Source organism: Cibotium barometz, chromosome 9, assembly GCF_041138505.1.
Source record: "Cibotium barometz isolate CiBa-2024 chromosome 9, ASM4113850v1, whole genome shotgun sequence".
In the NCBI taxonomy this organism is placed as follows: domain Eukaryota; kingdom Viridiplantae; phylum Streptophyta; class Polypodiopsida; order Cyatheales; family Cibotiaceae; genus Cibotium; species Cibotium barometz.
In genome coordinates, this window is record NC_141054.1 from 31,435,932 (window position 1) to 31,502,387 (window position 66,456).

Sequence of the window (66,456 nt, forward strand, 5' to 3'; positions counted from 1 at the left end):
AGGCAAGGATAGACTTAGCCTCGACATAAACTCTTCCATGCCTCTGGAGTGGCTAGGCTCAATACTGGAACCTCATCCCCCACAGTGGCTGGGAGTGTTCACCAGGCGTGATATACCCCTGGCAATTCATGGCATGGACGAGAGTTCTGCCTTGCTCACCTTCTTTATTGGACCTCATGGGACAGACTGGAGAGAGTAGAGACGCCCTTGGAGAATTTCAGATGCACGTTGCAGAGGGTGAGGGTGATTGGTTTCCATGCACATGAGTGGCACATCGACCCTCCACGGGCAAAGGTGTCCAAAGAGAGACTGGTGTTTGTGGATTTGGGAGGAACAACCTCACGTGTCTAGTGGGACTCGAGAGAGTGGACATAGCATGATCCATAGGACAGTGAAGAGACGCTTGGCACCCCCTTTTTTGCATACACTACATGGTTGGGATTTAGGATTCAGATGCGAGAGGTTGAGGGCACTCTGGCAATAACATCAGCAAAACATTGGCCGTCCGAGGGCCTCTCACCGCATTTTCTCCCAAATTTCTAGAAGAGGCTATAGGATAGGTTTTGGCTACGGAAGATCACTCTATTCATGTGGCAACTGGCACATAGGAGCTTGGCAGTTGGCACTTGGTTGGCAATTGGGGGTAGGCTAGCATTATGTCCAAGGTGTGGCCATCCTCAGGAGTCCCAGCGTCATTGTCTTTGGGATTGCTTGAAGGCTCAACAAGTTTGGCAGTGGATCCTATTCATTTTCACTATGGACTAGGCACCCTCTCGCATTGTTACGTGAGGCACAATTGCTTAGGCCACTAAGGCTGTAGTCATCATGTCATAGGAGGAGGAGGGTGTGGGACTAGCACTTCAGGTCTCTCACCTTTGTATTTCTGCAGTGCTAATTCTAGATGCACCTATAGGTCACTGGAGTTGAGGTTCTAACCATAGATAGGAGATTTGTAGCAATATTACTACATGGCACATCTGGAGAGCTCAATGCTGTGAAGCCATTAAAGGCACCCTCACCTAGCTAGCAGTGGAGTCCATCCAGAGAATCTAGATCGATATCATTCATACCCTCTGTGGTTAGTGGGGGAAGCTGTAGGGTGGCTCAGACCGCATGCGGAAGTGCCGGAGGCCTTCTTGAGGATTTGGCATCATGATTCTTTTCTTATAGACAGTGAGATGGCAAGCCCACTTGGCACTATATACCACATGAGTGGTTGTTTCTCCCTCCCCCCATTGTATGTAACAGATCTAAAAGAACAACTATTGAATATAGATGAAATAGTTGATAATAGAAAATTGGTCCCACCGTTCTTAACTCCTTACCTGCGTCATATCAGAGTATTCATTCTTCTCTAAATCTTTCTATGAGAGGAGGAGGCAACCCTGTATCCTTTAAAGAGCTTCTCCATGAGGAGCAGACAAGGAAGAACAGATCCAAGGGTGATGCAAGCAGAGAAGACCAAGCTTACTTCTCCAAGGACAAAGGCAAAGTGAACTCATCACATGATGACACCAAGAAGAAGAAAGGAAAGCGTCATTATTGCCACAAGCCTTGCCACTACATTAGAGAGTGTCGGAAGAGACTTTCTAACCACATTATCATTATGGGCGGAATGTTAAATATTAATAGTGATTATGTGGAAATAATTCAAGTGCTAAGTGGTGGTGTAAACTAGCACTTTATATTTTGTGTAAAATAGGCATTAAATAAAGAATTTCTAGTGTGTGCAAACAACCGCTCTAGTGTAGGTTCTTTTTTGTGTGGGAACACCCTCTTAAAAGGTCTTTTGTAAGTAGTGATGTATAGCAAAGTGACACCTATAAGGGACACTTGGCATCATGATTTGACATGTGGCATATAGGTCTCGAGCTCCTCGCTTCAACAGTTGCCTCTTTGGAGGTCTCCACCTTGGTATGCAAGACGGTGGGTAGCTGCCCGGCACACGGACAATTCAGGGATCTGTTACAAGCTAGCTTTCTCGACATGCCTGGAAAGATCACAAACATTCATCCTCTTTGGCGTGGCTACTACCAGGTTGAGTTCAATTCGCTTGTTGCTTTGGACAAAGTCATGCAGCTGAGCCCCGTCGCACTGCGTACGGCCTAGGCCTTTTTTGCGAGGTGGTAGCACAGCTTCGACCCAGCATCTGATCCTCTGGCTAGCGTCTCAAGCTTTCCTGTGACAGTCTGACTTCCAGGCCTCAGGAAGGAATACCTTCCTCTCCTCCCGGTGACACGTGGTGCTATCGGGAGGGTGAAGGAATCCCCCCCCCAACCCTTCGCTTCAGTTCTTGCACAGACGGCTGGGATTCCATCCCTTCGTATCTCCATCGCCTCCCCAGACTCAGTGCCTCACATCATTTCGCTCCCTAGTCTAGGGGGGGAACCCGATTCTACAAAGAGTGGACTAGGCCAACGTTTCATCTGTCGCTAGATGGGTCACCTTGCTAGAGTCAACCCTCGCCGGCAGTCCAGGATGCCCCCCCCCCCCCCCCCTTGGCCGCAATTCAGACCCTCCACAGGGGGATGGGCGGGACTCAGATCCCCATGTACCAGAGCACTAGGCCCTAGCTGTAACGCGCGGAAGCTCTGGGTAGTCTTCTTTCAGCCCTAAACACTCTTGGAAACCTTCTGATGCAAAAACGCACCATCTGATGCAAAAACGCAGGTAGAGAGAGAGTAGAGAGAGAGAGTGAGAAGTGCTGGAAATTCAGTATATACTATGGTACAAAAAGGTACATATCTTGCAGCCCTTGGCTGCCTTCATAAAAGGTGGTAAACCCTAAAATCTGTCCCCTATGGGACCTCTAAGGATCCAAACCCCTAGTGGGATTGAATGAATAAAACAAAGAGCAAGTGTGCCTTTATATAGGCCTTGGAGCATGTGGGAAACTGGCCGACTGCTGGTCGGCCAGTTACTAATTCATAAAATCTTATTCAATGCAGCCGACTGGGTCTCTTGGATGCGCCTGCTGCCAGCACCCTCTGTCCTGTAGCCGACAGCCCTTTGGTCATGCTGATGTCAGCCTCCATGCAGCCGACAGCCTTTTGATCCATGCTTTGCTCCAAGTCCTGCTCCATGTCCATCTTCTACTGGTTCATGGTCTTTATCTGCTTGCCCCTTCTGGATTTAGTCTTGAGAAGGTCCATGGCATTGCTGATGCACATGACATCCCCCTCTGCTAAACTTCATGACGGGAATCCAACCTGCTCTTGGATGACTGTCATCATCCCAATCCTGTTCCGAAGTCCCTCTGTCATCATCCATCCCTGGTAAACTTTTTCTCTAAAAATCCGATCTGTTCTCCAAACCACTCTGTCTCTGATGAAGATCTATGCATCTGGTCTTCCTCTAGTCCACAATCCATTCCTGCCCTGACTCTGAACACCGTCTTGGTCTTCATTCCTGGAACTGAGTCTGGCACTCTCACATCACCCTTGGAGGATCAACCTCCCTTGGGACCGTTCCCTTAGAACCTATCTGGCTCACGAAACTGCCATCCCCGTCTGGCACTGTGGAACACCACCAACAAACCTCCTGGGAGTTCTTCCCGATCTGTGTTCCCGCCTTGGGCTTCGAATCCATGTACTTTCCTGTACCTTGGACCTGTACACCATCATCTGGGACTGAATCAGTGTTTAGCTTGGCTGAGCCTGATGCTCTGATACCAATGTAACGCGCGGAAGCTCCGGGTAGTCTTCTTCCAGCCCTAAACACTCTTGGAAACCTTCTGATGCAAAAACGCACCATCTGATGCAAAAACGCAGGTAGAGAGAGAGTAGAGAGAGAGAGTGAGAAGTGCTGGAAATTCAGTATATACTATGGTACAAAAAGGTACATATCTTGCAGCCCTTGGCTGCCTTCATAAAAAGGTGGTAAACCCTAAAATCTGTCCCCTATGGGACCTCTAAGGATCCAAACCCCTAGTGGGATTGAATGAATAAAACAAAGAGCAAGTGTGCCTTTATATAGGCCTTGGAGCATGTGGAAAACTGGCCGACTGCTGGTCGGCCAGTTACTAATTCATAAAATCTTATTCAATGCAGCCGACTGGGTCTCTTGGATGCGCCTGCTGCCAGCACCCTCTGTCCTGCAGCCGACAGCCCTTTGGTCATGCTGATGTCAGCCTCCATGCAGCCGAAAGCCTTTTGATCCATGCTTTGCTCCAAGTCCTGCTCCATGTCCATCTTCTACTGGTTCATGGTCTTTATCTGCTTGCCCCTTCTGGATTTAGTCTTGAGAAGGTCCATGGCATTGCTGATGCACATGACACTGGCTGAGGCCGGCGCAGGAGAGTGGCACACCACTGGCCTGAGGCAAGACTGCCAGCCGACGTCGAGCCAAGTGGCATAGGCAGGCGCGCCAAGCTGGCAGGATCTAAGAGGATATGGTTTTGTCAAAAACCCGTTTTGAGCATTTATCTCAGTAACCCCTTGAAGGTGATGGCCCCCCTGGAGGAACCTGCTCCCGCCTCCCCCCGCCCTTCTGGAGACCATTACATTGTTGGGAGCCCCCTCTAGGTTTCCAGCCAATGGAGATTGCTGACCCTTCAACACCTGCAGCGGGCCCGCCTCGCAGAACCCCCCCCCCCCCCACTTCCTCCCGCTCCCTTGCATTCTGCCTTGACTCTCCCCCCTCTTGGCTTCCACCCCCAACTTCCTCCCGCTCACTCTCGGCACCCTTCGGCTGCGCCAGATACGCAGCGGTGACAGCCGGCCAGCTCCGTCCGCCAGTTGATTCATCATTTCTCGGAGCCAGTAGAGATGACCATTGCGACCTGGGCTCTCCCTCCAGAGTTGCCAGACGCCCCCCCCAAGGTGTTGGGACAACCAGTCAACTATAGTTTTTTCCAGTGCCTCCCAATTGATGGAGCTAGCATGTTTGAGGAGACAATGGCTCTCCCATCCGCATTTGTGTCGTGTTATACCACTCCAGGGCGTCCACCCCAGAGAGTGGAGCGATGATCTTCTCCTTTCCCCCCTGAGTGCAGCACAGGGGACGGACTATAGCACGAAGTCAGTATCCTTGGCTATACAAGGGCAGGCCATTGAGCTTTCACATCATATGCATGACCTGCGCATCACAAATGTGCTTACCCACCTCTAGCCTTTGGCTCAGATGGAGTTGGGCCGCTCCGGCCTCAGGGATCAAACATGGGAGATGGTGTCCTCTGGCCTGGAGGTGCTCCTTTTTGTTTTCCTACATGTTTCTGTGGTCCCCCATCCTACAGATACCTGCACTGTGACAGCTGGAGTCCGGAGTATGCAAACTCACAGTGGGTACACATGGAGGCCAGGGTACATGCCCATCTGGTGGGGCTTTGCCCCAGGACTGACAGTGATTACTCGCCATCAAAACCCACGCGCAAGACTCTTTGAGTGGAGGGCAGTTAAAATGATTCCACTTCTCACCACTCTTAGCTATGTGGATTGTCTCATGGAACATCCCGGGGTTTGGGGGCCCACAGTGCTTCCAAAGGCGTGGTGTCCTCAGAGAGAAGCTCCGTAGAGCAACAGCTGGTGGACCCATTGACATTCTCTTCTTACAGCAGCACCATCTTTCAGAGGGACGGACCCACCGCTGCAGGAAGATCTTACAAGGCAGGAGTCACACCTTCTAGTCCCACTCTTTTGGCCCCTCTAGGACACAGGGTGGAGTATGCATTTCCGTCAATGAGCAGCTTTTACCGGTAGTGGTAGACTCAAGCACCATAATCACTGGACAGGCTCAGTGGACTACCATCAGGATAGGGGAGGACTGTGTTGGCTTCCTGAATGTCTATGCGCTGAGCACTGTAGCCGGCAGAGTCACCTTTTGGAGTACAGTCCGTCAGTCCCTGCCGTAGGCAGATTTCTGGTGTATGGGCGGGGACTTTAACATGTTGGAGTCGACCGATAATAGTAGACTCAGAGGTGGCATGGCCACTATATCAGGTGCAGAGTACTCGGCATGGGAGGAGTTGATCTCTCAGGGGCCAGGACCCTTGGCATCTTCCAGAGTTCGGATGTAGTCCTGGGAGTATGTGTTTCTCCAAATCTGACAAGAGGAACACCGACTCTAACCTATCCAAACTCCATCGGTTCTATGTTGACGAGTGGGCTTGTGGGCGTGGCGGCATGATTGGTATTTTGGCTAGCACTACTTTTTCCGACCACACTTCGGTTATTCTCCCCCGAGATGACCCCTAGAGGCAGGACAGACAGATGACTACCTAGATTCTAGATAGCCTCATTCAGGACCCACAGATCTGCAGCAAGATAAGAGGGGGTTTCGCAGAGGCTGGATTTTCACTCATGAGCAACTGCAAGAGCCCTGGATGCAGGCCTTGGCGAGATTAGCAGTCTTTTATAGGAGGCAGCGTAGAGTAGATTGGTTGGCTTCCGAAAGCAAGAGAGGAGTATTCACAAGGGTCTTGCCTCTCTACAACGGCTTCAAGAGAGTGCATCAAATAGCCGCTCCTCAATGGATCTGAGCTCCGTACGGGCAGCATCCGTGCAGGTTGCAAGGCCCAGATGGATCCATTGTTACAACCCCCCCGCATGTGAGAGCCATCGCCACAAATTTCTTCAGCACTCGTCTCACTGGCACCCCCATTTCCGCACAAGTGATGGATGCACGTGAGCGCGGTGGTCCCTCACTCTCTTAGGACTTTCCTCCTGACCCCCTTCACAGTTGAGGAGTTGGCAAAGGCTATGACAGCACTACCGAGGGGCAGATGCCTGGGAGAGGACGGGCTTCCAGCCTCTTTTATTTCTGCGACATTGGATCTCATGGAAGGTGGCATCAGGGCTGCCTTTAATGAGATAATGTTACAAGATCCATGCCAACGAGGCTGTCGGAGGGTTTGATTCACTTGATTCCCAAGGAGGGTGGTGATAGATTGGAGATCCGGCAATGAAGACCCATCAGGGTGCCTACAGAATTCTAGCCAAGGCCATTAGCCGGATATTGCAGCCCTTTCTCCCGACTTGATTCATGGTACACAAACAAGTTTCGTTCAAGATCGGAATATTCTGGACAACATCTTCACCTTCTAGGAGGTGACCGCATTGGCTAGGATGTGGCAGCAGGATCTGATTGTGTTCCTCCTCGATTTTGAGAAAGCCTATGATAGAATAGAGGGCTTTCTCAAGGAGACGATGTGCAAGATGGGTTTCCTAGAGGAGTGGGTCCGAGGTGTATCGGAACTTTAGCTGATGCATCAGTTACAGCCATACCTGAGTCTTTCTTTTCCTCCTCCTCCACCCGCTTCCTGCACTCATTAATGTAGGGCTTCTCATAGCCAAGTGCTTATTCAAGGTGCTAGAGGTGACAGATTTCCGCTTTCACACTCAATCCGGCAAGGGTGCAACTTATCTTTTCTTGTTCGTAGCTGAGGCCATGAGCAACTTTCTTTCCGCCCAAGAGACCGGACTATAGGGATTGGGGCTCCCCGTCCGAGTGCAAAAGGAGCTTCTTGACTCCGAGTTCACCGATGACACAACAGCATACCTATCGAGGGCCGAGGGGAAACTCAAAGATTCGCCGAGGCAAGGTTTTTTGTTGTGCATCCAGAGCACATATCAACTGGCACAAGTTGTGTGGATTTTGGGTTGGCTCATCACCTGCCTTGACTTGGCGTCCAATTGAGGCTTTTCAGTGGGTCCTGAGGGGAACCCCAGTTTGTTATCTAGGATGCCAGGTTGGCATTGACGTCTTCCCTGAGCAACAGCTCACCCCACTTCTTCTGAGCATTCGAAGCTGTTATATTGGAGTTTGGCTAGGCTTTCCCTAGCTGGCCGGGTAGTGGTTTCGAACCTGGTTCTTCTTGCCACCATGTGGTACATCACCTCCTGATGGTCTTTCTCCCGAGCATGTATTGGCCAGGTTCAGCGTTTGATCCGGAACTTTCTATGGGCTGGCAATGATGAGAGACCGACCAAGGCGAATGTTCATTCAACTGCGACACAGACGGGGCCTGGGCATCATTGACCCCTCCATTCAGAGCCGTGCCCTGTTGGGCAAGTTGATTGTTTGTGGTCTTCTTCCGGGCGGTGAGCCTTGGAAGGACTTCCTCCTGGCTAGGATCTCCGCCTGCACTCCGACCCTGGGAGGCCCTTGGCCTCAAAGCACGAGATGGATCTTCACAGAGATGTGGGCACGTGGCTTTAGCCCAGCTTTTGAGGACAGATTTGTAGCCAGTCTCTTGAGTGCTTGGGATCATCTCAGGCCGGCCCTACAGTCAACTCCAGTAGCCTCCGAGGAGTGGCTCTGACAGCCTCTGATTTGGAATCCTTTGGTCCGTCTATCTAGTGGTCACATGCTCGGGGCTCGCCCACACATATCTTGGGGAGCCTTGAGGATGGGCCCTGCTAGGTCACTTGGAGATTGGCTTGCATTCAAACAACTACCTTCTTGGGATCTGACGCAAAGACCGACTTAGCCTCGACATCAACTCTTCCATCCCTCCAGAGTGGGCTAGCCTCGATACCAGATCCTTCTCCTCCGTAGTGGCTGGGAGTGTTCACTAGGCACAGTATACCCTTGGCAATTCATGGCGCAAAAGAGTACTCTGCTCTACTCACCTTCTCTTTTGGGCTTCATGGTAGACTCGAGAGATCAGAGACCCCCTTAGAGGACCTCAAGGGATGCGCCTTGCACAAGGTGAGGGTGATTGGTTTTCACGCACACGAGTGGCACATCGACCATCCACCAACCAAGGTGGCCAGAGAAAGACTATGGCGGTCACGAGTCTCCAGTGGGACTCAAGAGAGTGGACATGGCAGGATCCAAAGTACAAAGAGGAGTTGCTTGGTACCCCTTCTTTGCTTACACTGCATGGCTAGGCCGCGGGATTCAAATGTCAAAGGTGGAGGGCACTCCAATAGCAACAGCACATTGGCAGTCCCAGGGCCTCCCGTCCCATTTTCTCGTAGATTTCTGGAAGCAGCTGTAGGACAGCTTTCAGCCATGGAAGATCACTCTTTTCATGTGGCTGCTAGCACGTAGGAGCTTAGCAGTTGGCACTTGGTTGGCCATTGGGGGTAGACCAGCATTATGTCAGAGGTGTGGCCATCCCCAGGAGTCTCAACGTCACTGTCTTTGTTGGGATTGCCCAAAGGCCCAGCAGCTTTGCAGAGGATCCTACGCATTTTCACTATGGATCGGGCTCCCACCCGCATTGTTATGTGGGGCATTGTTGCTTGGGCCACTGAGGCCACGATCATCATGCCGTATGAGGAGGAAGGTGGGGGGGTAGCCCTTCAAGTCTCTCATCTTGGTATTTCCATTGTGCCAGTTCCAGCTCCACCGTCTGGAAGCTCCACTGTCTGGTAGTTGGACCCTAGGTTCTTGCCAAAGATGGGAGATTTGTAGTAGTATAGCCGCGTGGCATATATGGAGAGCTCAATGCAGCGAAGCCATCGAAGGCACCTGCACCCTGCCACCGGAGTCTATCTGGAGCATCTCGCTCGATATCATTCATACCCTCCGTGGTCAGTGTGGGGGCAGCTTTAGGGCAGCTCGGACCGCATGAGGAAGTGTCTTCCTCGCGATCTGGAGATACGGTCCTTTTCTTACAGATAGTGGTGGCGAGCCCACTTGGCATTACAGACCACCTGTGTGGTTATCTCCCCCCCCCCCCCCCCCCCCCCCAATACACATTGTATGAGATAGCCTTCTCCTCCTAGAGCAGCCAGCCACACAGGAGAAGTGCATCCTCCCCTTTGTTCATCTTGATTGGTGTTTCCCCTTTGGATATGGATTTGTACTTAGCCATTTTGGTTGTTCTCTTGGTAACTAAGAGATGGATCTTTTTCCCGGGAAAAAAAAGTAACAAGAAGCATGACGCTTTTCCCTCTACTTTTTTCTTATGGATATGGAGTTCTTTGCAAAACTCCCACACATCCAACCACACCGACCTTCTCCCCGGTTATTCCCCGCTTTCCATCCAAGCGTCCCACCCATACCACCCAGACCTTGGAAAGCAAAAGAACAATGCGAAAACTGCCCCTTTCGGCTTTCTCTAAGCCTAATCCAAGTAGGTCCAGCTCTGATACCAATGTAAAGCCCCCATGCTAGTAGACCCTGCAATTAAAATTAACAAATAGAAAAAAAACACACAAAGACTCGAGCACATACCACCAGAACATACCCATCAGATGTACGCACGGAGTAGTCTCAAGGCCTTGAGTCGAGGTCTGAGGAGCTCTCTCTCAAATTGACTCATAAATTAGGCCTCATATAAACTAGGAGCCAAATATAGCACATGTCTCATAATAGCTACTTACCCCCACTTAAGATGCCTTGCCATAGGCTATGGTTAACCTAACCTGAAGGTCTTAACCCTGGTTAGCCTTGGGGCGTAACACCCCCCCCCTCCCCCCCCAAACCACCCACTTGTATGAGGTAGTTCTCTCCAAGAGCGGCCAGCCATGGAAGGGACTAACCTCCCAAGTGTTTTCCCTCTTTTAGAGGCTTTGAGCATGTACTTCAGCTGTTGGCTGGTTTTTCATATAACTAATAGAAGTTTTTCTTGGAAAAAAAAAACATGTTAGCATGCACGTAGACTCAACCTTGTGTCTCAACACCCCATCACCTTACCATGAAATACCACATTTAGGACAGATGCCCACTGCCCTAGCCTTACAAGTAGTTACTCAAAACCCACTCACCCACCCGCATACACATAAGAATTACATGTTGAGATTTAAAGTGAACCATCTTCAACCTTTGCCACCGTATGATTTCTATCCCTGCATTCAACCTTTGTTTAAAAATTTCGCCTGTATCTCAAGATAAGCCTTCATTGAAGAGCCAATCAGAAAATGACCTGTCAGATTATGTCAACAAGTGCCAACATTGAACTGGTCTCTACATACAAAATCATCCAGCAACACAACCTGGGCATTACCTAATGTCTACTGCAAAGTGGGGCTTTCCAAGCTACTAAAATCTAATACAAACGGGAGATTTTTGTACCTAATCTAGGTTAATAGCAGCAGTATCAAGGTCCACACAGTATTGCGGAAGCCCGACCACTTCATCGCCTGCAAGATAATGTGCCGGGATCTGGTGAGAAAACCTTCTGAGCTCGGCTTTAGGTATATACCGGAAACTCCCAGTCCCCTTCCTGCAAAAAATTGACCTATATCCTGTTACTCTAAAGAGGGGGGCAACTTGTACCCCGAGCTCCTCGCTGTAATGTGAAATCACCTCTACTGGCTCACAATCACATGTAGCGCCCTTCCGAGGTTTCCACATCTTATACAATGCCCATACATCACCTTTTCGCGGATAGATCTGTAATACGCTTGGTGGCTGTCCAGTTTCATAAGGCATCAAGTGAGAAAAGATGTTGACTGTCTCTCGGCTCTCTTCTTTGCCAAGTCTGTACTCACCACATGTGTAGGCAAAGCCCGCCTTGACCCACGCCCGCACATCCTTTGAGACTGACTTGGCAGGGTATAGCCAGTTCATGCGCACATGGAATGGATGCACAGAGACCACTTCCGCAATGTGGGCATAGAAACGGGGCATCCCATCATCATCATCGTAGATCGCCCAGATTTGACCAGGTGCAAAGCTTTCTTCTTGCCTCTCTTTGTCAAAGTTATACACATCACTATCCGGCACTTGACAATCCACACTGTCTTGGTCTTCTTCCCCGATTTCTGAGCCCCCAGCCATGCAGTTTTCAGAAGCTGCAGCATGATCATGCACAGTGGTGGCAGCTAGCGTGAAAGTCACAGCCAGCTTCAGCTGAATGACCTTGCCAGCACTAGCACCTGAATATCTGCCCACTTCCGTCTCCTTGTCTTGTGCAGCATTTGCTTCATCTCGTTTGATCTCCACAACTTGGAACTTGTCCTTATTGAATTCTTTAAATATATGAAGCTTCAGCTTTTCAAAGAGTTGATTCTTCATGCCCTCGGTTGTGTCCATGCCAACCTCAACATCATCATACTGGTGGTGGCTGCAATTGCCATTGTCATTTTTAACCCCAGCATCACACATGTAGCCATTTTCTTTCACACCATAACTCATGAAATAATCGTCACCCTCTGGGACAGGAAACTCACTGCTGTGCTCGGAGTCAGGCTCAGGTTCTAAATGTGCAGCAGCATTCCTTTTACTCTGTTTTGACCTTCCTATGGATGTTTCTGGTGCAGACCTTTTCTGCTTTGTTGCTCGGGTTTTAGTGGACTTCAGCCTGCTGTTCCTCTTCCTTTTCTTTCCCCGGTCCTCCAATGATGAAGACAAATCATACCCAACAGAGGCCTTGTTTTCCTTCTTGGTTTGCAACTCATCAAAATCTCTCAGTTTCTCCTCCTCTTCCTCATCAGCCTCATCATGTAAACCTCTCTTTGTTTCCTTTGGCTGCGTTGTTGATGTGCCGTCAGCCTTGTCATTCGCTGGCTGCTTTCCACCATGAGTTGACGTGCTGGGGGCAGCTTTTTTCTCATCGCAGTGCTGCTTTTTAACATCAACGCTCTCATCCTGACATCTGCTTTGGGAAGGTTCTTCATTGTGGGGGATCTTCACAGCTATAAAAGGCCGCAAGCAGTGCAGGCACTGAACATACTGGTGCTCTAGACTCTTGGCATGCTCAGACAGGGTCTTGCACTCTGGGCAGATGGTCCAGAAGGAAGTGGCCCTTGAGGGAGGCTGACTGATACCATCTTTGGCAAAGGGCTTGGCTGAATCCTTCTCTCTTTCAAAGATTTCCCAGGCATCTTTAACAAATTTAAAAGCAGATGCTGCACCAGCATACTTGTTTTTGTCCGGATGCAGCAGCAGCAGCAGCTTCCTGTATTGTTTCCGGACGGTCTCTTCATCCGCACATCGATCCACTTGCAGAATTTGGTGCCAATTGGCTGCAGGGTGACCAGTCACCTCATGGGCACTGCTATGAACATCCACTACTGCCAGCAATTGGGGTAAACCACCCAAATCTGGGAAAAGACGCTGTGCTTTGAGGATGAATTTCTTTGCCCCGAGATAGTCTCCTGATACTATCTTGCTTTCGGCTACCTGCTGCGCTTTTATGGCATCTTCTTTGTTGCAGTCCATGATGAGAATGTCAAGAAAACCCTTTAAGGGGACAGCACATCATATGAACATATATCAGCTGAGCTTTACCTTGTTTTGTTTTGTTCATATGCTCCTCTCTTCTATAATGCCTTTTTGCCTGTAATTTGAAGGAAAGAAAAGGATAAATTAGTTAAGTAAAACCTTGCTGCAGTAGAAATCAATCATAGACTATACATAATTTTAATAAATTGCATGATCACAAAATATAAATAATTTTGATGTATTGCATGGTCATACTTCTCTTGAGACACACACTCATACATTCTGAAAGATTAAAACATTTTTTTTCTTGAGAGCGTAAATTCATGCGCAAGATGAAAAAAAAAAAAAAAGAGAGTTTAAAAATGTACTATGATTTATATATTCTGCACAGTTAGAGCATAAAAAGATTTTTAATAGAAAGAGTGGAAATTTTATGAATTGCATGGTCAGCAATGAGTAAGATAGTACATTAATTTCGCATAATCACCACACACACACACACACACACACACACACACTTTATAATTTAAAAAAAAAATCACCACACACACACACGCCCTGGGCATGCAAATGTACTAATGCTAGCACAACTTGCATGATTAAAACAGAAAATGGAAGAAAATCAGTGTGTGTTTTTACATGCAAAAAACCCAATTTCTCCCAGGATTAAGAATGGTTAACGCAAGCTTAAAAAGCAAAAAATCAACTGGTACATCTGAAACAAACCCAAAAGCAGGAGGAGGGGGTGGGGGGAATTTTTCCAATAAAAAACTACTGCTTTCTGCTATGCAATCTAGGTTACCTGCTCCCCTAAGCTCTTTTTGCTTTTTGCTTTTTGCTCTCATTAGAACCTAAGATTGTCAAATGTGTGACCAAAGTGGCACGTTGCGCTCATGCGTAATCAACCTCCCATGAGCTATCATTTAAATGCGTATTAATATAAAAAAATACTCCTTTAAATCTACTAAATACATACTCTTTTAAGTAGGCCTGGTATGGAATTTTATTTTTAAAAAATTGGGTCGTAGGGCTCTTAACACGAGTTTAGTACCTTCATAGGACATAAAAATGTCATTTTTTAAAAGGGTAACTAGGGGTCAGAAGTAGTGAACAACCATTTGGGGGTTAACTTCCCATGGCTAAGGAAGTATGAAAAAGGTCAAGGTAGCAAAATTTTAAGCCATTTTATATACAAATGGGTATGATTGTAGACCTTTTATCCTTAGAATTATACGTCTTGTAAGAAAATTAAAAATATATTGTGGCACATGTTAATTTCTTATGACTCATTACTAGTGTACATATCATTTTACATCACACATTTTTATCAAGATCAAATCACACTTCTTTATCATTTCAAGCTCGGCTTTTAGCCTAACAAGTGGATTTCCTTGCTTATTGACCAAGTTATGCAACCATTTACTTTTTTAGAATACGATCAAGGAAGGCCAACTAGCCATGCAAGGGTATGTGGATTGCCTAAGAGAAGCATTCTCATTCATTTAAAGATTGTATTCAACCATAATTCCTGAGTATATTCGGGAATTTGGGAGTCTTTTTGGGTCTTTTAGGTCTAGAGAGAGGAATGATCTCACTAATAGTAACTTGGCAACTTTATTTGTTTAGTCTCTTGTCTTATAAGAAATGAACTACGGGAAGTTAGATAGCTAAATCTGTTTCTCTTATTAGTGGCGAAGCAAGATATGATGTTTGGAAACTTCTCATTTAAAAATGTATTTAAAGTTAAAAAATTTCAAAAGTCTAGAGATTTATTGATGTTTAGGGTAGGGGTATCCAATGAAGTCTTCCCAGTGGTGGCCAGTGCTAAGAGAGGTTAATTAAAGTGCATGAAGGACTTAGAGAAGGTGGCTGAGATGTAGGCTCTACTTCCTGTAGAAGCATGTTTAGTAGAGAGTCATAGGGTAGTTGTGTAATAAAAAATGTTGATTGTAAATTGGGCTTTACGTACCCACCGTACCCAGCTTCCTCAAAGGGTAGTTGTGTTATCAACAATTTTGATTGTACATTGGGCTTTACTTACCCAACTTTCTCGAAGGGGTAGTTGTGTTGTCTCAGCAATGTTGATTGTACATTGGGCCTTACATACCAGCTTCCTCGAAGGGTAGTTGTGTTATCACCAATGTTGATTGTGCTTTGGGCTTTACTTACCCAACTTCCTCAAAGGATGATTTTTTATTATATGTGTAAATGCTACATAAAACATGCATTATTACATGTGTGCAGCTTATGTAAAACACCCTAAGCTTTTAATTTTATGGTTCTTCTCAACATGAATATGAGCATTGACTCCCAACTAGCAAGTCTAGCCAAACCTTGATTTGCAGGGTTGCCAAAAGAGAAATTATATGGGTTACAACTTTTATGGTCTGATTCCACAATTTCAGTGCCATGGGTTTTGGTGGAATTATTCTTAGTAGTCACACAAGGATGACATCTCTATACTTGTATCATTGGCATGGTTGGTGAGATTATCGTTAATATACTGCCAATGGTTTACAGGCTGTGCTTCAGTTTACTAGAGTTATGATAGTTATAGCGCCAGCTCCTGTAGTTGGGTTCACACTATAGACCTTGTATGTTTTAGTAGTAGAGGAATTCCCCTTATAATATGTACTTTCACATGGTTTGCAAGTTGTACTTTGGTTTACTAAAGTTATGGCATAGTTATAGCGCCATCTCTTATAGTCAGTTTTAGAATATAAAGCTTGTATGTTTTAGTAGTAGTATACTTTCCCTTATAATGTTTACTCTTATCTTTATGTACTTTCCCTTATAATATGTACTCTTATCTTTATGTTATGGTTGCAAAGAAGTGAAGAAGATAGCAAAATTCAACTCAGTATTCGAGTGGACCTTGTATGTTTTTGTAGTAGAGTACAATCCCTTATAGCATGTACTCTTATCTTTATGTTATGAGTGTAGTTAAATGAAGAAGACATTGAAAAATTCAGCCATCCATCTCTCTCTTATAATAGAGTACTTTCCCTTATAGTATGTACTCTTATCTTTATGTTATGGTTATAGATAAATAAAGAAGACATTCTCTCTCTCTCTATCTCTATCTCTCTCTCTCTCTCTCTCTCTCTCTTGTGTGCTTGTCTACTCTTATGTGTGTGTGTGTGTGTGTGTGTATGTGTGAAGAAGATTCCTTGCAAGGATCTCAAGCTCAGCCTCTCCCCCACATTCTTCTCATGACCTTGTATGTTTCAGTAATAGAGTACTTTCCCTTATAGTAGTTTCACCCTCTTCTCATAAACTTATATGTTTTAGTAGTAGAGTACTTTTCCATTTAGTATGTACTCTTATATTTATGTTACGGCTGTAGAATAAGTGAGAAGACAAAGGAAAATTCAGCCAACCAACTCCCTCTTGTGCGCTTGTCTACTTTTGTGTGCGTGTATGTGTGAAGAAGATTACTTACAAGGGCCTCAAGCTCACCCTCTCCCCTACATTCTTCTCATGTTATCAGAGCGCTAATTCACATAATGATCTCAAGAGGCAAGCAAAGGAAGCAATACATGAGCAAAGCAAATCTCTACAAGGAAATGCTAAGACAAGGATAGTAGCAGGGGCACATCAAGAGGGGCACTATCTTTAGTAAAGGAAAAGCACACTATGTATTGTGACATCGTCTCAAATGCTCCTCTCATGATTCTCGAGCAATCCAGAGTCATTTTTGTGAGGGAGTTATTCACAAATCTCAAGGTATAACATTTTGCCTCAACTTGCCTCACAATAGACTAGAGGACTCTTCTGGTCCACTAACTATCTGTGATTTGCTACTCTGCATTTGTGGCACCTATCTAGTTTTTTGCTTCAGCCTCTATAGAATCCTTCAATGGTGTATACCAACTACTCATCATCACATCAAACACAACATCCCTGTTTATTTGCATCTCATGATAGTGGGGTTATAGCATCTATAACCTGGTTACTCATTTATACTTTTTCCTTTATACTTATAAAAAGCTTTCTCTCTCTCCTAGACCCCTTTGAGCTAGCCAATTATCTCTCACTTTGCACCCTTGAGGCACCCTTGTGTTCTTTTCATTCAACATTGTGTGTGTGTGTGAGAGAGAGAGTTCAATTCCATTGTGAGCTACAGTGGTATCAGAGTTCAGCTTCATTAGGAAAATAGAGTATGTTATCTTTATTAATCGAGGAGTATCGTATCACAAGAAGTTGAGCCTCAAGGAGCCGCTTATTAGTCCTCCTTGGAGGAATAAATACTACTGAATCTAGATATAGAATGAATAGAACCTTAGAGGAATCTCCTTACAATTCTTAACAAAGCCTTCTTGCAGTCTCTCATAACGGATTGGTACTAAAGTAGCTAATTGTTGAGACAATGTTAAAAGTCATAGGAAGAGCTGATGGAGCCTATTGAGCTGATGCTCACTGTGGATGCTGTCGGCCCGTAGAGCTAAGTTGAGCCAGGCTACTACAAGAGCTTGAAGAGAGGACGGTTATCATTGTTGGAAGAAGCTGCCTCCTTCAGTGTTGTTGGAAGTCGTGAACCACCAACAAGAACACAGAGCTCCAATGGAAACTTGAAAAACACCAAAGCTCTAGTAATAAGAAGAAACTTCAATGGTGAAGATTGTAAGTTTGTTGTAAGTGCATAAGATATTTACAAGAAATATTTGATAAGTTGCTATAGGTAAAGATGTCTGTCACCTTGTCACAAATTGTGAGCAAGAAGCTAGACATAAATAATTTCAAGGCTTGGAAATTTAGGATATCCAATTTCCTTATGAGAAAAGGGTATCGGGAGTTCATCATAGGTGATGAAAAGGAGCTAAAGAAAATACAACCCCATAGTAGTAGGTGCAGGCATATAAAGCGTGGCATGAAAAACCCAGAAAGGTGTTAGTTATCTATTAGTGTGGTAGTCTCCACGATTATGCATATACAAGATGCACAAATGCCTAAGGAGGCTTGGGACACCTTGGTGAAGAGTATAATATAAGCATAGCTCGAAAGATTCAACTAAATAAGGAGCTACATAATGTGATCAAAGAGAAGTTGAGTATAAATAATTATTTGGTGAAGGTTAAAGGGCTTGCACATGCACTTGCTTCTATTGAATCACTAGTAGAGATGATGACAATATGGTATGGTCTTGTAAGGAATATAATCAGTTTCAAACCTCCATTGGAGTCTGAAAGAACTTTCTAGATTTTTAGGAACTGATTGCTCTCCTCATCTGTGATGAGGAGATAAATCTTGGGGGAGGTTCATCCTTTAAAAATTTAGATGAGGAAGCCTTTTGCTCATATATAGATAGAGATAGAGGTAGATTATCATCTAGAGCACATGGTGATGGTCGATTTGGAAATCAAAACTAGAGGCAACGACAACAACAAGAAAAATAATCTCATATAAGTGCAAGAGGCCACTCTATAGGCAGGGGGGAGCCATAGAGGTCGAGATGGTTAGCAACAAAATCAAAACGCAAATAGCATGGAGTGTTGTTACTACCAAGACACATTACAAAGGACTGCTACAAAAAGAAAAAATGATATCAAAAGTGGAGAGTTCCAGACTTCGAGTAAGGCAAATATTTGATACATTGTATCAAATATTTGATATCAAAAGTGGAGAGTTCCAGACTTCGAGCAAGGCAAATATTTGATACATTGTATCCCTGACCCAGTTAGCCTGTAACTTGGCTTTGTGAAGTTGTTGACACTCTTCAAATAAGGCTCTAGTTTCTTCGAGCTTCCTTATCTCCTCTTCAGCATTTGGGTACTCACCGACTCCTTTAGGAGTTGATGGTCTTTCCCCCTGCATCCCTTGGTCAAGCTCATTTGGTTTGACTGCTTGATCCCTATCTTCTCTTGATTGAGTGGATCCGGTGTGTTGATCGTATCTTCTTCAGATCCATCTTGAATTGTGACCTTGGTGTCACCCTTACCCACTTTTTTCACCCTCCTTCTTCTGCCAGTTCTGGAAGTGGTTGCATTTGCTGGGTTCTTCCCTTTGTCCCCCAATTGGGCTTGGGCTCGTGTGTCAGGACATTGAGTGGCGTGATGTTTCTAGGTTGCAGACTAATGGTCCAGATGGTGGATTGGTTAGAAGTGGAAGTTGAACCACTTGCGCGGTATGGACAATCTTTGATCAAATGATCAATACCACATTTAGTACAAGTAACTACTAGCATGTCATTGGGGGGTGCAGTCAATTGTTGAGGTTGGTGCGTATGAACCACATTTTTGTTTAGACTTTTAGGGATTCAATGCGGTCCACCGCAACCAAAACATTATAGCAGTCCTCTCCTCATGTTTGAGTTTATGTCCTTACCCTTCCATTGTACCGTGGTTTGAAACACATGTACTAGCATGTTATTCTGTAAGACATGGAATTCTGGTGCAATCTTTGTAGCTTCCTCATAGGACTCACCACTGATTTCTACTTCACGCACCATTTCCATATCTTCTGATGGCTCTTCAATCAATACTTGATTGATTTTAGCCTGTGGTGGTAGAACAGGTGGCGACAGAGGTGAAGTGTCATGTACCCCCGAAACATCCCCCTAGGTAAATAGTAAGAGTTTGGTTGTCCTACAGCTACTACAATAATTTGAATAGGTGGTGATGGTAAGGCCAATGGAGCTCTAGGTGCCGGCAACTGTGCTACTGTTTGGAACCTTGGATATCTACACATGGAGGTGCCATGATTCCCTAATTTCACACAGTGTGCACAATAGAGTAATGGCCTTTCTCTTAACTGTGGGCATTTGGTGGTAGTGTGATTCAATCTACACATAGAGCACCACACCAATTCTCTACGAGGGTAAAGATGTTTATGCCCATGCCCAGATGTTTCTCTTCCATCCTTACCTTCAATTTTTCCAGTATTACATTACTACCCACAGTCATGTTCCCGACTTGCTTGCTATGAGTTTCAATCTCTTGGTGACTCGAAACTCACGAAGTCGTTGCTACCAAAGATATTTTGACATCTTCTGGTTGCGACAATTCCAGCATATTGTCTTCATATTCACTTGCTAGTTTACAACATGCATCCAAAGCAGCCAGTCAGATAATCGTGCATCTTGTGGTCTCAGACTCCTTTCTGGAAGCAAGGCAATAATTGATCATTAGTTAGCCTCTCCTATAGTTTGCACCTTGAATTCAATCGCTTGAGCCGAGACACATAGTTTTGCATCGACTCCATTTCCTTTTGTTTGATGTTGTGCAGCTGTGCCACAGGACTCCATCTATCGCCACTTCTGGCAAAGCTTGGCATAAACACATTCTTGAGCCGTGTGAAATTAACCTTATCTTCGGGTTTGAGGGTTCGGAACCATTGATGCGCTTTTCCTTCTAGGGTCAGTGAGAAAGCATGAATCATTGTTACATCACTTACTGGCCTGCAGGTTTCACATGTGGATTCAAAGATCTCGACATGTTGAATAGGATCCCCATCCCTAGAGAATTTTTTAATGAGCTTTGGCTAGATGGGGACGTCTCTCAGTTTAGCCTCTTAGTTCAAGTCCAAGTGACCCTTCTATTTTATTGCAAGATATGCTAGGATCATAGGTTTGAAAATGACATGGAACTTCTTTGCTTTGGCCATGGAAAAGGTGAGCACGATGGGCTGGGGGGCGGCGATTGTGAAGGGAGTTTTAACACATGAGTAGCTGAGGCCTTTTTTATAACACCAAGGTGGGTCTAGACATGCCAAGTGGTGGGTTAGTCTCATTTTACTCAACTCTCACTTTTACATATATATAAACTCCAGTTATCTAGTTCCAATTTTAGTAGTTAGTTGTTGACTTAATTTCTTTTTAATTCCCACCCGGTCCTTTCTCTCTCTTTAATGTCGACTTAGTCTCTTTTCAACTTCCACCATTTATTTCTCTCCCTTTAACATCTAATTTATATACTATTTAATATATTTAACCCACTTAACCTTTACACCATAGTTCACTATGGTATCTCCCTTACTTTTTAAATAGAGGGGTGCATGTGCACATCTATACATTGATCTAATTATATTTTCCAACGAACCTTGGAGACGGAGGGATTAAGATGCTCTCTATGCCATCATCAATAGCGTGGAAGATAGTGTGCTAACTGTGGTTCAATATATCTCCATAGTTGCAAAATCATGGGCCGTGTTCCAAAGCTAGTACAAGACCATAAATCCCTCAAGGATTCACAATCTTAAAAATTAGTATGAAGGTGAAATGACAGAGATATTTCTCACCAGGATCAAAGATGTCCATGAACGGATAGCTTCAACATGATGTGCTCTCCTCAGATCTCGCTTATCCACTATCTAAGGGTATTGCCGCCTAAGTATGATAGTTTTGTTACATCTTTAAATGTTGATGTTAGGCCTACTCCTCTCACATTTGAGGATTTTATCTCATTACTTCTGGATGAGGAATGAGGATGTGGAGTTGTAATGGTTCACTAACACAAATAAGGGTAAGGATTATAACTCTTCAAGTTAAAAGAAAAAGTTTTTACTGTAACAAGAAGGGGCACAAAGCCAAATAATGCAAGAAAAAACAAGCAGATGCTAAGAATGACACTATAAAGACCAAGGAAGAATCCAGTCATACTATTGTAGAAATAAAGTTATTCATTGCCATTGAACAAGTGTGTGGTGAAACAACTAGTGTTGCATGATATGATGATTCTTGGATCATTGACAGTGGGGCATGACCAGTTTTGTAAGGATTAGTATTCCTCCCTACATTCTATGGGAGGATGAATTTATGGTGGTAGTGGAAAACAATGCAAAGTGGCCAATCAAAGGTTCATGTACTATTTCACTTATATCTAAAGAAGGTGGTTGTATATAAAGTTTTTTGGATTCTAGATTTGAAGAGAAACCTCCTTTATGTCTTGGCCATCACTTTGACAAGAATGGTGCAATCATTCTTTATGGAGATGATAAGGTCATTGCAAAGGAAATTAAGAGGAACAGCTTCTATGAGCTTTTGACATTTACAATTTGGACTGACTTAGGTACCATCAAATTTTGGCATGAGAGATATGGGCATCTCACTATGCAAACTATTTTAGAGATGCAAAAAGGTAAGCTAGTTAATCATTTGCCACCAATTTCTAATAGTTTAAATGTATGCGAAAACTTTCATGATGGGTAAGTAATATCCAAAAACCCTTTCCACACAAGAGGCTAGTTTTAGGGCCAAGGGTCCTCTTCAACTTGTATATGCTGATCTCTGTGGGTGGAAAGATGAGTATAATTGTATTTAGAGGTCCTTCCTATTTTTTCACACTAATAGATAATTACAATAGGAAGATTTGGGTGTATTTAAGAAATAGTTTGAGGTTTTTGGAAAGTTTAAGGAATGGCTTACATTGGTTAAAATTGAGACAAGAATAAAATTAAAGTAGTTTAGAACAGATTGAGGAGGAGAATTCATGTCTAATGAATTCCTGAGTTTCTACAAGGAAAGAGGCATAAAGCAGGGCTCATTATTGGTGTCTCAGAGCACAAGAATCGTGTTATTGTTGAGATGGCAAGGAGTATACTTAATGGTAAGAATCTACCTAAATGCTTTGGGTGGAGGTAGTTAACATGGCTACGTACATTCTTAACTAGAGTGGAATAAATGCCATCAAAAGGATGACCCCATTACAAGCCTCCTTGGGTAAGCTACACACTTTTGGGTGTGAATGTTATATACATGTTGTAGATTCTCATAGAACCAAATCTGCCAAAAGCCAAAAATCTATCTACTTAGGTTACAACATGGAGCCAAAGGGATATCGGCTCTATGACCCTCAGACAAAGAGGATTATAGTGAGCTGTGATGTGGTATTCTAATAACAACCATGTCAAATGAAGGAGGAGCTTCCTCCTTCATCATGTAGCAAGGAAATCACCAAAGTAACACAACCTCCACATGTAGCATGGGCTTCCTTGCATTTTGATGGAGGGCAGCCCGTACCATTTCCTATGGACATGGATCATGAAGATGAAGAACAAGAGCATGGCATTTCCTATGGAAATGAAAATGTCCATTTCCATTTCCTATGGACATGGATCATGAAGATGAAGAACAAGAGCATGGCATGTCATAAAAAGGTATTAGCTAGCCCTAAGGTATCCATTCAAACTTAGATAGCCATGGGGAAAAACTTGGTAGGACAAAAGTGTCTATGGCATTAGTACATGGCCTCATTGTACTGCTGCTATAACTATTTAACAATCAAAAGGTTTAATGTGAAAGGGACCTTTTTACATTAAATAGAACTTTTTTAAAAAATAAAACTTTTTACATTAAATAGAACTTTTTTAAAAATCTCTACATATAATCTTAACTAGTAAATAAATTTAATAAATTTTGGATTCAAAAGTCAAAAACTAGAGAAATTTAAAAGCATTTCGTTACTATACTTTACAAACATGAGACACGTATTTTATTTCAAAGAAATGTGGTATTTTGAATAACCGTGTTGATTTTCTTCAAAAATATGAGAAAGAATGCTCAGCTTGTACATGCCTAGAAGAAAAAGTCCCCTCTAGCCTCTAAAATCACCTTGGAGTGACACATAAACTCCAAGTGTGTAAGGTACTATTACAATACTTTGTACCCTTGTCCCCTCATAAATTCATCTCTTTAAGGAAAAACAATGTACTTAGGAGCTGAGGGTAATCGGAGCTACATTATAACGAGCAGCATGTGTGGTAGCTTTTCTTAGAGCTAACATTTCTCATGGAGCCCTTTCTTGCTACCCATCCAAGCATAGAGACATTTCTCGTGTCTTCGAGGAGGGGATCAAGGAAGGAGCTGTGGATAGGGAGAGAAAGTGGGACTATGAAGCTACCCCCAAGTCACGCTCCCTACATTGTGTTCATGTGACATTCACACCACACATGACAACTTTGCACTAGCATCGAGATGACTACCATGCTATTATAATACATGTATGCAAGGGTTGTGGAGAAGATGAATCAATAAAACACAGGACATCCTATCAAAGTGGACCAAACTTTTGAAAAATGGGGCTTATATTTCATTGGTCCCATTAGTCCCGTTGCTCGTGGCACACAAGCATGCTTCATCGTTGTTGCCATGGATTATGTTACCAAATGGATTGAAGCAAGAGCCCCAAGAAAATTCGATGCCATGGCAACTACAAAGCTTTTATATAAGAACATCATTACATGCTTTAGATGTCCATTTGAGCTAGTGAGTGGTCAAGGTAAACATTTCATCAACGACATTATCAAACATCTCGCTAGCACATTCATGATTGCACACCACAATTCAATGCTATATTATCCATAGGCAAATGGCCAAGTGGAGAGCACCAACAAGGTTATTACTTCTATAATAACAAAGACTATTCATGATTGCACACCACAATTCAATGCTATATTATCCATAGGCAAATGGCCAAGTGGAGAGCACCAACAAGGTTATTACTTCTATAATAACAAAGACTATTCATGATTGCACACCACAATTCAATGCTATATTATCCATAGGCAAATGGCCAAGTGGAGAGCACCAACAAGGTTATTACTTCTATAATAACAAAGACTATTGAGGCTCAATGCACTAACTAGGAGTCTAAGCTCACAGTAGCTTTATGAGCCTATTGCACATCATATAAAGTTGTTGGTTGTGATTGGCTGCACACCCTTTAGGATGGTGCGTTAGTCATTCCTTGGGAGCTCATGATTCCAAGATTAAGAGTGGCTCTATAACTGATAATATTGAGGGTAATGAATTAGCTGAATGATTGTTTGTTCTAGAACAACTTGAGAAAGAAAGAAAACTTGCTGTGTACAAGACATGCCAATTGAGAAAGACCACCAGAAGAGGTGGTTTGACCAAAGCATTAAAGACAAGGAGATCAAGGAAGGAGATCTTGTACTTATGTATGGGGTCCATAGTGAGAAGAAAAAGCTCAAGTACACCGGGAAAGGGCCATTTAGGGTTTATAAAGTTACACCATAAGGTACTATACGTGTTGAGACCCTTGATGGAGTTGAAACCATGGGTTTCCTTAATGGTAGTAAATTCAAGAAGTACTATGACCCACTCACTGAAGGAACCTTGCGTGCTTCCCATGACACAAGCTTCTGCCAATAAATGCACTGCATTAAAGAAAACACAAGCCTAGGAGGAGGTACGAGCAAGACTGACCAAATGATGACACAATGTCAAGAAGCAAACCTTGGACCTACTTGTAGAAGCGTATATTGGAGAAGTTTCAGACAATGACAAGGAAGAGTACATTCCACCTCTTAGGACACCCATTGGCATGCCTAGCCCCTATGATAAAGCTTTCTACAATGCCATGCTTGACACTGGTGCTAGTCACAATCTACTCTCCTTTGCTACATGGAATCAATTGGGTTAAACCTCAACTTGAAATGTCTAACACAAGAGTAGATGGCATAGGTACCAAGGATACCAAAGTTCTTGGATTACTTAAAATTGTCATCTATGGTGATAATGGGCACTTGGTTGGCAGATTTTTTGTTATGCCTAAAGGAACATGTTGTTCTTGGATGAGCATGGATGATAACGGTTGAATGCGGTATTGGCTGGGCCATAAAGAGTGTTTCAATGCCAAAAGCCTTTAAAGGCCAAAAGGAGGAAGCCTCGAACTCAACACACTCTGATACTTCATCCTCCACTCTCTAACATCATACTACTTTATCTGTAATTTTTGCTTCCACGTCTACCTCGACAAGAAACCCACCACAAAAAAGGTTACAACCTACCTTCAAGTGGGTCCCAAAAGCCTCTCCACCAGTTCTCAATTGCCAACCCACTATCAAAAACCCTAGGAGGCCCATTGCAACAAAAATCAATCAAAACCACAAGTTACCTCTTGATGGGTTTGAACTCATCTTCTTCAAGATCACGGCTACTACAAGGGTAACACATGGATTTGGATGCCAAAGAAGACACAGATGTCTATAGCCTCATCATCCACAAACACATCTGACGGAATCAACAATCTCTGCCAACACTAATACTAGAGCCAACAAGGGAAAACAAAATAATGAGCCTTCATTGCTAACATTTCAAAAGATTTGCATGCCTTGCCCCTTAAGAAAAGAAAACTTTGACAAAGCCTCCAATTCCATGAGGCCTCTACAAGTTCTTCAACACCCAACCAGACTCCATTTTCAAAAGAACTTCAAGAGATCCCAATACCTGAGGAAATGCCCCTGCTACTCAACAAATTCTTGAATCAACGTCAACACCTCTCCATGTACTTGCAAGTCATATCTGTGCTTATGAAAGCCTCTTACCACCTTTAATCCTTGATTACCCAATAGCATCAATAACCAGTTATACCCCAAAACAAGAACCCCAAGTGGATAAAAGCTAGAGAGGATGGACACAGAAAACTTACATAAGCCTTGATTACCCAATAGCATCAACAACCAGTTATACCTCAAAACAAGAACCCCAAGTGGATAAAAGCTAGAGAGGATGGACACAGAAAACTTACATAAGCCTTCGTGAAGCCCAATGATGACCTGCAATATTAGGAAGAGGGCGTTTCCATGAAGCCTAAATCTTTACCTCTCAAAACATCTCCACTCCCCACCGACAGTTCTTCACATCCATATGTGAAGGGATTTGTACATCTATACATCTTTATAAGAAATGTACACACAAATTAACCCCCACAACCCAAAAAAAAAAGGGAAAAGAAAGCTAAGAGAGGAGCACAATAACAATAGAACAAGAGAATGAACAATATTAATGTATTGACTTTTTCTGTAAGACTGAATGTTGATGTTTCAGATATCAGGCAATGGATCATCCAAGGTTTTTAAGGCCATTAGTGGTTCATACCTCACATTCAAGTGTTGCTAAAGCTATAAAAAGCATCAAATCAGATTCGTCCCTTGATTTGACTGGATCAGTTTGTTAATCCATGTGAGATCCCTCTGCCCCTCCGTGCACTGGACTCCCGGTAGTAGTAGCTGACAGCGGAAGCAGCCCCCTCATGTGCGGGGCAGGGTTTCTCACTCGGGGCCTCGCCCACGAATGTCCGGACATGAGATTAGGCTGGTGGTCACTCTGAAAACCGAAATCACGAAAATTTTCCATGCTCGAAAAGTGGGGACGATTCCACCTTTTTGAATTTTCTTAACGAATTTTTCTAATGAGATCAATTCTAAGCTATCCTTCACCTGAATAAACCAGATAGAAGGAAACTATCACTGATATAATTTGATCATTTGAGTAATTTCAACGCTTTTTTCTAATCAAGATCAGGCGCACAGCCGTTGATCCACTCAATTGAGAATTTTATCAGGGAATTAACTAGCTACTCGAATCCTAGCGTAATCCTAAGATTTTGGCCCATGGGTTAGCCACCACCTTGCCACTAGAATCGGTAGATCCAAGCAAGTACTCACCCACCCATAATTGAAATGCCTTTCTTAACTTTAGCTTTAGAAAACAGATACGCACACACTCCTCTTTAAAACTTTGATATAAAAATAATCCATTGACAAAACAGATATGATCACAAATTTCATAATTCAAAATTTCCATTCAATTCCTTGTTTCACAAAATTGTACCACTTTGGACTCTCCGTTGGGACCAGCTGGTCAGCAACGAGATCCAGTAACATATTACAATAATCACTTCGTCAACATACATATATAAATCTTCCTTGACATACAAATGGGTGTCCTAAGCACTGCGAGCCCGTGCATCGCCTGGTCAGAACCCTCCAGGATCCTCCTTAGTGTCCTGGCACTTCACTCAGGTACCGCCCATCAGTCCTCGCCCATCGTACACCAGAAGCACACCATTTTTCACCATATCCAGGCTAGTCAAGACCTGGGCAAGTTTTTGCCGCATGAGCTGTCCCTCGAACACTCCCCGCCAGCTGTTACCGAACTTCCCTTAGATAAACATATATGCCAAATGCTCCCTCCAGCATTCTGGCATAAGACAGTCCTTTAAGAAAACAGGGTTTCTATGCAAGTTTTCAGTTTTGATTTTGTTTGAATACCATGAATAAATCTTAAATCCGTATCCCAATACTTCTAGATCCAGGTCTGAATTCCAAACAGAATTCCTTGAATTCTGTTAACTTGATTCTTAGATCAAAATCAAAAGTCTTAACTTAGTTTCATAATCGGTGGGGAATTTGAGTGCATTTTTCATGAATTGGGCACATCGTCATTGATTGAAATTTGCGAAGGAATTAGGTTTTGGTCAATAGTCTAAATTAGAGTTTGGGTCTGGAAAGGTTCTTCGTAAACTATCTTTCTCGAAAGGTACTATTTCAATTTCTCTTTTTCTAAATTTCGTTCGACGAATATTTGCTTACAAATTTCTAAAACATGGATATCTTAAGAGGAATAAAATAATCATTTATCTCGATCTCTGACTTCGATAGTTTAATTGAATTTTCTCATTACCATCTTAGTGAATATGAAATGGTAGAATTTCCTCTCACATATTATCTACCTATTCATTTTTCTAATTTTTATGAAAATCAACAGAGGATTAAAGAGAACCCTTATTTAATTATAAATATTCTATATGCATCTAATTATACATAAAATCCAATTTTGATGAAAGTCACACTTTTATCATCAAAAAAATCATTTATGATGAAAATCACTCTTTTAACATGAAAGAATTTCTTTTATGCATATATTTATGCATACAAATCATTTATGATGAAAATCACTCTTTTAATTAAAAAAATATCTTTTATGCATATGTTTATGCATAAGAATCATTTATGATGAAAATCACACTTTTAATATAAAAAAATATCTTCTATGCATAAGAATCATTTATGATGAAAATCACACTTTTAATATAAAAAAATATCTTCTATGCATATGCTTATGCATAAAAATCTTTTATGATGAAAATCACACTTTTAATATAAAAAATATCTTTTATGCATATGTTCATGCATAAAAATCTTTTATGATGAAAATCACACTTTTAATATAAAAAAATATCTTCTATGCATATATTTATGCATAAGAATCATTTATGATGAAAATCACACTTTTAATATAAAAAAATATCTTCTATGCATATGTTTATGCATAAAAATCTTTTATGATGAAAATCACACTTTTAATATAAAAAAATATCTTCTATGCATATGTTTATGCATAAGAATCATTTATGATGAAAATCACACTTTTAATATATAAAAATATCTTCTATGCATATGTTTATGCGTAAAAATCTTTTATGATGAAAATCACACTTTTAATATAAAAAAATATATCTTCTATGCATATGTTTATGCATAAGAATCATTTATGATGAAAATCACACTTTTAATATAAAAAATATCTTCTATGCATATGTTCATGCATAAAAATATTTTATGATGAAAATCACACTTTTAATATAAAAAATATATCTTCTATGCATATGTTTATGCATAAAAATCAATAATGATAAAAGTAACACTTTTATAATAATAAAAACATATTCTTTTATGCATACTTTTATACTTAGAATTCAATAATGATAAAAGTAACACTTTTATAATAAAAATATTCTTTTATGCATGCTGTTATGCATGAAAATCAATATGATGAAAGTAACTCTTTTAAAATAAAAAAATAATCTTTTATGCATTATTTTATGCATAAAAATCAATATGATAAAAGTAACACTTTTAAAATAAAAATAATTTTTTTAATACAAATAATCAAAATGCATCTTCTATGTAGGAAAATGACACTTTTAGAATATAGAAACCATAAGGATTACTCTTTTAGAATGATAAAAGATAATACTTTTTCCAAATTTTTAAAATTTTTTGCCATAACCTCCTTTGTATGGCGGACCATTTTTCAATTTTTAAGTCTCTAAATTTAATTAGAAGTCCACCAAGAGTATTTAAATCATTCTAAAGTAAACATTTTCTACTTATTTAAGAGAAACATTATGAAAAACTTGATTTTATTCATTAATCATTCATCTAGGATAAAGAATGACTGGATTTACTAGAGAAGACAGGGGAATGCCTTTTTGCAATGAGGCATAACATCATCTTTAATTTAGAGAAGACAAAAATCATAAAAAACCATAAAAACCATAAAAAGAATAGAAAAGAGAAGAATCTCCAACTTACAAAGGAATTTGAGAGCTTTCCTTTGGCTTGATGGTTTGAGGGTTCTACTCTTGTTTGAAACAAGAGTGGCCACCAATCTTTTGGAAGAGGGAAGGTCAAAAACTAATGAATTATGAGTAAAATTCATTGTTTTTGGCATTTGGGAGAGGTAGGGTAACAGTGCAAAACACTATTGAGTTTCAACAAAGGGGAAGGCTTCTATTTATAGGAAAAAGTGAGCTTCTAACCAAGCCAACTGATTCTAGAATTTTTCAGATCAGTTTGGTCAATTTTTGACCATTTTTGGGTCAGTTTTGCTCACTTTTTAGATCTAGTTGAAACAGGAGAGAGGAGAGATAAAAATATCTCATTATTTGGGAGTCGAAACTCATGTGAAATAGGCGCCTCCTTCATGAGGGGAATTCCCCCATACAGAGGTGTCAAAAATGCATCATTTCACCTAAATATCTCTCTTTTTTTAACTATTAACCTTGTCCTTAGTAGTAGTCAACTCTTCATCTTATGTGAGTATTTACTCATTTTTGGGAGATTTTCCTTTTATTCTTCTATTTATCTCCTCCCTACATTTGGATGAATCTTATTGGTCCATAGAAACCTTAATTTAAAATTTTGAAAAAATCTTCACCCCTAGGATAATGCCTCTTGAACAAATTATACTTAATTTCTAATGTACCTTCGGAAAATCTTTTTGAACTTCTGTTTCAAGGGAACTTATTTTAATAAGATGAGATATTTTTCTATCCAAAAATATTTAAAAACTGAATTATCACTCTCTAGAAGATTTTCTCTCTCTAGGCCAAAACTAGTAGAAACAAGATCTTTTATATTTCTGAAGAGGGATTTGATTACAGGGGAAGATGCTGGACATCTTGAGAGGCTGGGGAGGAATCTTACATTCTCTCCAACTTGAAAAATGCGAGATGTCCTCATCTCACAAACTGGGGGTAATCCCGCAACAACAGATCGGCTTCATTCTCCCAGGTGGCATCTTCAAAAGGATAGAACTTCATTCTCCCAGGTGGCATCTTCAAAAGGATAGAACTTCCATTTTACCAATAATTCTTTGAGAATTCTGTTCCTGAGAATCTTTTCTCAAACATCGAAAATTTCTTCAGGTTGGCGTTCCATCTGCCCTTGGGTTGAAGAGGTTAGGATTTCATCTGCCCTTGGATTGGAGTTCCATCTGCCCTTGGGTTGGAGTTCCATCTGCCCTTGGGTTGAAGAGCTTAGGATTTCATCATCAAGCACATGATTTAGGCTTGGCACATATTTCTTTAGAAGGCTTACATGAAATACATTATGAACTTTGAGATGAGGAGGCAGAAGAAGCTCGTAGGCTAAGTCTCCTACTTTCTTGTAATCAGATATGGCCCACAATAACTGGGGGATAACTTCTTGTACATCCCAAGAGATAAAGAACTTCTTTTGGGCCGTACTCGAATGAAGACCATATTTGCTTCGTTGAATTCTCTGTCTATCCTCTTCTTATTTGCATATTGCTTTTGTCTATCCTGGGCAGCTTTACGAATTGCCTACATCTGCTGCTCCATGTCGTCAAGCATCTGTCTGGATATCTCGACCCTAATCAATGGGTCGGACCAAGTTAATGGAGTTAAGCAATCTTGTCCATACAGAGCTTTAAAAGGGCTCATCTCGATACTTTGGTGATAAGAAGCATTGTAGGCGAACTCGACTAGGTGCAGATAGTTTAGCCACTTCTTGGGTTCCTGCCCCACAGCATGATCGAAGTATATCTTCGATTACTTGGTTTACCCTTTCAGTTTGACCATCGGTCTCAGGGTGATAAGTTGTGCTGAGATCCAAGAAAGTTCCCACTGCTTCGAAAAATGCAGTCCAGAACCTTGAAGTAAACTTGGGATCTCGATCACTTACTATTCTCCTGGGTAGGCCATGCAATCTGAAGATTTCTTTGAGGAACACTCTGGCCACATCTACTGCGGTGTAGGTTTCTTTTACTGGGATTAGATGGGCAACTTTGGTTAGTCTATCAACTACCACGAAAATGGAGTTGTAACCTGATTGCACTGAAGGTAATCCAGTAATAAAATCCTGATACATTCCCACTTCATCTGCCAATGGATGTAACTTCCTAGGCATTTTTACTCTTACAGCTTTGACTTTCTGGCATGTCAGACATTGACGTACATGATTCAGTACATCCGTTTTCAGACCAGGCCAAAAGAAGCTTTTCTTTACAGACATGTAGGTTTTGATGAAACCTGGATGTCCTGCTATAAGGCTGTCCATGGGCTTCATTCAAAATTTGACCCTTGGTTCTCTCATCATTGGGAATGCATAGCCTGCGATTATAATACATAATGCCATCATCCAGGCTGTACCCTTGAACTCTGTTCAACTCCTGTGGAGCTTTGCTTTCCTGCATAAGTAGGGTAGCAATAGGGCCAAAGAATCTATCCTGCATGATCTTCTCTCTTGCTTCAATAATCAAAGGATTTGATACTACAGTAATTGCAAGCAAGGAGGCTTTTCTGCTGAGGGCATCTGCTACCACATTTTCTTTGCCTGGGCGGTACTTGATTTCAAAATCAAATTCCTACAGGGTCTGCATCCACACCCTTCTTTGGCGCATGTTGAGGTCCTTATGAGTAAAAATCCACTTTAAACTCTGATGATATGTCACATCAAAGTGAATCTTTTTCCCAGTAGGTAATGTCTCCACAACTTTAAGGCATAGACTAATGAAAGTAATTCCAGGTCGTGGGGATAGCATAATTCCTCTCATGCGTTCTGAGCTTTTGGGATTCATAGGCCACTGCATGACCTTCCTGCGCATGAGTGCACCTCCCAGGGCAAAACCACTTACATCAATTACTACCTCAAAGGGTAGAGAGAAATTTGGTAGCTTCAAAATGAGACTGGTTACTAAGGCAGTCTTCGGCTTATCAAAAGCACTCTGGCACCTAGCACACCACTAAAATGGAGTATTCTTCTTGAGAAGATTAGTCAGGGGGGAAGCTATAAGAGCATACTTTGGTATAAAAATTCTATACATAAAAATTCTATACCAACCAGTCAATCCTAAGAATCCTCTAACTTCTTTCACTGTCTTTGGTTTAGGCCAATCTATGACTGCTTGGACTTTTACAGAATTTGGAGAAATTCTATCTTTGGATACCAGAAAGCCCAAGTATTCAACGTAGTCGGCAAAGAAAGTGCATTTGCTATTTTTGGCAAAGAGTTGGTGCTTCCTTAGAATCTTAAGAACTTTTCGGACATGAGTCTCATGGTCAGCTGCATTCTTTGTCAAAATGTCATTAAAGAAAACTAGAACAAAATCATCCAAGTATTCTCTGAGGATGTCTTGCATTAGGCGATTGAATGTAGCTGGGGCATTAGTTAATCGGAATGGCATGACAGTGAATTCATAATGCCCATAGCGAGTATTGATGGCTATTTTCGGTATATCTTGATCATTGATCCTGATCTGGTAATACCCGGATTTGAGATCTATCTTTGTGAAGATCTGGGCTCCATTTAGCCTATCCAAAAGCTCATCAATTCTTGGGATAGGATACTTATTCTTAACTGTCAGCTGATTTAGACCTCTATAGTCCACACAAAGTCTAAGCGTTCCATCTTTCTTTTTCTAAAAGATGGATACTTATTCTTAACTGTCAGCTGATTTAGACCTTTGTAGTCCACACAGAGTCTAAACGTTCCATCTTTCTTTTTCTAAAAGAGAACTGGTGCACCCTAAGGTGAAACACTGGGTCTTACAAACCCTTGTTCTAACAGCTGTCTAAGCTGTTCCTTGAGTTTGATGTCTTCAGGAACTAGCATTTTGTACGTGCGCAGGGCTACTAGCTGAGCTCCGGGGGTTAATTCAATCACATGATCCACTTCCCGAATTGGAGGCATTTCAGTTAATTCTGCTGGGAATAGGTCATCAAATTCACTTAACCATTTTGGTTCTTTAGCCTTAAGCTTTGAGTCTACTGGGTTCATTTTGACAACATAAATTTGCTGCTTCTTCCTAAGTCCTTTCAGCAACCTAGAAGCTTTTACTAACTGAAGGTCTGGGGATCCGAAAACTCCAGTTCCACTTTGTTCCCATGAAGGTCATGGAAGGAAATGGTTCCATTGTGACAGTATATGTCAGCTTGATTTTTGTGGAGCCAATCCATTCTAAGAATCCCGTCAAAAACTCCCAGAGGTAAGACTTTGAACTGACAGTCGGTTGCATTACCATCTAGATTGAACTGGATAAGATCTGTCTCATGTGAGTGAAAAGAATCTTCCCACTGGCCAATTCAACTTGCATAGGTTTCCCTGATTTCTGTTCTAAGACTAGCTTACGCAAGCATCCAGGGGAAATGAATGAATGAGAACTGCCTGAATCAATCAAAAGCTTAAAAGGCTTACCTTGATATTCTGCTAGAGTATGGATGACCGAGAATTGACGGTTAGGTCCTTGGTTTTCAATTGCAGCAAAGATCTGCCCTCTTTCCTCTTCTACTACATCTGAAATTGTGACTGCTCTAGCTGCTGCAGTCTGAGGTGGGACTCTTTCTCTTTGGTTGCCCCAGTTCTGGAAAGGAGTTCTGAGGTTACTCTGGACAGAGGCAGATAGCTGAGCTGGAGTTCTTCTGGGGTTTCCCTAGCTTGGGCGAGACGGACCCTGATTAGACTGGTATGAAGGGGTTGGTCTCTGAGCTCGGGGTCCTTGACTTCCCTGTCCCCTTGACATGGCAAGAGTCGGGCAGTCTTTTAACTGGTGACCAAAACCTTGGCATCCAAAACATCGGTTTTCACTTCTGAGCTCATCCCTCTAATTTCTTGAAAGAGGTGGGGCTCCTGAGAAAGTATTCTGAGGGAAGGGTCTTCCTTCACTTCGGAATCTTACTGCATCCTGATTCTGATTCGGGCCTTGCTGCCTCTTCGGGGGTGGAAAGTTTGAAGTACTTCCCTGGGCTTGGAATCTTTTAAAGTTAGAGGGTGCAGGCTTTGGCGGGACCTTTACTACAAAGGCTTTGGCAAAATTCTTTGCCATTCTTACTACTTCAGCCATGGACACTGGCTTGGCATTTTTGACCAGTGTGTCCAAGGGTTTCATTCCCCGAATGAACCTGGCCATGAGTTGTTCTTCATCTAGAGGTGGTGAATATTTGAGTAGAAGAGCTGGTGATATTCCTCGATGGTTTTGCTCTCCTGCTTTAGCTCTAAGAATTCATTCATTTTGGTTTCCACAAAAATCCAGGGGGACAAAATCTCTTTCTTAGATAGGTTTTTAGGTCATTCCAGGACTGAGTATTTCTGTCCCCAGACGGTTGGTGTCACAGTGGTTCCTCCATGCTACCCTGGCTGTTTCCACTATTTTCAGTCGGGTAAGAGCCATTTTGCTCCGCTCATTGTAGCCTGTGACGTCAAAATATTCTTCCATGGCTTCCACCCATTTCTTCGCAGCCTCACCTAGGTTCTCCCCTTCTCCTTTGAGAAGGGTCCTGACTGAGTCCTATGAAGAGCCTTGCAAACATCAGGGTCAAGCTCGTCATCTTCAAAGAGAGGGTCTGGCTGACGGCCAAGGTTTTCTCGTCTCATGATTCTGTCAAAAATTTATATATTATTAAATTTTTATTTTGATATCATCCACGAGATCCTAAGACTTAAGAGGTTCGGAAAACAATTTCTTAAACAAGACAATGATCTTATTGGAGATCTATGACATATGTCCGATAACAGATTTTTCTTTATCAGATCGTCCCGTAAACAATTGTTTATACAATAGGGAATTTTTTTTTCTCCAGAAAACATTTTTATGTTTATATAAAAGTTGCAATATGTACATAGAGCAGCTCCGCTCCGAAATTCGAAATCTCCTCCTTGGGAGTCGCATAAGATGACGATACTGGACCATAGTCATGCCCTATTACATAAGCTCTCTAACTGCGAAGGGAGCTATTATTTTCTCCTTAGGGATAAATCGACTAAAGAGTCTATAAATTCCGCATGAAAGTTTGAAATTCCAAGGTGTTGAATGATATAGAATGACACCACGCGTCATTTTCAGCTTTATCAGAATCATGGCCAATGAGAGGTTCTGCCTCAGCATTGCACGCCGGTCGTAAGAGGCGTGGACATATTGCCCTGCAAACCACTTATGCTATCGTCTCTCCGCTGGGTCAGGAAAATGTAAATCCTCGAAATGGCGTGCGAGTCTTGCTCGCCTTGTTCGAGTTGAAGCGGAAGAGATGAGATGCTCAAAGGCGAACGCAGTCATATCTTGAGACTGGGTGAGGTCAATACCAGATAAATAGGGAACTTAAATCTATAAAAATAATTTCTTTGATTAAAAATTCTTCATTAAAGAAGCTTACGGAATGAAAATACACTATGAAAAATACTTTTTCTGAGTTTTTATTATCAATTTCTGATAAGAATTTGTTTATCCTTATTAGCTTTCAACTTTGCTCTGATACCAACTGTGAGATCCCTCTGCCCCCTCCACACACCGGCGGACTCCCGGTAGTTGACAGCGGAAGTAGCCCCCATATGCGCGGGGCATGGTTTCTCACTCGGGGCCTCGCCCACGAATGTTCGGGCACGAGACTAGGCTGGTGTGGTCACTCCGAAAACCGAAACCAGGAAAATTTCCCATGCCCGGAAAGCGGGGACGATTCCACCTTTTTGAATTTTCTTAACGAATTTTTCTAATGAGATCAATTCTAAGCTATCCTTCACCTGAATAAACCAGATAGAAGGAAACTATCGCTGATATAATTTGATCATTTGAGTAATTTCAACGCTTTTTTCCTAATCAAGATCAGGCATAGCCGTTGATCCACTCAATTGAGAATTTTATCAGGGAATTAACTAGCTACTCAAATCCTAGCGTAATCCTAAGATTTTTAAGTTTGATTATTAAAACTCCACTGATTCCAGCCTAACCCCATCTGGCCCATGGGTTAGCCACTACCCTGCCACTGGAATCGGTAGATCCAAACAAGTACTCATCCACCCATAATTGAAATGCCTTTCTTAACTTTAGCTTTAGAAAACAAATAAGCACACACTCCTCTTTAAAACTTTAATATAAAAATAATCCATTGACAAAACAGATATGATCACAGATTTCATAACTCAAAATTTCCATTCAATCCCTTGTTTCACAAAACTGTACCACTCTGGACTCTCCGTTGGACCAGCTGGTCAGCAACGAGATCCAATAACAGATTACAATAATCACTTCGTCAACGAGATCCAGTATAACAGATTACAATAATCACTTCGACATACGAATGGGTGTCCTAAGCACCGCGAGCCCGTGCATCGCCTGGTCAAAACCCTCCAGGATCCTCCTTAGGTGTCCTGGCACTTCACTCAGGGACCGCTTCGTCGTTCCTCGCCCATCGTACCAAAAGCACACCATTTTTCACCATACCCAGGCTGGTCAAGACTTGGATAGGTTTTTGCCGCGTGAGCTGTCCCTCAAACACTCCCCGCTAGCTGTTGCAACCGAACTTCCCTTAGATAAACATATATGCCAAATGCTCCCTCTAGCATTCTGGCGTAAGACAGTCCTTTAAGAAAACAGGGTTTCTATGCAAGTTTTCAGTTTTGATTTTGTTTGAATACCATGAATAAAACTTAAATCCGTATCCCAATACTTCTAGATCCATGTCTGAATTCCAAATGAAATTCCTTGAATTCTGTTAACTTGATCCTTAGATCAAAATCAAAAGTCTTTCAGAATCGGTGGGGAATTTGAGTGCATTTTTCCTGAACTGGGCACATCGTCATTGATTGAAATTGATGAAGGAATTAGGTCTTGGTCAATAGTCTAAATTAGAGTTTGGGTCTGGAAAGGTTCTTCCTAAACTATCTTTCTCGAAAGGTACTATTTCAATTTCTCTTTTTCTAAATTTTGTTCGATGAATATTTGCTTACAGATTTCTAAAACATGGATTTCTTAAGAGGATCAAAATAATCATTTATCTCGATCTCCGACTTCGATAGTTTAATTGAATTTTCTCATTACCATCTTAGTGAATATGAAATGGTAGAATATTACCATCTTAGTGAATATGAAATGGTAGAATTTTCTCTCACATATTATCTACCTATTCATTTTTTCAATTTTTACGAAAATCAACAGAGGATTAAAGAGAACCCTTATTTAATTATAAAGATTCTATATGCATCTAATTATGCATAAAATCCAATTTTGATGAAAGTAACACTTTTATCATCATAAAAATCATTTATGATGAAAATCACTCTTTTAACATGAAAGAATTTCTTTTATGCATACAAATCATTTATGATGAAAATCACTCTTTTAATTCAAAAAATATCTTTTATGCATATGTTTATGCATAAGAATCATTTATGATGAAAATCACACTTTTAATATAAAAAAGTATCTTCTATGCATATGTTTATGCATTAGAATCATTTATGATAAAAATCACACTTTTAATATATAAAAATATCTTCTATGCATATGTTTATGCATAAAAATCTTTTATGACGAAAATCACACTTTTAATATTAAAAAAATATCTTTTATGCATATGTTCATGCATAAAAATCTTTTATGATGAAAATTACACTTTTAATATATAAAAAATATCTTCTATGCATATGTTTATGCATAAGAATCATTTATGATGAAAATCACACTTTTAATATATAAAAATATCTTCTATGCATATGTTTATGCATAAAAATCTTTTATGATAAAAATCACACTTTTAATATAAAAAAATATCTTCTATGCATATGTTTATGCATAAGAATCATTTATGATGAAAATCACACTTTTAATATAAAAAAATATCTTCTATGCATATGTTTATGCATAAAAATCTTTTATGATGAAAATCACACTTTTAATATAAAAAAATATGTTCTATGCATATGTTTATGCATAAGAATCATTTATGATAAAAAATCACACTTTTAATATAAAAAAATATCTTCTATGCATATGTTTATGCATAAAAATCTTTTATGATGAAAATCACACTTTTAATATTAAAAAAATATCTTTTATGCATATGTTTATGCATAAGAATCATTTATGATGAAAATCACACTTTTAATATAAAAAATATCTTCTATGCATATGTTTATGCATAAAAATCTTTTATGATGAAAATCACACTTTTAATATAAAATATATATCTTCTATGCATATGTTTATGCATAAAAATCAATAATAATAAAAGTAACACTTTTATAATTAAAAAAAATCTTTTATGCATACTTTTATGCATAGAATTCAATAATAATAAAAGTAACACTTTTATAATAAAAATATTCTTTTATGCATACTTTGATGCATGAAAATCAATATGATGAAAGTAACTCTTTTAAAATAAAAAAATAATCTTTTATGCATTATTTTATGCATAAAAATCAATATGATAAAAGTAACACTTTTAAAATAAAAATAAATTTCTTTTATACAAATAATCAAAATGCATCTTCTGTGCAAGAAAATGACACTTTTAGAATATAGAAACCATAAGGATTACTCTTTTAGAATAATAAAAGATAATACTTATTTTTAAATTTTTTAAAAATTTCACCATAACCTCCTTTGTATGGCTGACCATTTTTCAATTTTTAAGTCTCTAAATTTAATTAGAAGTCCACCAAGAGTATTTAAATCATTCTAAAGTAAACATTTTCTACTTATTTAAGAGAAACATTATGAAAAACTTGATTTTATTCATTGATCATTCATCTAGGATAAAGAATGGTTGGATTTACTAGAGAAGAGAGGGGAATGCCTTTTTGCAATGAGGCATAACATCATTTTTAATTTAGAGAAGACAAAAATCATAAAAAAACTATAAAAAGAATATAAAAGAGAAGAATCTCCAACTTACGAAGGAATTTGAGAGCTTTCCTTTGGCTTGATGGTTTAAGGGTTCTACTCTTGTTTGAAACAAGAGTGGCCACCAATCTTTTGGAAGAGGGAAGGTCAAAAACTAATGAATTATGAGTAAAATTCACTGTTTTTGGCACTTGGGAGAGGCAGGGTAACAGTGCAAAACACTACTAAGTTTCAACAAAGGGGAAGGCTTCTATTTATAGGAAAAAGTGAGCTTCTAACCAAGCCAACTGATTCTAGAATTTTCCAGATCAGTTTGGTCAATTTTTGACCATTTTTGGATCAGTTTTGCTCACTTTTTGAATCTAGTTGAAACAGGAGAGAGGAGAGATATAAATATCTCATTATTTAGGAGTTTAAAACTCATTCAAGCATGTGAAATAGGCACCTCCTTCATGAGGGAAATTCCCCCATACAGAGGTGTCAAAAATGCATCATTTCACCTAAATATCTCTCTTTTTTAACTATTAACCTTGTCCTTAGTCAACTCTTCATCTTATGTGAGTATTTACTTATTTTTGGGGGATTTTCCTTTTATTCTTTTATTTATCTCCTCCCTACATTTGGATAAATCTTATTGGTCCATAGGAACCTTAATTTAAAATTTTGAAAAAATCTTCACCCCCAAGATAATGCCTCTTGAACAGATTATACTTAATTTCTAATGTATCTTTTGAAAATTTTTTTTAACTTCTGTTTCAGGGAAACTTATTTTAATAAGATGAGATATTTTTCTATCCAAAAATATTTAAAAACTGAATTACCACTCTCTAGAAGATTTTTTCTCTGTAGGCCAAAACTAGTAAAAACAAGATCTTTTATATTTCTGAAGAGGGATTTGATTACAGGGGAAGATGCTGGACATCTTGAGAGGCTAGGGAGGAATCTTAAAATCCAAAACTGGGTATAAATATGTATAAGTATTATTTGGGACAATGGGATTTCTGAGCTTATATGCTTCATGTACCTCATCTATCATGCTCACAAATCAATTGTAAGACACTGACCATTGATAAGGCTAAGACCCCCTTAAGCAAATTTAACACATTATCATCTGAAAGGGATATGCATCATCATCATCTCAGGCTTCATAAACACATTTAGAACATGATCCATATTTGCCTACATGGATTTCATTACACAATGAAATCAAGGATGAAGAATACCAAGGGCTACATCAACATCAGCATGTACTTACATATATTGCAAAAGTTTGGAGTCCCATAACATAATTACATAGTGCTCAAAGGTTGGATAAAAGGCATAAAACATGGGATGGTTTCTTCTAAAAGGCTTTTCAAGTGGAAGATCATCTCAATTATGATAAACTTGACACCAACGATAAATCCCCTTCCTCAATAGAAATGTCTAGTAGTTAGAAATAAGTTCATAGGGAGAAGATGGAGCCATAAGATGTAGTGGCGAAGGTAACAAAGGAGCTAGTGGCAATGATGCAAGAGAAATTAAAGTTCAGGGCTTTGGCTTCTAGCCCTCCTAAATTATAGATTTGCAATGGAAACCATACGACCAAATGAGTTCCCGTGCTTGTGGATGACTCCGCCGGTCCTTGCTAGGGAACTCAAAGAAGACAATCGCCACAAACACTATAGTTGGGGGAGAAGGGAGCGTGGATCCTCTCAGGGACGTATACCCGCCAAGGATGAGTCAACCTCACTGGGGCTAGACATGCAAGACCTAGGCTCTACACTGTCTACCATGCTCTTCGACCACCACCTACCACCGCAATACCCCTACAGGCCTCTCACTCACACCACACACACCACTGACACCTCACTCACCTCGCTCACACAAAGAGATAGACAAAACACCACACAGAGCACAACACTACAATCACAATACCAAAAAGGAATGATACAAGGGAGACTCCGCTCTGATTGAAGGATTGTGCTAGAACTTAAGGTGATACACTAGAGAGTGTCCTCTCCTATGAGAGTATGTCCCCGACTGTCTCTGCTGCCCCAAAGAGTGCTCCCCTTAACTCCTCCTTGGGTGTCCTCCTCCTCGGGTGGTGCTCAAGAGGATCTCTCCCTGCCTTGGGAAAGGGAGAGGGGTGTTGCCTCCATGAGTGCCATTGGAGTTGGCCATGCACGTTATGAGATGTCGAAGGAGGGGACCAGCGGTCTCAGAGGGGGTCAAAGAGCACTAGCGGTTGAAGGGCACTGGCAGTGATGGCGATTGGAGTCATCGGAGGGCACCGGTGGTCGGAGCCATCTCAGAGGGCACCGGGGGTCAGAGTGGTCAGAGCAGTCGAAGGTGGGAGTGGTCAGAGCAGTCGAAGGGCACCGACGTCAGAGTGGTCGGAGTAGTCGGAGGGCATCGGGGTGGTGACGGCGGTCAGAGCGATCGATGGAGTGTGGAGGAACTGGCTTCCTGTCCACAAGTCGCCCACTACTACTCAATTCACTGTCCCGGCAGTGAATGCCAAGAAAACATAGGTGAGCCTCCGGGAAAAACGTCCAACAAGCAGGCTGCCAGGCAAACCTTTTGGAGAGATACAACATAAATAAAAATGAATCAACTAGGCTCCTGGGCAACTTCATCCAACGAGCTGTAGAAAAAAATGATTGAACAGGGAGCTCCTAGGCACTTCATCGAGCAAGAGCTCACTAACTGTATTACCACTGTCATCCCCTGGGCAAAGTATCCGGCAGAAGGTTACCTCAACAAAAGCACAAAAACCAATCTAAACAATAATAATCACTGGCCACTTCGTCTGGGCAAAACTTTCGGCACACGAAGTCCAGGCATACAAGATACAGAATGAAAGTTGGCCATGGCTAGTACATGCCCATAGGCAAACAAAGAAAATAAAATAAATAAAATGACAAAAGACCGAATCAGCCATCATGAGTGGCATGGGAGGAGGCATCAGTCCCAAACCCTGGTGAACCTGTGGTGGATCTGGAGTGTGGACGGCCAACTGAACGATGCTGCTCAATGAGACACTGGAACTCCGCAAGGTTGTCCTCTGCAGATGAAGCCTATTGGCAGAGATCAGCTAACTCAAACACATGTTGCTGAGACTGAACTCTGTAAGAGCGCGCTCATGTGTGGCCTGCAAAGTGGTGAGCTCTCTCTCATGCTCCAACCGAAGGGCTTGTATCTCTGACTCATGCTCCAACCGAAGGGCTTGTATCTCTGACTCATGCTGATGCTGGGTCTCCACCAAAAGTGTACGCTCCTACTCTCGAATGGCTGCCATGGCATCCTCATCAAGGATGGGAGATAAGTACAGCTCAAATAGCTCCTCGCAAAGCTCCTGAAGCTCTCCGTCCTACTAGGCCATGGTCTCATGTAACTGCTGAAGGGCCTCCTGCATCCTCTGCCCAGGCTATAGCCTCCTGAGCGGTCTGCTCTGCTAGATAGATCGACCGATGCAAGTGTTGGTTAGCGTCGGTGAAGGCACCTAGGACTCTTTGATGAATGAGTCCCATGGTCGTGATCCGTCGAGAGGCTTCCATCAATGTGTCATCCACCAAATAGCACTCCGCAAGAAGCCTCGTCAAGTTTGACGGAGTGGTCGGGACTGTCTGGGGGGAGACTCAGAAAGAGCCCAACCTGGGGAGGGAGTGGTGGAGAAGATGGTGGAGGTGAAGCTCGAAGGAACTGGTGGTGCTGTCTCGAGAAAGACTGTGCCGGAGGGGAGGATGAGGGTGGTAGTGGGCTGAAGTAAGTAGCTCATGTCGGTGTCGACAAGAGATCGAGGTGAAGTGGAAGATGAGGTGGTGACAAGGGAAGTCGGTGCTGAAAAAATGGGTGAGGTGGGGCAAACTGAGAGGTGGAGTGCGGGAGGAACCTCCATCGGAAGAGATTCCTAGAGGGCTCTAGAGGGCTCTAGAGGGCTCTAGATGGTGCGGAAGGAGAGGGTGGCGAGGATAGTGGTGACGACGGAGGGGAAACCAAGGAGATATGGTGTGATGCTAGTCCCTGCTGGGAAGCAATGATCCCTACTAGAAGGAGAATGGGGTGTGAGGGTGACGAAGGAGTAGTTGATGATAGAGCCGTCGATGATGCAGGTGGTAGTGGGGGGATGTCGATGATGGGCAAGGTGTCTATGGATGACGAGGGTGGGGGTGGAGTGGATGTCGATGATGAGGGTGGCCGTGGGATGGGATGTCGATGATGGGCAAGGTGTCGATGATGAGGGTGGGGGTGGAGTGGATGTCGATGATGATGAGGGTGGTCATGGGATGGATGTCGATGACGAGGGTGGTCATGGGATGGATGTCGATGATGACGAGGGTGGTCATGGGATGGATGTCGATGACGAGGGTGGCCGTGGGATGGATGTCGATGGTGGGCAAGATGTCGATGGACGATGATGAGGGTGGCCGTGGGATGGATGTCGATGACGAGGGTGGCTGTGGGATGGATGTCGATGATGAGGGTGGCCGTGGGATGGATGGCGTGATGGCTGCTCCCTAAGGAGGCGGGCTCGGGTGTGAGGTCATGAGGGTGGGGGAATCAGGGTCGGGTGAGGGATGGCGCTTAGGATGGGCCATCGAGTGAGTGTAAAAGTAACGTGCCATGTGTGTGAATAATGAACCAACAAAGCATAAAGCTGGTGTGCATATAGATGTGAGGCGGCAGAGCAGAGAACAGTGGAGATGAGCCAGTAAAAGGGGCGAGTGAAGTGCAAAAAGAGAAATGCATCAAACAAGGGGAGGCAAAGTACTCCTAGTTGGGGATGAGGGGCAAGGCGGCGGGTGAGGAGATAATAGATGAAAAAATGTGGGGGGTGAAGCGATTTTGCCGACACCAAAGTGCTGGCGTCCAGGGAGATGATGGGGGATGCTGGGTCACGAGGGGATTTCCACCTATGAATCATCCCAGGGACTGACCCTTGGAGGTTAAGGACCCAATCCTCCTCACGAATCTCGGAATACCCAATCCCGTCTACTACAAGCTTGGGAATGGTGGGAAACTGAAAAACCTCGCCAATGTAGGCAGTGGGGTGAGTGTGAGGATGCACTTGGTGGCTAAGTCCACCAAGAAGGATCTGCATAAATCCTCCAATGCAGTGGTGAAATCTAAAGAGTCAAAGTGAGCCAACCCCACTAAGGCAAGCTCGTGCAATGATAAAACAAGAGATGGCGAGGAAATGATACCTCAGCCCACTGGAGATGACAGCTCGGTGGTGGCGGTGGCGATGGTCGAAGCAGCTGCGCGAGCCGTGCTTGGCGACGTCGATGGCGGCCACGAGAGAGGTGGGCACGAGGGGGATCCGAGAAGAAGAGGCTGTCGGCGGAGGTGGGCCGAAGAAGAGAGATGGTGGCGGGTCGGAGAAGAGGGACACTCCCGAGGATGAAGTCAAACCCTGGGGTGCAGGCCCTACAGCAGCTCGCTGGGTGCTCCTCCATGACGAAGGCTAGAGCGGAGACACTGACTTTGCTGCAAGGGTGGAGTGCGGAGGCAAATGAGAGCACGGGAGAAGGGTGGGCTAGGAAAGAGAGAGAGAGTGGTGGTTGCTTGAAAAAGAAGAGAGAGGGTCGATGAATATGAGAGAAAAATAATTAATAATAAGAATAAAATAAAAGAAAAAAATGAAAAATAACCAAGAGGGTGAGAGAGAAAAGAGTTGGGAAGGCAATTTTTTTTTTGGGCGGTCGTGAGGTGAGAGAAGGGGGCACAAGGGAAAACGAAGGGGGGGGGGGCTAGTAGTGAGGTGAGAGAGGGGCGAGAGCGAAGGGGGGGGCTGCTGAGCACCCCAGAGCAGGCGAGGGGGGTGGTTGTTCGTGAGAGGTGAGAGAGGGGGGTGGTTGGTCGTGAGAGGTGAGAGAGGGGGGAGGCCTGGGTGAAAAGATGCAGGGGGGAAGAGAGCTTGAGCTCTTGCAAGCACACACACACACTCACAAAACCCTAATAGAGAACACACAAGGTGAGAGGGTGAAATCTTCTTCTTCTCTACTCAACACTCAACACACCATATACAAGATAAGAGTACACACAATATGAAAGGTACTCAACCAAATACATACACGGGTTCTCTATAGTGTGAACCCGACTAAATGAGCTGGCGCTATAACTATGCCAGTCTCTAGAATGGCTGTCACACAGCCTGTCATCCCATTGGCCGCATATCACCCAAGATCTCACCAACCATGCCAGTGGTGTAAGTGTGGGACCTATCCCCCAGGCGGGTCATCAGTGTCCACCGCCTCACTAGATGAGCTCGATATCTCAACACTCCCCCTCGAGCTCAACTCCATCTCATGTACACCAAGCGAAGCCCTGAATCTGCGAAGCTTCTCTGTACCCAATGCTTTGGTGAAGATATCAGCTACATGATCCTCTGTGCTGACATAAACAAGGTCAAGGTCAAGGTCTCCTGATTGTGGAATCCCTTGCATCTATTGGTGTGTCAGTAGTAGTAGATGATGATGATAAGGTGGAAGTCTATCTACGTGGTCTCGGACCATAATACAAGGCGTTCAAGACGTCCATTCAAACTCGGGAAAACATTCCCAACTTTATAGATTTGGTGTCTATGCTGATTATCGAAGAGAAGAGCTTGGGTGAAGACCAACAGTCTTCACCCAACTTTATAGATTTGGTGTCTGCTGATTATCGAAGAGAAGAGCTTGGGTGAAGACCAACAGTCTTCACAAAGCAAAAACAGTTCAGAGCAACAGGACTTCTACATGAGTTCAAGAAGAGGATGAGGTAGAGGAGGCCGTGGTGGACGCGGTCAAGGAGGTGGCCGAACAGGTAATCAGAATTATGGTTAGCAGCAGCAACAACAACAATCCCAGAATCAACAACAACAACAACAACACGCAGGTGAAAGAGGCAAATTCAGAGGCAGGGGGAGTCAAAGAGGCCGTGGAAATTGGCAAAGGCAATATAATGATGCACGTGAATGCTATTATTGTGGTAAGCCTGGACATGTGCAGGCAGAATGTTATAAGAAGCAGGCTGACATGCAAAATGGGAAAGTGCAGCAAAACAACTATGCATCCTCAAGCAGAAATAATGAGGATAATGAAAGGTTGTTTGTTATGCAGCATGTCATGAATGCCATGTCTGAAAATGTTGATGCAGCACAAAAAGATAATGTATGGTATGTGGATTCAGGCGCTTCGAACCACATGATGAGTCATGGGGAATGGTTCAAGGAGATGAAAAACCCGGAAAGACCAGGTTTTGTGGAAACAGGGGATGACACTGCTCATCCAATTGCCCACGTTGGAGATGTGCCATTGTCTATGCAGAGGATGGCAAAGTGAAGTACCTTGCAGATGTACTTCATGTACTAAACATAACAAAGAATCTGGTTTCAGTTGGCCAGATGATTGAGCAGGGTTTGCAAGTTCGGTTTAACCCTGATGGGTGTTATGTTGAAGATTTCAAAGACAAGTGCAGGTTGGTTGCAAAAGGCAACAGAGTGGGCAGAATGTTTACATTGAATGTAGACATGCCTGAAATGAGTGCTGCGATGTTTGCAAATGGTTCAAGAATTGTTGCAGACACAGACATTTGGCATAAAAGGATTGGACATGTAAATGTGCAGAGATTGAAGTCTATGCAGACAAAAGGAATTGTGATAGAGCTGCCAAAATTTAAAGTGGAAGGTATGCAGAAAATATGTGAAGCATGCCAATTTGGGAAGCAAACAAAGCATATGTTTCCATGTAACAGATATGTGAGCAGAAATGCACTAGATGTTGTGCATTCAAATGTATGGGGTCCTACGAAGACCATATCTATGGGAGGCTGCAGGTATTGACTTTCATTGATGACCACACAAGGAAAGTGTGGGTATATTTCATGAAGGAGAAGAGTGAGGTGTTCACTCACTTTCAGAATTTCAGAGTTTTGGTTGAAAAGCAAATAGGAAAATATGTAAAGTGCCTGAGGTCAGATGGAGGGGGAGAATACTTCTCTAATGAGTTCTCTGAATTTTTGAAGAAGAATGGTATTCGGAGACAGTTTACATGCAGATACACTCCGCAGCAAAATGGAGTTGCTGAGCAGAAAACAGGCACATTGCTGAGATTGCACGGGCATTGATGGAAGAGAAAAATATGCCGCATAGCTATTGGGCTGAGGCTGTTTCTACAGCAGTATATATCATGAACAGGACTTCGACTGCAGCCATACATGATGTAACTCCAGAGGAGAGGTTTACTAGCAGAAAACCAAATTTGTCTCATTTGAAAGTCTTTGGATGCATTGCATATGTGCATGTGCCAGATGAGCTAAGAACTAAGCTGGATCCGAAAGCTGAAAAATGTGTGTTTATTGGATATTCCCTTGAGAAAAAGGGATATAGGTGTTATAACCCTGCTACACGTGAGTTGAGGGTAAGCAGGGATGTTGTCTTTGATGAGATGAGCAGCTTTGGTATGCTACTGAAAAAGAAGCTGTTGGGGTTGATTTGAGTGGAAGTGTGGTTGCACAGAATGCAGGTCAACAATCACAGTCTTTGAGTGGACCAGGAGAGTCCTCATCTAGTGGGTCTATTGATAGACCATGGAGTGGGCAGGCTGCGTCATAATACCAACCCTGCAAATGTGATTACTACATCACGTAAAGGAAAAGAGAAAGTGGTTGAGCCCCTTGGTATGCCTGACATTTCTGCAGGGCATTCTCATGTTGATGGAGAGTCTAGTGGTTCAGATATGAGCCTTGATGAGGAGCTTGGGATCCCAGCTATGAGAACACCTGGTGTAAAGAAGGCTATGGAAGCCATGAATGAAAAGCTGCGAAGATCTGGTAGAGTGAAGAACCCTGTGCAGAGGTTTACTTATGATGGTTATGTGGCACATCACTATGCATATATGGCAAAGGTTGTGCAGGTTGTTGAGCCCACATGCATTGATGAGGCTATTGGAAATGTGTGTTGGGAGAAAGCTATGGACGAGGAGATGGATGCACTATATGGAAATGAGACTTGGGATTTAGTGCAATTGCCTGAAGGCAAGAAAGCCATTGGATGCAAGTGGGTGTACAAAGTTAAACATAACAGTGATGGAAGCATAAACAGGTACAAGGCTAGATTGGTAGCCAAAGGCTATGCGCAGACATATGGGATTGATTATGAGGAAACTTTCAGCCCAGTTGCCAAGATGGCAACGATGAGAGTTGTGATAGCAGTGGCTGCATCAAAACAATGGTCTTTACATCATATGGATGTAAAGAATGCATTCTTGCATGGGGATTTGCAAGAAGAGGTGTATATGTTGCAGCCACCTGCTGGTTATGAGGATGTGGGTTACCCCGAGCATGTTTGCAGGTTGAAGAAAGCCTTGTACGGCTTAAAGCAAGCACCAAGAGCATGGTCTGACAAGATTTCTGAATATCTTGTCACTATTGGCTTTCATGTAGCCAATGCAGATTTCTCATTGTATGTGAGACATGGTGATAGAGGAGTTGTGCTTGTTGTCATCTATGTAGATGACTTGATCATTACGGGGGACCATGATGCAGAGATCTTTGATGTAAAGATCTTGCTAAGACAGAAGTTTGAGATGAAGGATCTGGGGGAGCTCAGATATTTCTTGGGCATTGAGGTGATTAGGTCACCTCATGGTATTGGATTACTGCAGAGACAGTATGGCTTGGACATGTTGTCCAAGTATGGTATGACAGGCTGTAAGCCTATTTCTGTGCCATTGGATCAGAATGGCAAGTTGAGTGCAGATTCAGGAGAGATCTTGGAGGATCCTACTATGTATAGGCGCATAGTAGGAAGTTTGATCTACATGACGATCACCAGACCAGATTTGAGCTATGCTGTTGGGTTGGTGAGTCAGTTTATGCAGGTTCCACGGAAACCGCATTTGGATGCAGTGAGATGCATACTGAGGTATGTGAAGTCTACTTTGCATTGTGGACTATTCTATGAGACTGGGACAGAAATATGTGTACATGGGTACACAGATGCTGATTGGGCTGGTAGTATCTCAGATAGAAGATCTACTAGTGGATTCATGTTTTCTTTGGGGAGTGCTGCTATGACTTGGAGCAGCAAGAAGTAGCCTACGGTTGCTCTATCCAGTACACAGGCCGAGTACAGAGGAGCTGCTATGGCAGCATGTGAGGTAGCTTGGTTGAGAAAGCTACTTGTCTATCAGTGGATAGACAAGTCATTTTCTGTGACAACATTAGCAGTATACAGTTGGCCAGGAACCTAGTCTTTCATGCTCGTACGAAGCACATTTTTTGGGAGGGGGTTGTTTTGTTTTTTAATAGAAAAAAGAAAACTAAGATGGGGGAGTCAATTTTTATTTTTATTTTTTTGGGGAAAATGATTTTTTTTTGGTTTGGAAAAATAAAATAAAATAAATATTGAGGGGATTTTTTGGGTAAAGAAAAAAAATACAAAGGGGAATTTTTTTTTTTTGCTTGATTGGGGAGAAAGGGAGGTTGGGTTGGTCGGTGATTGATGAGAGTTGAGGGGAGAAGAGAGAGGGAAGGGGAGAAGAGAGAGGAAAAGGGTGGTCGATGGGTGAGGGAGAGGAAGAGACCGAGAGAGGGGATGCTCAGTGGGGAGGGGTTGGTGGTGGGGTGAGCAAGGGAGAGAGAGAGAGAGAGAGAGAGATGGTCGGTGGGGGCGATGGGGAGATTTATTATTTTTTTTTTGAAAGGGTCGACGAGAGGGGGAGCGCGAGTGAGCGACCCAAAAAAAAGGGGCGGGGAAGGTGGTGAAGGTCAATGGGGTGAGGAAAAGGGGGGGTCGACGGGCTGGGCACGGGGGAGGTGGGTCGGGTGAGATGGAGCCGAGAGAGAGAGAGTGAGAGAGGAGCTAGGTGGTCGGTGAGGTGAGGGAGAGAGGGGGTGAGACTGGTGAGGGCTTGGTCGGTGAGGGGGACAGGTGGTCGGTGGGGAGAGATAGAGTGGGAGAGGGTGTCGGTGGTGGGGGGGACACGTGGTCAGTGGGGAGAGATAGAGTGGGAGAGGGTGTCGGTGGTGGGGAGAGAGGGGGTTGGTGGGTGACGACAGGTAGTGTTTTTTTTTTCTGGATGGTGCAGAGGGGGCGAAGGAGAAGAGAGAGAGAACACTAGAGAGAAAGAGAGGGGGGTGGTGTGGGTGAGGGAGAGAGAAAGAGAGATGGAGGGCGTGGGGGGCACAGGGGGTGCGCGAGGGAGAGGGGGGTGGTGGGGTGAGAGAATGAGAGGGGGGTGACAGGGTGGAAGTTTTTTTTTTGGGCAATGAAGAAGGCCGAGGGGAGAAGTGAGAGGAGAGGGGGTCGATGAGCCTACATTAAATTCAAAGGGTAACACTACCTCAAGCCCAAAAGCAAGTTAGAAAGGAGTGTGTAAGGTGGTTGCCTTGTAGGATGTGTGATAGGCCGACAATACCCCCAAAAGGGTTTGGTCCCATTGGTGAGAGTGCTCCTTGGCTACCCGTAAACAAGGATTTGCACAAGACCTTGTTGGTGCTGTCTACTTGCCTGTTAGCTCTGGGGTAGTATGCACAGGACCTTCGATGGAAGATTTGTAATGTGCCAGCAAGGTATCTATGACTTTATTCACAAAATGTTTTCCCCTATCACTGATAATTTCTATGGGACACCCAAACCTGGTGAAGATGCTCTCATACAGGAACTTGGCCACTGTAAGAGCGGTGTTGTCTCGAGTGGCTCTGGCCTCGGCCCATTTGGTCGCATAGTTAGTGGCCACACCAAAATGTACTCACAACCGTGGGGTGAGACTTTGGGGTGATGGGGCCCACAAAATCAATGCCCCACTTCTTGAACGGCTCCTAGGGTGGTGTAGCATGGAGAGGCAAGTAGTGCCTACTATCTCGTTTGGGTCCAGACCTTTGACATATGTCGCATTGTTGCACCCACTTTCTGTAGTCAGAGAACAGGGAGGGCCACCATAGACCAGACTGCATGATCTTTCGGGCGGTGACAAGGCCAGACAAGTGACCACCACCTGGTCCGGAATGCGCATCTTCCATGATGAGGGGAACCTCATGAGGGTTGACACATCTCCTCACCACTTCATCCTTGCCCCTCTTGTACAACTCTCCGGCAATGAGCAGATAAGGCCTACTCTTAAGTAAAAGCCTCCTTTTTTGCCTTGGCATCAGCATTCTTGGGAAACCTCGCTGTGCTCTCAACAGCATCACTATGTCCTCATACCAAGTAGGGGTGGCATCCACAGCAAACAACATGTTGTCTGCCTCGAGAGATCATCACAAATCCCCTCATCCGAGGCTGGCTCCCCACTCGGGATTCTGGATAGATGATCAGCCATGACATGGTCCTTCCCTGGGCGGCAGACCATAATCTCAAAGTCAGCATTCTTGGGAAACCTCGCTGTGCTCTCAACAGCATCACTATGTCCTCATACCAAGTAGGGGTGGCATCCACAGCAAACAACATGTTGTCTGCCTCGAGAGATCATCACAAATCCCCTCATCCGAGGCTGGCTCCCCACTCGGGATTCTGGATAGATGATCAGCCATGACATGGTCCTTCCCTGGGCGGCAGACCATAATCTCAAAGTCAAATTCTTGAAAGAGAGGGAGCCATCTCCAGATCCTGCACGCGACCTGGGCTTTATTCAACAAATAGTTCAGTTCTTTGATGGTGGTCAGTGATCGCCACAAAGTGATGGTGGTCAGTGAGATCGCCACAAAGTGATGCCCTAATAAGTAATGCCTGAATTTTTGAAATGAGTAGACTATGGCCAAACCCTCCCGCTCTGTGGTGGAGTAGTTTCTCTCAGCTCGATTGAGCTGCCTGCTTGCATAGTGAATAGGCCTATCCATCTTTAAATCCACATCTGGCTGCGCTAGTACTGCTCCTATTGCTATTGCACTAGCATCCGTGTGCACATGGAAGATCAACTCCCAATTCGGAGTGATGATGAGGACGAGAGCATGCACCAGCATGTACTTGAGAAAAGTGAAGGCTCTCTCTTGATCTAGGCCCCGATCAATGGAAGGGAACATACAAGTGGAGCAAACGGTTGAGTGGAAAACAAATATCTGCCTACATGCGGACAAACCGACGCTGGTAGCCTGTATGCCCAAGCAACTCCTGCAGACCTTTAGGATTGGATGGGGGGCCTAACCTGAGAATAACGATGATCTTGTCTGGATTAGGGGAAAGACAATCGGCCGAGATGATGCGACCTAGAAGGGCACCATGACCCACAAGGAAGTGGCACTTGAAGGGGTTAAGGTGGAGACTAGATACCTTGCACTTCAAGAACACCAAAGTGAGTTGAGGTAGGTGTTCCTCTAGAACCACCACCCTAAGCATGCCTTTTTTCCAACTAAAGTTAGAGAAGTCATCCAAAAAGATGCGTAAAAAATCATTCAAATAATCCTAGAAGATCTTGGTGGCGGTCCTCTGGAATGAGGCTGGGGCATTGTAAAGACCAAAGGGCATCATCTTGTAGGCATATGTTCCCCACTGTGTGACAAATGTTGTCTTGACCTGATCTTTCTCGTCAATTACTACCTGGTGGTAGCCACTGAACCCATCCATGAAAGAATAAAGCACATGGCCCGCCACATCTTCTAAAACCCACTCTATGAAAGGCAAAAGAAACCCATCTTTGATTGTGCACTGATTGAGGGGTCTGAAGTCGACACATATTCTGATCTTGTTGGTCTTCTTTTTTGGAATCACCACTATAGGTGACAACCACTCAGAGTGCTCAATGGGAGTGATGATACCTGCCTCTTCCATCTTGTCTAGCTCTTTCTTCACTACCTCAGAATATTTTGGGTTCATGCGGTAAATGCCCTTCCTGACTGGGAGATCCTTGTAAGTCCATGCAAACACATCTTGGTGCTCTTTGAAAAATTTGGTGATTCTCTACAGAGTGGAAGGGTCCTCCCATACCCAAGCTGCCACCAAGATGGGGCGTGGCTCCTCTGTTGTGCCCAAGTTTAGCTCTCTCACCTCCTCGTGTGGTAAGTGGTTGGTGGAAGAGGAGCGGTGCTGAGTGCTGCTTGATGGAGAGCTACGGGTCATAGGTTGGGGTGTTGTCTAGAGGGAAATCACCAATGCGTTCCTCCATCCAGCCAGCAGGTATCTCTTCTACTAGCAAGGCTTCTTCCCAAGCCTTGAGGTGCTCTGCCCACCTCTCCTTGCGGGTGCATCTAGGAGGGGTTATAGGTGCCTCTGATGACTCCTCTTGAGAGACCTTGTGAGGTTGTCGAGAAAACTCAGGTTCCTTAGACCTATGACCTCTATCTCTTCCTATTGAGACATTGTTGCTGTGTAGAGGAGGAGGCCAGGGTGAGCAAAGATTCTGTCCAATCCCGTACTCTTGCTTCTTTTGAGAGCTCTTCTTCTTGGGATAGCTCTTGAATAGGGTCGAGGTCTAACTCAACTATGTCCACCATGTTGCACTGGAACCCCTCATAGGAATTTAACCAATTCCATAGAGGTTCTGCCACCTCTCCCTCTGAACCAAATGGATCCCATGCCTCATCCAGTGGTGGTAAGCCTTGCCATTCCTCCTCTTCTTCCTCGTCATTGGGTCCTTCCTCCCGAATGGGAATCATGTCATGTAGGGCAGTACCCCGAGCACTCTCATCGGGGCCTTTTTCCAAGGGCAAGGTCACTATCCCCTCTGGGTTAGGGATATGCAAGTTGTCCCAACCCCAATCATGGATCACTTGAGTTGCCCTCAACCAAGGCCTTCCAATGAGTAAGCCGTAGGCCCCTCAAGCTAGTGGGAGGTCTAACACCACAAAAATCATTTCACATACTAATCCTTCAAAACTGATCGAAACTTGCCTGACTAGTCCCACGGGCATCACTTCTCTCTGGTCTTCCACTCGGATGGTGAAGGGAGCTGGCTCAGTAATTCAGAGATCCAAGACTTTCCTAGTAGCTTCCGGCGTGATGTTCACACCAGAACCACCATCCACAATGGCTCTTGTAATTTGAGTTCCTCCCATAGAGACTGTCACCCTTGGGCTTCGGTGATCGGCCACTCCTGAACAGTGAGGCATACCCTTGCTTGTTGCCTCCGGGGCCATCGCCCACTACTACTAGATGTGGCTTCACCCCTAGTTTCCTTCGGATCCATCCATGCTGGACCAAGTTGCTCTCCTATTTCCTGGCTCAAACCACATAATTGAGGAAGGGTAATTTCCACCTTTACTCCTGCCAACTTTTCGTCCCAACTTAAATTACTAACCTTGGGTTGGGTAGACTCCTCATCCGCCTTTAAAGGTGTGGTGGTTGGGGGAATGACCAAGGTAGGCGCCGCTTCCTTCTCCATGGGTGGTGTTTGAATGAATTCCTCCACTGCCTCCTTATAAGCTTGGTCCACAATGGATGGGTAGATTGCACCATTAAGGAGAGGAGTTGGTGTCTTTGGGGCTCCTTGGGACCAGGTGACGGCCGCCACTATTGGAGTGCCAGTAGTGGGAGGTGGCACCACTGCCACTATTGGAGTGTCAACCTTGGGAGATGGCACCACAGCTTCCACCATGTTAACCAATGGGGTTCCTAGGACAATCCCGGGTGTAGTGGTCTCAGCTCTCCGGGCAATGGAGGCATGGGGGTGAGCCCTCTGGTAGAGGCATGGGGGCGAGCCCTCTGGTATAGTGCATTGACCTTGCATGTGGCCGCTCCCCCCACAACAGTAGCATATAAGAGGTTGGGTGGGGTTGTTGGGAGGACGGCGATTGGGGTACCTTTGGTTAGGCTGAGCCCCACCATACGTGTTGTTAACGGCAGCCAGAGGTACTGGAGGGGTTGCCGCATAGACCACCGGAAGTGGGTTTTGATAGGCTTGAGGTGTTTGTGGGACAGGCACTAGTGGTGGGAGGTACTGCTGTAGGTTGGGAGATTGTTTGCTTGATATGGAATTTGCATAGGCAGGGGGTTGTATGTTCGGTTTCTCCGGGATGAGGGGTATTGGTGTATGCTACCGTGGCTACTTGAGCTCCCTATTGAGATGAAGTGGTCTGGGACTCTGGAGGGGTTTGCACAAAAGTAGCCATGGGGGGGAAAGATTATGTGGGGTAGCTAAGTGTAGGAGGGACCAGCAGGGGCAGGGTTAATATAAGCTTGGGATTGGGGGGTTGATTGAGGGTTCAAGAAGGGTGTTGGGTTTGGTTGGTGGTTAGGAGCCTGGGAAGAAGTTAAAGCACTATTGGGTGTGGTCACCTTGTAGTCTTTGATAAAGGGATTAAGCGGGGAGGCACCTTGCTTAAGTTGTTGTTGCATAAGGCGAAGTCCCTTAAGGTAGTAACACTCCTTGTCCTCATGGCCCGCCTTCGAGCAAAATGAGCAATATTTCTTGGAGGGACAATCATTTGGAAGATGGCCTTGCGAGCTACATACCACACCATGGACTCATCTTGGGATCTTTGACCTTGAGCTGCTCAATCTCCGCCTTGCGAGCTACATACCGGGCACCATGGACTCATCTTGGGATCTTTGACCTTGAGCTGCTCAATCTCCTTCCGGAGCGGTGCCACAGCCGCGTCCTCTTGTTGTGACCTTTCAAGCTCCTTCTTGAGCTTGGCTAGCTCGTCCATGGAAGCAGATGTAGAAGCTACTGTCGGGGCTAGAGGAACGATTGGAGGAGCCGAAGATATGTCGGGGATAATTGGGGGCCAAGAGGTACTACGCTCCGCCATGAGGCGAGCATTCTCCAGTTGTGTAGCTCAGTCTTGGAAGTCTTGCAGGGTGCCTTGGGGTGGAAAAGTCTCTCTCATCTTCATCGCCGTTTGAGTAGGGAGTGCTCGAAGCACCCAATTTTGTAGCATGTAGTTTCCAGGATCTTGGGGTATCCGAGCGACCAAAACTTTAGCTCTTGTGACAAGTGGGCCACTGACTCCAACACCTTCATGGAGAGTTGGTTGAGCTCTTGAGTGATGAGGTTGAAGTAGTTCCCTGGCCGAAAGGTAGCCAAGAACTATAGCCTGAGGGTGGCCCAATCCGGGAAGTGGTTGATGGGAAATTGATGGGAAATCGACTGTACCACCGGTCGGCACTTTCTTCCAGCATTGTCGGGAACAAGACCAAGCGTGCATCATCTCGGTTGAGACCTCTTGAGTCACACATAGTGAGGAACCACCGCACATGGTCTTCCGCATCTTCAGTGATTGGTACCTATGAAGGTTGGTAGCTTGACTTGCACTCGGTTAAGGACAGTAGCCAATGGCTCTGGCCCTGGAGCTACCATAGGGTTAGAAGAGGAAGATGTTGAGGGAAGAGTAAGGGAATGAGGAAGAACCGTACGACTAGTTCGAAGAGGAGAATGAAGGGGTGAATCAATTCCAGAAGCTCTAGTCTTAGGGGGCATGCACAATCCTCCTCTCACCCATGATCAAAAATCACCAAAAAAAGAAAAAGAAAAAAAATTGAGACTATCCTTGACCTCTAGGAGAGTCCCATCATGATCGCCAAATTTTGTCTAGCTGGATGACTTTGCCAGTTCTTACTAGGGAACTCGAAGACAACCGCCACAAACACTATGGTTGGGGGAGAAGGGAGCGTGGATCCTCTCAGGGAAGTATACCCGCCACCAAAGGATGAGTCGACCTCACTGGCTAGACATGCAAGACCTAGGCTCTACACTGTCTACCATGCTCTCCGACCACCACCTAGCACCGCAGTACCCCTGCAGGCCTCTCACTCACACCACACACACCACTCACACCTCGCTCACCTCGCTCACACAAAGAGATAGACAAAACACCACACAGAGAACAACACTACAATCACAATACCAAAAGGAATGATACAAGGGAGACTCCGCTCCGATAGAAGGACTGTGCTAGAACTCAAGGTGATACACCAGAGAGTGTCCTCTCCTATGAGAGTATGTCCCCAACTGTCTCTGCTATACCCAAAGAGTGCTCCCCTTAACTCCTCCTTGGGTGTCCTCCTCCTCAGGTGGTGCTCAAGAGGATCTCTCCCTGCCTTGGCAAAGGACAATGGTGCTCAGGATCTCGAAGAGGATCTCTCCCTGCCTTGGGAAAGGGAGAGGGGTGTTGCCTCTATGAGTGCCATCGGATTTGGCCATGCACGTATGAGATGTCGAAGGGGACTAGTGGTTAGAGGGGGTCGAAGAGCACTAGCGATCGGAGGGCACCAGCAGTGACGGCGATTAGAGTCATCGGAGGGCATCGGCGGCAGCGGTGACGGCGGTCGGTGGAGTGTGGAGGAACTGGCTTCCCATCCCCACAGTGCTCTAGGTTTCAAAATTCTTATTGATGGGCACGGGAACCTTCAGACTGGCAAGCTTGGATGGAGAAAGGCTAAAGAAATTGGTGAATGGATATAGGCTAAAGCCTTATCATATGTAAGGATGCCAAAATAGGAAGAGACCTAACTAGGACAAGCGTGTCAAGATCCGAAAAGTGGCCAAGGAGTAGAATTTGCATCCAGTCAGGACCAGGAATGGGAAGTGGGATAGGATTCTAGACAAAGCAAAAAGGGAAAAGAAAAAAAGCTATTAATAGAAACTATCAATGTAAATATGATTATAGCGTGCACAAAAAGCGAGGATCTAGCTAGCAACTACATGCAGGTGGCGGGAAAATCGATGTTTTCACCTTGTAAAAAGGTGCATGGATGGAACGGGAAAGGGGTCACATCATTTTCACCCCACTACTACTCGGTCATAAATAACCTTATGGCTTGTGCAATAGGCACAGATGAACAAAATTTGAAAAGAATTGGGGAAGATCATCGAAATATCAGGAAATTACGGCCGTACCAAGGAGAGGCGCGCGCCATGACAATGGCTGGAAGGCGCTGCACTTTCTCAATCAGACACCTAATTTGCATGTCTCTATTGTGCAAAAGCTCTCTGCTTTGCTACACTTCCTACCCTCTCTTTGCTAAGCTTTGCTGTGATCCTTGACTTCTTTCACACTCAGCCCTAGCTATCTCTTGCCTGACAAGATGGTGGAATTCGAATACTTGTAGTCCACTCTATATAAGGAAGTAGACAAACATGTAGAATGGTTGGAGAAAATGGGCCTGAAGAAGTTTATAGAGATGCCCTAGGAGGAGCTCTAGCATAACTTCAGAGCATGAGAATAGCTGGTATAGCTCCAGTGCTCCAACATTATCACTCTGCCCTTAGGAGAGAAGAGGGAGTTCAACCCCTTATATGTGGCAGAGGTGTTCCACCTGCCAGGGTAGAAGGCGAGTCTAAAATCAAACCAACAGAGGATGAGGACCTCAAAACATAATGTGGACCGCTAGAGTAAAAGGCAAAAGAGTACAAGTAACTGGTACTCCAGATGAGGACATGTAGAAACAAATGAGTTTTGTGGTGGAGATGATAAACCTTACCCCCCACAAACCCTACTGCATGTCTAGAAAGACCTTTGGCATGGTGAAGGCTATAGAAGCAGGCACAAGAGTGGCATGGGCTGAAGTGCTCTACCATAATCTCAAGGAGAAAATTGGGAAGATCACGAGGCCTAGCACAAAGATAAAAATCGGGTTGTACCTCGACACGCTATTCAAAGGAAAAGATCAACTAGGTCTAGAGAAGGAAAAGGAGGAGAGCTCAAAGGAAATTTCCCCATGGAAATTTGAAAGCTCAAAGCCCTCCAAAAGGTCTCAGGAATAGGCCACCTTGAGATAGGGCAAGAAGAGGTTGTTTAAATTTGGCGAGAAGAAGGTCAGCAAGAAGGGAAAGACTTCTAAGGAGGGTTCCAATGGTGGAGGATCTAGGGCTATGTTAGGAAGATCTCTGCTATCCCAGAAGATGGAGAAACATCAGAGAGGGAACTGCAACACTACACTTAGAAGTGCAACCTTTGCCACCACAACCAGATATCTCAATGTCCATCTCGGCCCAGATGGTACTGAGCTAGTTTAACTTTTAAAAATACCTTCAAAGGTGCATGAATGATGGGCTCAAGGAGATGACAAGGCTGCAATCCATCATCAAGGAGAAGGAGCCCGCATGTGCTTAGAGCATAAAAGCATTGGAGGACATGATGAGCCAATAGGAGCCATTGCATGTGGAGCTGTGTAAAAGGAGAGAGGAAGCTAGCCAGGTAGAGGACCTAGAAAGGTACATTAAGGAGCTCCAACAAGCTAACAAAGGGTTGAAGAAGGAGATGAATGAAATAAAGAAAAACATGGAAAGAAAGGATCAGGAAGCCCTACAAATGCAGGATGATCTAAATAAGGCCATAGAAGGGCAAGCAAGATTGGAAACATGTCGCCTTGATTCAAGAAGAGCACCTAAAGATCATAAGGGATGTCCAAAGTAGGGCATACAAGGATAAAATAGAATTGGTAAAAGTAGAGGCACAACTAGCATTGCTGGATGATGCTGAGGAGTATCCAGAAGTTTATGAGCTGGATGCAGAGAAGATGGAGTAGGGGAAGATATTAAGGAGGTGTGGGGGTCTTATTTGGAAAAGTTGAAATCAGTAATGGAAGCACCCACACATTCCTTACAAACAGATAACTCCCCACCACCGGTTAGGAGACGAAAATTTAGATGGAGGATCTAGACATCCGAATCCGGCTCCTTCCTCAGGCCTGGAACCAGCAAAGTTGCTTGAGGCACCAGCCTGGGTAGCAGCAGAGGTGGCACCCGCACAACTGAAGAGCTGCACAAGGAGAATGAAGACTTGCATCATCAAGAAGTGTAGACATGGAAAAGGAGATTCACGATCCTGAAAGGAGAAGGAAAGAAGCCGCCAGGGCTAAAATAGACGGAAAAGGAAAAGAGAGTGTGCTGTGGACTGGGACCTTATCCCTACAAATGAACTAAAGGAACATGCATGGGCGGCCACAAAGAGGTTTGAGGAAAGCAAACAATGAAGCATCTCTATGGGTCTAGATAGAGAAACTAGAAGCGCTCACATCAAAGAATATAAGAAGCAACAAAAGCAGGATGGCCATACCATCAAATCATTAATGAAAGAGGTAGAGGTAGCCACACCCACAAGGGTGACCAGAGGGCAAAGGAGAAAAAATGTGGGTGTGGCTACCTCATTCAAAGAGAGCTGCCAGTGCCCCTCACCATCGGGGAAGACAAAGTAAAGGGGACTTCAAGATTAGATTAGTCCAAAAGGCCACCCTGTGAAGTTGAGCCAAGGTAGCAAAAGAGGGCCAAGAGAACTGCACAGCGGACCATCTTTGAAGACGATGCTATTTGTCTAGAACAAAAAGAGCATCATGCCTTTGCAGAGTTGACATGGCAGTGGGATGCAATGAAGAAATCTAAAGCTAAGTATTCAGATGCACGGCCCATTGATGTGCAGTTTAGAAGAGCCGATAAAAGAAAATGGCTCGGCCATGCTTGGGTGAGTAGTAGGAAAAGAGCTTATGAGCCTAGATATAGCAAGGACAAGACAATACAGTTTGCTCCCCTTTTTCCTCAAACCAAAAACAACTCCAATAGCCAATGTGGCTAGGAAACTGTTTGAGAACACTATGAAGGACATTATATACTATATGAAAGATAAAAGAGGTGAATATTCCTAGTGTATAAAGTGCTCAAATGTATCCTAAGGAATCCAATGGAATAATCTAAGTATTTAGGAAACCACCGCATTCTTGAGTGCCAAGAAAGAAAAGACATGGTCATTTCCCCCCCTTATATTAGGAGAATCACCAAGGATGGAAACACCTTGAGAGTCCCTCAAAATCATATAGGAGTTCATGTAAATAATAAAGCTAGAGGCTGAGCCTATGGATGTTCGGTCAAGACCTGGTACTTACCAAACCTCCTAGTCAACTCCTCCATAGTAGCTAATTCAATTGTGCCCAATGTGACAAGCCAACACCGAGTGTTGAGCTACCAGTCTACTCATGCTTAGGGGAGTTAGTCGTGAGACTACACACAGGTTATTTCCTAGATCCTTCATGATTCCAGATAGAAGTTAACATCCAGACAACCATGCAATTGACATGGAATAGAGAGAGTTGTGCAGTGTAGAATTGAGACAAGATAGATACTAATCCACAAGACATTCTTGAACATTAGCTTAATCTCTCAAGCGTACAATACACCAGCCTTGACTCATCTCATGAACTCCTAAGCTCAACTATCCCTTCATCTATCCATCTATCTCTCTCCCTCTTAGAATAATCCCCTTCACTTCCTTACATCAAACCTGGTACTACATGTTTACAATAGAAGCCGTTATTACAAATTGTTACAAAACAAGAAAGCTTAACACATAATAGTTTGTTACAAAACGGGACAATCTGGGTGGCGGGCTAGACCGGCTAGTTGGCCACCACCAACACCTGCTGGTGATCACGGGTGGACGCTACAGCAGCGAAGGCAAAGCCCACTGTTCCTATTGTTGCTCTAATTTTTTTTAAAATTTTCCAAATCTGGATTGTTTCATACTCCAGACCTTGTTGTGTAGACATTTACAACCTGTTTCACCCTCCTTCTGGTTTAGCATGTGCAACGGTTCCCTTCTAAATAGGCCTGACTATCTCATCTTTAGCTTTCCTGGGTGAGGTCCCATTCTTGAAGAGAATAGCAAAATTGTGTCTCTTTCCTTGAAGATCTTTAATTTTGTGTTCCTATCCACTTGGAGCTTTCTTCTTTTTTGCACAATCTCGGTTGTCCACACACTATGCAATCTTTTCTCATTCAGTTTGAGGAGTTGCTCAATTTTGTGGACTTCTGATTCTTTTAGAGAGAGTCTTTCTACCAGGGCTATCCTGAGGCTGTGTGAGGAGAGCTCCATGGGCACTACTACTACTTTGAGTCCATACACCATGATGAATGGCATAAGTCCCATTACATACTTGTAAGAAGCTGTTTTGAATGCCAATAATGCAAAATACAGTTTCATATCCCAGTCTGTCTTGTTTTCATTTACTGTCTTGACCAAAATTCCTTTCGGGATTCTATTCATGGATTTCGCCTGCCCATTATCATGTGGGTAGTGTATGATCATGTGTTGCTTTGTCAGCTTCTTAATTGCTTCATTGAGGACATGGCTCCCTTGATCGTTGACTATCTTGATCGGGCATCCAAATCTTGTCATGATAGATTCATAGAGAAACTTTGCCACACTAAAGATCCCTTATAGTATTTCAAAGTTTCCACTTCTACCCACTTTATGATGTGCAATAGTTTGTGGCCACCAGTATATACTTGTTACTCGTTCTCTAAGCTGTTGGCTTAAATGGGCCAACAAAATCTAGACCTCATTTTTGGAATGGCTCGAGTGGCAGTATATTGGGGTGTGAGGCATTTTGTCTAAGTCATTTGGCTTCCCTAGCCTTTGGCACATGTCACACTGCTTTGCAAACTTATGGGCATCTTTCAATGATGTTGGCCACCATAGTCCTTCTTGTAACACTTTTCTTCTCATGACCTCTCCGGAAAAGTGACCTCCACTGATCCCTTGCCTCTGCCACCAACACAGCTTGTTGTTCATGCTCTGGGACACACCTTTTCAGGATTTGGTCTATGCCCATATAATTGTCATGCCACCACCATGAATGACTTGCTCCAGAGGGTCAGCTTTTTCCTCTAATCTCTGGACATGTACTCCAGAAAGGACAAAACAGAAAGGAACTACAGCATCTCATCATACCAAATGGGTCTCTCTCCATCTATGATGAGAGGTAAGCATCTGGGAAATCATCCTCTACTCCATCTAGAGTTTCTCCTGACTCTAGTCTGGATAGGAAATTTGCCCCACTGCATGTTTGTTTCCTAGGGTGTGCTTGATGGTGAAGTCAAACTCTTACAGCAACAGCATCCATCTGGCTAGCGTTCTTGTTAGGTATGGCTTGTCGACCAGGTATAAGAGCGCCTTATGGCCCACCTAAAATTTGAAAAAATTACCTAATAGATAATAACTAAATTTTTTGATTGAATACATCATTCCCCAGTGTCTCTGCAGAGTGGAGTAGTTCCTTTCAGGCTTGGATAGTCTTATGCTTGCATAATAGACCGGTTGGAACCAGTATTCATGTGACTCTTGCATCGAAGCACTCTCTATGGCAAAATCAAAAGCATCCACGAACACATGAAACATCAGCTTAAAATTTGGTTATTGAAGAATTGGTGCTGATGACACGATCTGTTTCAAATTCTAGAATGCTTCATGTGATAGGATCATGACCAGACATATTCTACATCCTTCATGATCAGACTATATAGGGGTATTGCCATGTTTGCCAGGAACCTCATGAATATGTTGTACCACTTGATTAGTCCCAAGAATCTAGCTAACTCCTTGGTATTGCCATGTTTGCCACGAACCTCATGAATTTGTTATACCACTTGATCAGTCCCAAGAATCTGGCTAACTCCTTGGTATTCTTGGGTGGTTTCAACTTTACTATAATCTCTACTTTTGTCGGGTCCACTGCTAACTCTTCTGTAGACACTATGTGCCCCAATAGAGATTCTCTTGCAAAGGCACATTTAGCTAGATTGAGGCTCAACTTGGCTATTATGCACTTTTTCAAACACAATATCAAGTGCTTTATGTGGTCTTCTTTTCTTCCAAACACAGTGAAGTCATCCACAAAGACCCTCATGAAGGTGGTTAAATATTCCTAGAATATTTCTTGCACCATTCTCTAGAACATGGCTAGAGCATTCTTCAGCTCAAAGGTCATCACATTGGAGGTGAAGGCCCCCATTTTGTTACAAAGACTATGTTCTCCTTATCCTTTAGAGCCATGCGCACTTGGTTGTACCCACTAAATCCATCTAGAAATGGGTATATCTCATGTCTTGCTACAGCATCTAGTAGGGAATCCATGAATGGTGGAGGAAATGGATCAGATATGGTAAAGGCATTCAGTTTTCGGTAGTTTATACTGACTTTGAGCTTCCTATTCTTCTTAGGGACAATGACTATGGGTGATAGCCATTCTACTCTGTCAATCAGATAGATGAATCCCACTCTCAATAGCTTATCTATCTCCTCTTTGATCTGCTTGGCATAGTTAGGATTCATTCTATACCTACTCTGCCTGATAATTGCATCCTCCTTCAGAATGATCTTGTGTTGATAAAAGCTAGGATCAATTCCTTTCATGGTCAGAGTAGTTCCATGCAAACACATCCTTGTAGGATCTCAATAGCTCCAAGAGTTTTCCTCTGAATTCTTGACTCAGTTTTGACTCTGACTATTCTGGGCCATTGATCATCTCCTAGGTTTACCTCCTCAAGCTCATCTTCCTGCACCCTGATATTATGTCTCTTCATTTTTGTTCCTCTTCCTGCTTGAGAGCAACCATGGCCTTCTCCTGCTCGACCTGTATCTCTGCCATCCTGTCTTCCTCATCTTCTTTTGTACTTTCTTCATTCATCATCACCTCAGGATGAGTGACTACGACTTCTAGATCGTATCTGTGGACAATCTGCTCTATGTCTACTTCAAAGAGTGACAAAAGGTATGGATTCTCTTTTAGGGCCTGCTCTTCCTCGTCATCTTCCACCCCTTCCAAGTAGTTTAGGCCTTCTACATGCAACGGTCGACTAGCCAAACCTAACTTTTCTTTCCCTGCGAGACCGACATGCATACCTTCTTTTTTCCTCTCTGGATTGTAATCCTATCTGTATCCCAGTTATGTTTGATTCTATCACTTCTAAGCCACGGTCTTCCCAACAACATGGGATATACACCTGATGCGATCTTAGTCATCTTTAGGACTATAAACACACCAGTGAACATACATTCTTCCACCTTGATTTGTTCTTCCCTGATGATTCCAACTAGCCGGACTCTTCTCTGATCAACCATCTAGATCTAGAACGAAGCAAGATGCATTTACAGCCACCACATCTTGCTTTGTAATAGCGAGGCTGGTGCTTATGTGAAAATCTTGTAGTACCTACTACGAGAGTTTAAAGATCAAAGCTTGAATTTCCATAGCTCTCTTAACAATGACCTTGATGTACGTGCTCTCTAAGCACATCACAACAATCATGTAGCCTAGCCATAGCTTCAGCTCTTCATATTCATACATGAAGGCAAAATCCTCAAAAAAACACTCAGAGAAGGCACAAGGGGTTTGGAAGGGAAACATCAAGAAGATCCTTAGGAAAAAGAATTGAGTTTATTAAAATGTGTTAGACAAGAAAGAGGATCAAGAGTCAAGTTGCTCTGATACCACTAAAAGGAAGCGGAATGCAAGAGAGATAATGGGGGTTACACGTATTGGTTGGAGTCAAGCTGCTCTGATACTGCTGAAAGGAAGGGGAATGCAAGAGAGAGAATGGGGGCTACACGTACTGGTTGGAGTACACGCATGCACCATCTCATAAGGGAGAAGGTCACCATGGAAGCTTGCTTGAGCAAGATAAATTATTAGTGAACTTGATTAGTCACAACTAGGTAATTACAAACAAGCCTATAATTGACTTATAGTTTTCCATGTTTGCACCCACTTATGCCTTGGCCTCCACACTTGACTATGCCCATGGCTGCCCCTAAAAGGCCCATTAGCCTCCTTATTCTATATACATGACCAA

The 66,456-nt window shown here is 43.5% G+C and overlaps 1 protein-coding gene across 1 annotated transcript; it reads right to left on the minus strand.

Annotated features, from left to right (window-relative positions):
• Positions 1-10,789: 10,789 nt before the first annotated feature.
• On the minus strand, positions 10,790-13,985 carry LOC147635462 (uncharacterized). The gene is made up of 2 exons (XM_086802742.1): positions 13,859-13,985; positions 10,790-13,171 (listed from the first exon to the last, which is right to left on the minus strand). Exon 2 carries the CDS (start codon positions 13,051-13,053, stop codon positions 10,963-10,965), a length of 2,091 nt encoding a protein of 696 aa, XP_086658868.1. The 5' UTR covers positions 13,054-13,171; positions 13,859-13,985; the 3' UTR covers positions 10,790-10,962.
• Between the last annotated feature and the right edge of the window lie 52,471 nt (positions 13,986-66,456).

What these genes read in the sequence shown, in the direction of transcription:
- LOC147635462 (XM_086802742.1), bottom strand. Translation starts at nt 13,053, where the DNA reads ATGGACTGCAACAAAGAAGATGCCATAAAAGCGCAGCAGGTAGCCGAA.